This window comes from Rhinatrema bivittatum, chromosome 3, assembly GCF_901001135.1.
Source record: "Rhinatrema bivittatum chromosome 3, aRhiBiv1.1, whole genome shotgun sequence".
NCBI lineage: Eukaryota > Metazoa > Chordata > Amphibia > Gymnophiona > Rhinatrematidae > Rhinatrema > Rhinatrema bivittatum.
This window is the reverse complement of record NC_042617.1, coordinates 27,819,651-27,872,678: the sequence shown is the minus strand read 5'-3', so window position 1 is coordinate 27,872,678 and position 53,028 is coordinate 27,819,651. Positions and strand designations below refer to the sequence as shown.

Below are 53,028 nucleotides of genomic sequence, written 5' to 3'. Positions count from 1 at the left end.
AACAAAGGTAGGGGGGGTTTAGATAGGGCTGGGGGGGGGGGGGTGGGTTAGGGAGGGGAAGGTGCAGGGGGGTGGAAGGATTTCGGAGCGGCCTTGGAGGGAACGGAGGCAGGCCGCGCGGCTCGGCGCGCGCAGGCTGCCGATTTTGCACAGCCTTGCGCGCGCCGACCCCGGATTTTAAAGGATACGCGCAGCTACGCGCGTATCTATTAAAAGCCGGCGTACTCTTGTTCGCGCCTGGTGCGCGAACAATCTACCCCTGAGGCCTTATTGCAAAGCACCCTATTCTAAGGGCACAGAAAGGCCCTTAATGTGCATATTAAACTTTATTACATAGGTGCCAGGTTATTAGAAGACTTTTCTTAGCTTATTCTGCTCAGCCAAGGACAATGACACAGAAAGCCCTCCCCTCGCCCTTTTCTGCACAGCCAAGGGCACTGCCCCCCCCCCACCCCCACACACACACACGCACGCTCGCACACATACTCCCTCCATCTGTTCTCTACATCTGTATAGGGACAATGACAATACAAGCCCTCCCCTGCCAGATAGTCAGATACCTGCCATGCTGGTGTTGGTGTTTGGATTATTGTGGGACCTTGTGGTAGGGCAGAGGAGAGGTGTTAGGGTAAACTAAAAAGGGGATCTTGCCTGCTCAGCTATGCAGGAGATTGGAAGTGCATTCATTTTTTCCTAATAGGAAAAATAAGGCAAATGAATCAATTTTCAATTTGGTTCATTTCAACCAAAACAAAAAATTTGACTCCTCCGAAAATTTCCAAAAGTTTCTAGATATTTTGGTTTTCATATTATGCTGCCACCTTTCTGATGATCTGCTAGCCCCTTGGGTTCCCCCCCTTACACCCAACAATGTCAAATGTTTATGCCAAGTCGCCAACTACCTGGCATCCTCCCTTGTAACCTCCAATGCAAAATTGATATGCCAGAGGGAGCTTCCTGCCCTCAGAAATCCCCTTGCACCCCACCCTTTAAAAAATGCTAGGCCAGATGCTATCCCCACATCCCCCACCATCCTGCAGCAGCCACAACACCACACAGTGTTGACACCCAACCTGAAAATCAGTGCTGAAATCCCTGCCCCTGTTCCCCCCTCTCAAAAAGTCCCACCTGAAAAGTATCCAAAGCCTAACCAGGATGATGCAAGCTCCAGTCCTCCCAGTTAAATGCCCAGCATTGCTCTGTCAGCAAAGCAGGTAGTGTACACTGATTAGCACTGATGTCAAAGCAATGCTATTGTGCAATTTGCCTTTCTTTGTGTGCTGAAGAGTTGTCGTGATTGAGGATTGGATGTTATCTGTTGGGAATCCCGGCTGCGGGCGGGCACGGCCTGGTCCCCCTTCCCTTCAGGCTCCCTTCCATCACCGCCACCTGCTCCGTTTCGGCTCGGGCCGTGTCGGAGCCTTCTCGCTGCGTCCTCCCCACAAGGGGGATGGCCGCCGGCATCTTCGGGCAGCTCCGCCCCTTAGGTGAGCGCTCGCGCACCTGCCCGTTATTTAAAGGGGCCGCGGCGGGAAACCTCGGCTCCAAATCCCACGTCATCACCAGAGGCCTATTTAAGGCTGCCTCAGACCTCATTGCCTTGCCTTGGCAACAGGTCGACTCCTTGAGTAGCTAGTTGCTGATCCTGCTTGTTCCTGTCTCCGTTCCAGTGTCCTGCTTGTTCCTGCCTCCATTCCAGTGTCCTGCTTGTTCCTGACTCCGTTCCACCCTTTCTGCCTGCTCCAGTTCCATTCCTGCTCCCGTCTTCCGGTCCCTGCTTGCCTGCTTCTTCGGTTTTGACTTCGACCTGGTTCCTGGTATTCTCTGTCTGCTGCCCATCCTGACCTTTGGAGTGTTCTCTGGCTTCGTCTGTCTTCCTCCTTCCCCCACCCCCGGCTCGCCTCCTCGTCTTGCACCGCTGCTGCCTGCCTCGAGCCCTGGACCATCTAGCTCTTCCCAAGCCTTCAGCCTGCCTCGACTCGGACTGTTCTCTGGACTCCTCTTCGCCAGGAGACCCTCGCCTAAGTCCTGCGGGCCCAGGCACCCAAGGGCTCAACCTGCGGGGAACGAGGGCTGGTATAGGTGAAGGTCCTGTCAGGTCTCCTGGTTCTGATCCGCCTCCCGGCTACGAGTACCGCTGCAGGCCTTCCTTCAGTGGCTCCTCCATACACTCTAGCCGGCCCAAGGGTCCACGTTCACAACATTATCTTTTCGTAGGTAGTGGACTGGCAGGACAAGGGGTTATTCAATCGTGTTCTCATAAGGTGGCAGTTTGATATACCTCCCTCCCCAAATAATTTCCCCACAAAAAAGAAACGATAAACACGCTCAGCACCGATTCTTAATTATAAGGGGAAGAAGGATTAACATAAAGGATTAACCCACTTTTCAAACTAAAACAAGCAAATAACTTATTTAAAGCAACAACTTTTTTTACTCAATGAGTTACTAAATCACATCAATAATACAATTTCTATTTTTTAACTAACTTCAATTATATTTCTTTTTGCTCTCTCTCTTAGAATGTCTACCCAGCAAATTCCAGAATTTTCAGGAGTACTCAGCTGTGTATATCAGACCAGTGTTGTTCATACAAAAAGAACTACGAATGTTTCTCCATTAATATGTTGCCTTTCTTTCTATGTGCTCAAAGAATAGATTCGATGTGTCTTTCTGTTTTTCAGCTATGAACAGAGATCTGTTCTCCAGATATTTCAGGTAAGTGTGGTTTTGTATTTTGTGTTATTCCTAATGTCTTTTTTCTATGTTTATCTTCCCTTTCTTTACTATCTTTTTTTCTTTCTCTTTGTCAGTGTCTTGCAGTCTCTGTTATGTGTAGGATTGGTGGTGTGCACACACTTAACTCTCTTTTAATCAGCTTGAGGTCACGGCTAGTGCGTGACGTTGGCTAGCACTGACAGGAGCTCTTGATCCATTGACTCTCTCTCTCTCTTCCTCCTCCTAACCTACCCTTTAAATGAAATTAAAATGAGAGTCTACCTCCTTATTTCCACCAATCTTATGCCAAGTAGTTTTCGTGTTCCCTAGTGAAATGTGTCTCCGACGACCTGGTGATACTATACCGCTAACTAATAAAATAAATGATAATTAGATACACCCTGCTCTAACACAAGGACAGTGTATCACTGTGCTCGCATTTTTCATATTCTCTATCATACGCTCTCATTTCTGGTGAGATTACGAATATCAGATTCACCAGCGCACTGGATAGGAGACTAAATCTCTAAGACTACTGCCTTTTTGCTGTAACAATTGGAGTAACTGCTGTGACTCTCTTTCTTTAAATTACTCTATTACTCCTGCAGGCAGTTCTTTGTATATATAGATTATCACCGTCACTACTTTTGTGACTCTTACTTTTTCAAGTGAAATAAGTCTCTAAGCAAGTGGTTATTTCTATCTTTAATCTTTTCTTCAGGCAGTGTGTTCGCTTTCCACCTTGCTCTGAAGATCTTTCTGGTTTTATTTATTTATTTTTAAATATAGTCGCTCTCTCGTTTCCTATGAACGTCGGTATATAAAAACGAATAAAAAAATAAATAAATAGCTATATACCAGTTACATTGTACCAGGTGTTACATAACCTTTGCCTCCCCCCACCCGGCACCCCACTGGATTATCCCGCTAATATAATTTTTGTGGCATATTGTAGGCTATTCAATTTGGAATTTAACAGTACCTTACACATAACTTGAAGTTATTTATGGATGGAACATATGATAGAAAAAACAGCATCAGATTCAACATATTAAGGGGCAGATTTTCAAAGGGGTACGTGTGTAAGATATGCGCGTACCCCCCGAAAACCTGCCCCAAGTTCCCCCTATGCGCGCTGAGCCTATGTTGAATAGACTCAGCGGCGCATGCAAGCCCCAGGACGCGCGTAAGTCCCGGGGCATGTCGGGGGGGGGGGGGGGGGGGCGTGTCATGACGGTGCGTCATTCGGGGGCGGGGCCGCAGGCATGGTTCCAGCCTGGGGGCGTTTTGGGGACATGGCTGAGGCCTTCAAAACTGCTCCCGGGCCGGGGAATCACGCAGTCGGCGCGTGAGAGTTACGCCTGCCTTGGGCAGGTGTAACTTTTCAAACAAAGGTAGGGGAGGTTTAGATAGGGCTGGGGGGGGGGGTTAGGTAGGGGAAGGGATGGGAAGGTGCGAGGGGGGTGGAAGGAGAGGCCTCAGAGGGAACAGAGGCAGGCTGCACGACTCGGCGCGCGCAGGCTGCCGATTTTGCACAGCCTTGCGCGCGCCGACCCCGGATTTTAATGGATACGCGCGGCTACGCACGTATCTATTAAAATCCGGCGTACTCTTGTTTGCGCCTGGTGCGCGAACAAAAGTACGCGTGGGCATACTTTTTAAAAATCTACCCCTAAGTGTATTGCATTTCATGAGGCACGTGATACTGAATCAACCTTTAAACTTGAAAAAGTGGACTGACGAAAAGTTAGGTCAAAGTGAAAGCTAGGTTCTGAGGACATGAGGCAAGACTGCCGATGAGTGTTTTACAGAATTTGGTGACGGTCGACTGCTAAAATTGTCTCACGAAAGCCAAAAAATTATTGAAAATTCCAGCATGAAGCAGAAAAAAAGCTGTTACCAGGTGGCACGAACAATTTTGGATGAGAGGAGGAAAAAAGTTGATAGATGAACAGTTTATTGTTATCAAGTCAGGGCTGGTATCCATGCGTTTCATGTTATTTTGAAACCATTGAAAACTGAAACCCATATCCAAGATTGGTTGGTGAACTGGTTATGAAATCGGACGACAAGGATTTCCTTCATTTAGCGCATTCTGACGAATTTTGCATTTGGCCGGCTTGAAAAGGAAATTTTCAAAACGATCGAGTTTGGTCAAAAACTTTAAGTGAAATTAGCAACAAGGAACATTACCTCAAATTGTCAGAAACCCTGCTTGCACTGGTCTTTTTTGTCAGGCTCACAGTGAAGAAAATGTTGTGGGGGATTTAAGAACGGCACCCATTTTTGGAATACAATTTTAGCCAAAAATGTTATCCCATTTTTGAGTGATCTGGAAAACATTTTGGAAGTTGGCGAAGATACGTTTGTCCATTCAAGGTACCATGCATCTATTTATTTATTTATTACATTTTTTATACCGCTATTCGAATGGACATCATAACGGTTTTACATAAAACTGAGGAGAAATACAATAAACAGGGATGGGGTTGGGGGACAGAACGGAAATGAAACTCTGGGAAAGGGAAGAGAGGAGAAAAGGACAGAGATAACAAGAGAACAATTGTCCAATGGCTAACAAAAGAGCATTATTTACAAATTTACAGTAGGCATCCGAGCCAATGCCACGCAACAGCTGCTTAAAGAAAATGGCATTGATTTTTGGGGTAACAACATTTGGCCAGGGAACTCTCCACTCCTGAACGCTGCCAAAAATAGAGGATGGCGTGGAGAGTTTAATGTAGAAGGAAAGTGGTCAGGGAACGTTATTCCACTGAAACTTTGCATCAAAATTTGGAATTGGTCTCATTAAATCTGGAAAACGATATCGATTTATTTCAAAGTTTGTTATGCTCATTCCCCGCTCATCTCCAAGCCGTTTTGCAAGCTAACGTGGGCACCCCAGCTGTTAATTCTATGTTTAATTGTGTTTTGAACGCTGATTAAATTGGCATGTTGCACGTTTCTGGTGGCTGCAGCAATGGGGGAGGCAAAGGTTGATGCAACGCCCGCTGGTGACAGCATTTCCTTGCAGGAATATCTACAAATGCTGACGCTAAGTATCCACAGGTCAGCTTGATTTACAGTTAACTTCCTCCTGTCCTAACCGTACCTTGGCGGGAAACTTCAATTAAAAACCCTTCTGACATACTCTCATGCACATTCACACTATGCCCTAGCACTATCCTCGTGAATGAAGGTTTTCAGCAATTTTTCTTTGGAGAGCAGACATCAGTGAAGCTCTCCCTCTCTTCATCAGCTCTAAATTCTAAACATTCAGGCTGTTTTGTACTTGTAATATTACTGTTTTGGCTGACGTCATCACTAGAAATAGTTCTTGGGTCGGCTGATAGCTGTTGCGCTGGAGGTGGACCCTTGGCCTGGTGCAGGATTGGTACGACCCTCCGGTCAGACCCGGAGAGCGCCTGCCACCAGGAGGCGGAGCACAGGAGGAGACAGAGGCTATAGCAGGAGCTTCACCAATAGCAACCCGGGGGTCCCTCAGGTTGAGCCCTTAGTTACCTGGGCCACCTGGTCTTAGGTGGGCCTCGCGGGATCTCCTGGAGAGGAAGTGAAGAGGAGTGCCCACCACAAACAAGGGTGTGCAGTCGAGGTCCAAACCAGAATGTCTAGCGGTCACAGGAGGCCAGAAGAGAGAGTCCGCATGGATAGCGAGGATCAAGGCCAGAGTAGTAGTTCAGAATGGTCAGCCGAAGCAGGGGTCAGTACCTGTAGTCAATCCGGAAGTAGTCAGTGTCCAGGCAGAGGTTGGTTCCAGGCAGCGGTCAAGAGTAGTCAGTGTTCAGGCAGAGGTCAGTTCCAGGCAGCAATCAGGAGTAGTCAGAGAACAAGCAGAGGTCAGGTCCAGGCAGCAATCAAGAATAGTCAGGAGCAAGCAATGGTCAGTACCATGAGATCAGTCCAGAGGGTACTACCAGGGATGGAGAGACGAAGGAACAGGAAACGCTGGAACAGGAGACGCTGGAGCAGGAGACGCTGGAACAAGAGACGCTGGAACAAGAGAAGCTGGAACAGGAGACGCTGGAGCAGGAGACGCTGGAACAGGAGACGCTGGAACAGGAAACGCTGGAGCAGGAGACGCTGGAACAGGAGACGCTGGAACAGGAGACGCTGGAGCAGGAGACGCTGGAACAGGAGATGCTGGAGCAGGAGACGCTGGAACAGGAGACGCTGGAACAGGAAACGCTGGAGCAGGAGACGCTGGAGCAGGAGACGCTGGAACAAGAGAAGCTGGAACAGGAGACGCTGGAGCAGGAGACGCTGGAACAGGAGACGCTGGAACAGGAAACGCTGGAGCAGGAGACGCTGGAGCAGGAGACGCTGGAACAAGAGAAGCTGGAACAGGAGACGCTGGAGCAGGAGACGCTGGAACAGGAGATGCTGGAGCAGGAGACGCTGGAACAGGAGACGCTGGAACAGGAAACGCTGGAGCAGGAGACGCTGGAGCAGGAGACGCTGGAACAGGAGACGCTGGAAGGCAAACTAGACACACCGGAGTGTACGACCCGATTGCCAAGGCAATGAGCTAGTGGTTGAGCTGTAGTTTAAATACCCTGCTCAAGTGACGTCACACTTGGGCGCCGCCCGAGGTTTTCCTGCGCTTGGCCCTTTAACTTGAGAAGAGCTCCGCGTGCGCACGGTAGGGGGCGGGGCCGACGCCGAGGAGGACGCCGAGCCCCGGCGCAAGGAAAGCTGCGACGAGGAAGGCCGTGAAAGAGCCGGGGATGCCCGTGGAAGCCACGGCCGAGCAGCGCAGGGACTCAGGGCGGAGCTGGTGGACGGTCGGGCCAGGTGAGCAGGACCGGCCGCGGAGCGGCCGCTGCCGGGAAGCGCAGCAATAGCTCCACTTTTTGTTTGTTACTGTTGCCATTAGGGGCTAAATATTTTTTAGTATCTTTTAAAAATGTCTCCCCAAGGTCATTTGTTGGCATTGGTGTTGGTTTTCTTTAAAACTATACCTCTCACCCCCTAGATAATACTTGGATCAGGTTCTCTAAATTCTGCCCCGGCGTCCAATACTTGATCCCCGTGAGTTTTGAGTGCTTTTTGACCCCTAAAAACATTAGGGTTCCAATGTTTGATTTTAAAATATTTGGGGTCTGGCAGAGGTGTCCCTGACATCTCCCGAGTTCTTCACCTGAACTCAACCTTCATTTCTTTTTAATTTTTACTTAACTTGCTTTACGGGCCTGCGATTCCCAGTGGCGTCATTGCTCACGTCACCAGGATCGCAGCCCCACCTTAATTTCAGGGCCCCCCCCCCCCCCCCCCCGACACTAATTGTATATCCCTTGCAGCAAACCATGGTGGTGGTGCATTCCCTCGTTACTCACCGCCCAGCACTCCCTGAGGGGAGCGGCTCGACTCGCAAGCTAACCACTCCGGCTCTTCTCCTCTCGTCTCAGCTTCTCCCGCTGCCCTAGCACGGTCTTCATGCCGCCACACCTGCCTCTCTCGCCATCGCTCCAGGACCACCCCTTTCAGCTGTTTCCTCCCTCAGCTGATGCTGCCTCCTGCCACTGCTTTCCGCCGTCTTCTCGTTACTGTGGTATGCGGTCACCACTGCGGATCCCTCCTCTGTGCCGCCCAGACTGCGGCGGGGAGCCTCCTCTCCACCGGCTGATCCTCCTGGTTGGGTCGTTCCTTCAGGCCCAGAACGAGCCCTGTCTCTCCGGGCCATCCAAACGGCCTCTCATTCCTAGGGCACAAAGCAGGCCCTTCAGTCCCCAGCAGTCTTCCCTAGCGATCAGGCCCTTCTTGGAGCCACCCTGATAAGTGCCTCACCATGCTGCCTTCTGCTCCCGTGCTGGTGCAGCTTTATGCCGTCTTTCTCCAAAGCGTCTCTTCCCTACCAGGACCACTCCAATTTCCGGATCACTGCCCTGGGCCCCGTTACCCTTCCTCGGGCTCTTTCTCCGGCCCTGGCCTCAATGCATCCGCAGACCACCATGACTACCTCAAGATCTCCAAAGCCAGGCAACTCAGGACTTGGGTATTTATGTTACCTTTGCTACCTCTGCCCACAGTATACCCTGCGAGAGCTATCAGCCTATATCCTTGAAGCATCTAGCGCTGCTGTTATGGCAGAGCTGGTAGTATAACCCAAACAGTGTCAGTGTCACAGCAATGTTGGATCCTTAGCCGGGAGGATCAAATCGAATGTTCTCCCGGCAGGACTTTGGCTCTTTTTCAGGTGTTCCTTCTTGGGAGTGGGAACAGAGGTATTGGGTGGGGGAAGCGGTGGCGTTTGGCATGGCAGGTGGGGAGAGTATATCGGCACTGCGGCTTAAGAAACAAACGCTATACTGGATCTGACAAAGGTCCATCAAGCTCAGCGTCCTGCCTCTATCAGTGGCCATCCAGGTCACAGGTACTCAGCAGGATCCAAAGAATGGATCCAATCCTTCTCGCGGGACGGAAGGGGATGTGTGTATATATGTGTGTGTGTGTGTGTGTGTGGGGGGGGGGGGGGGGGTTGCATCTGGTTTAGTATTTTTAAATGGGGTGGGATGCAAGGGGGAGATACAAGGGGATTTGTGGCTCCCCCAGCCGTAACAATATTGTATTGCGGGATGCAAGGGGGATGCTGGGGGTCTGACAGCTCCCCCCAGCATCACAATGTTAAATTGCATGAGCAAATAGTGTTCTCCATTTGCATGCACTATTCACAAAAAAAAAAAAAAAAGAACAAAATGAAAATTAAAAAAACCCTTGAACAAAATAAACCAAACAAAAAATTCCCATGTCAATGAACCATACCAAAATGAACCAAACAATTGTGCCTATGCACCCTTAGAATACAAGCTAATTAGTGGTTAGAGCAGCAGGCTGAGAGCCAAGATTCAAAATTCTGCTGACTCTCAGGCCGATTCAGTAAAGTCCACGGGAGAGCGGGCGAATGCCCGCTCTCCAGGTGCGCGCACAGGCCACTCGCCTGTGCACGCGATGCAGTATTTAAATTAGGCCCGGCGGTAGAAACGGGCAAAAGGAGGCGCTAGGGACACTAGCGCATCCCTAGCGCCTCCTTTTTGACAGGAGCGGCGGCTGTCAGCGGGTTTGACAGCTGACGCTCAATTTTGCCAGCATCGGTTCTCGAGCCCACTGACAGCCACGGGCTCGGAAACTGGACACCGGCAAAATTGAGCGTCCGGTTTTCGACCCGACAGCCGCTGGCCGACTTCAAAATTTATTTATTTATTTATTTTTTACTTTTTTTAGCCTTCGGGAGCTCCGACTTAATATCGCCATGATATTAAGTCAGAGGGTGCACAGAAAAGCAGTTTTTACTGGTTTTCTGTGCACTTTCCCGGTGCCTGAAGAAATTAGCGCCTACCTTTGGGTAGGCGCTAATTTATGAAAGTAAAATGTGCGGCTTGGCTGCACATTTTACTTACTGAATCACGCATGAATACCTAATAGCGCCCTCAACATGCATTTGCATGTTGAGGGCGCTATTAGGTTCGGCGGGTTGGACGCGCGTTTTCCGCCCCTTACTGAATAAGGGGTAAGGGGAAACGCGCGTTCAATCAAGGGTTAACAGTGCGCTCCGTTGGAGCAAAGTTAGCTCCGTTGGAGCGCACTACACTGTATCGGCCTGTCTGAGCAGCTCTCGTCACCCTCCAATAGTTCCAAGTACAAACTTAGATTTTAAACCCTTTGGGGCAGGGAAATACTTACAATACTTAACTCTAACTCAGCTTGAGCTCAGATGAAAAGGCAAGAGCTAAATTTTTAAAATCACAACAAAAATTGTCACCTCTGCTCTGCCTCGTTCACTTAAACTTCCAGCACCAAATAGTCCTTTTTGATCTTCTCAGGGTCACACTGGTTGCAATCATTGTTTCTCATATGGATGAGCAGCACGGACCTAGTGGTCAGAAGGCCTGACAAGGTTGGGGAACCTTTCCACAGTCTCAGATTTGGGCTCCTGGCAGACAGACAGCAGGAATGGTGGGCAGAAGGGTCCCTCTGCCCCATGTAGTAGAGAGTAACCCAACAACCTCCCATCTCTTTGCTGTGACTTCTCCTGGGCTCTGTTTCCCCTCTTCCGTGTATGGAGTGTGAGCCTCCTTCCGTGGCTTTAGGACGGCATTATCAGGTTTGTATCTGAATTGCTGAGAACTCAATGGTGGCATGCTGTCAGCTATTAGACATGGCCAGCTTCCAGCTTCCAGACCCCTGGGAAGTCCATGTTTCCCTTCACCGCTGCTTATTCTGTCATTCTTTCCAGGTGCTGGATATTGGCCATCTTCATGTACAGCCTATTAGTAGAACCTTTGATTTTCCTAGATGCCCTTCAGCCTGGCCACCTTCCCCTAGCACTTGCTGCGAGAATCCACTGGTTGACGTCCCTCACAGTGGACGCAGTCCATAGACTGACTCTCCTTATTTATTTATTTATTTATTTAAGAATTTTTTATATACCGGGGCACGTTAAAAACATCACCCCGGTTCACAATGTAACGTAACTTAGCAACAGGCTTTACAATAATTTACAATAGATAAGCATAGACCTTATCTTATCCTTGACCTGAATGTACATTGCCACGGTCTCAGCACACTGCGATCAGAGCCTGGGTGAAAGCAGTCCTGCTTGGGACGATCAGCCCTAGCAAGGCCCGCAGAGATGTAGACCTAAGAAGAGCCAATGGTGTTTTCCATTTATTATGAGTGTCTGCACGGAGATATTTTACCTCTGTGCTTCCTCTATATTTGTGTGCGAGATTTGTTTCCTCTATTGCAACTCTGTTCCAGAGGGGGATTCTCATTTTCTCCACGGAGCTTGCAGGTCCGAGGGTACAAACTCCCTTCAGAGTTTCCCTCTGAATGTCCAGCAGCAGCAGGCCACCAGCACCACGGGGATTCGTTACCTCGCGTAGTTTGCAGATGCCAATCGCGCAGAGTAAAGTGTGCGCGGGGATCTAAAAAAAAAATGAAATTGCCTCCCGTGTACTTCAGGGGGCCTCCTCTAAGCCAGCCTCCATGGAAAAATCCACACGCCGTGGACCGTCCACAAAGTTTTCCCTACAAACGGCAGAGGGAGGGGAATGGGAGAGTTTTCAGAGGTCATTCTACCACCGTCCATTTTCGGACGCCATCTGGCTCAGCAAGTTAGCCAGATATTGGCTGGAATATTCAGTGGTGCTGTCACGCCACTGAATATGCCCCGGTCTAGAACGGGTAGATGTGAATCGGTTATTTACTCTTTCGGATAACAGAAGGACTAGGGGGCACTCCATGAAGTTAGCATGGGGCACATTTAAAACTAATCGGAGAAAGTTCTTTTTTACTCAACGCACAATTAAACTCTGGAATTTGTTGCCAGAGGATGTGGTTAGTGCAGTTAGTATAGCTGTGTTTAAAAAAGGATTGGATAAGTTCTTGGAGGAGAAGTCCATTACCTGCTATTAAGTTCACTTAGAGAATAGCCACTGCCATTAGCAATGGTAACATGGAATAGACTTAGTTTTTGGGTACTTGCCAGGTTCTTATGGCCTGGATTGGCCACTGTTGGAAACAGGATGCTGGGCTTGATGGACCCTTGGTCTGACCCAGTATGGCATTTTCTTATGTTCTTATGTTCTTATGGCTGTCTAATAGATTACCAGATAAGTTTATCCAGCCAACTATAGAGCTGCTCCATAGCTAACTTTGCCAGATGGGGCACTTATCCAGCTAAGTTAGCCAGACAAGTAGCTGTGCCCTGGAATGCCCCCCACTCAGCCTGCTAACTAGATAAATAGTTTTCCAGCTACGTAGCAGCTGCCTAGCGCAGACGAATATTGAAACAGCACCACTTAGTCCAACAAGCCTGACCTTATCTGGCTAAGAGGCGCTGAATATATCGACCTCTCCGAAAATTGTTGCCTTAAAGACTAATTTACAGACTCCAGCATGAAAAGACCTTCCAAACAAACAAACAAACAAAAAAAAAGACAGAAAACGCGTTGCCTCTGCCCTCCCTCTCGAATGCCCTTTCCTGACGCCCCTGTTCGCTTTCTCCCGTGTTCCATTACCGTTCCTTTTTCAGACACAAAGCCCTCTCTTCTTTTCAAAGGAGCTCTCATTGTCTGCGCCCGCCACAGGAATCTTTTCAAAATAAAGACCAAAGAGCTTTCTGCAATTTGTTTGACTGCATAATATTCTCGTCTCCTGCAATCGTAGCAAACCAGCAGTATACGCGCGCGCCCTGCTCCGCCTTGCCTGCAGAACCTCGCTCTCTCTCTCTCTCCGGGCCGCGCTCTTTTCTCCACAGCCGAGCAGCAGCGGCCTGTGCCGCCGCTGGAGGGACGCGTGCCGGTTTGCCGAGCCCGGCTTCTGTTGATCCGGTGACTCGGGATGAGGACCGGGAGATGTAAATGATGCTTCACCGCCCAAAGGATCGGGCATTGCTGTCCGCATCACGGCGGACGATCCGGGGTGAGCTCTTCAGCATGGAAACGCGGGTCGCGCCGGCACCAGGGTTCAACTAGGATCCCCTTTTGATCAAGGGCAGGCAGAAGGTTGCTGGGATCAGGAGGAGGTTGGGGCCTTAGTGGGATCGAAAAGACTTTCTGTGTCGTATCCTAATGGCCCTATGGTGCCTCATGCCCATTAGATCTCACTCTCTCCTCTCAGGCTGGGGATGTCACGGTTTGGTCCAAGCAAACACCAAACGCGGAGGAATCGTTGGAGGGAAAACAGAGGAAGTGCAGTTCTGAGACCCTGTCACTCAGCTATAGGAAGGCTTTATTATTGCACTTCTCTGACTTAACTCTCAAGGCCTGAGTAATGGCCCCACAGGATAAGGACTCTGACGTCACTTGTAAGGGAACAAGAAGGGACTGAATCCCAGGGGAAAAAAAAAAAAAATCAAAACACAAGAAATCTCTGCCTCCTGCATGTGCTGAGATTCCTCCAGTTTCTTTGTAATCTGCGCTGTCAGAGGTGAATTTCAATTTATCTTAAATGCACTCAAATCCTCCGCTTAATCCTTTGTGTGGGACAGAATTCCATTTACTGAGCGGCGTTTTATAATTGCATTTGTCTGAAGCCGGCATTCTTCTAATCCCAAAGAGCCAGAAAATTCTCCGACAGGCGGTCTGCGTCGGAGGTCTGTGCCAGCCCGCCCTCTGCCTCCCGCCATCGGTCTTCCCGGGCCAGACACAACATGCGACAGCGCCCCTGCGATGGAGACAGCAAGCACCAGCTCCTCATCTCTCCCGGCCACGCTTCCCTTGCCCGCTGCCTCTACCTTCCGAGGCCCTCTGCTCCCAGTGCCTCCGCCCCCATGTCCCTTTCCCGCTGGCTTCTCCTAGGGCGCGCGCTGCCAGCCTTTTACCCTCCTGTCCCACACATCCTCTGCCAGTTTGTCTGGCAGTCCAGTGACTTTCAGGACGGCGCACTCTCACGGTCCCTGTGGCAGCTCCTCCTCAGGTTAATTAGAAGAGAGGTCCACCTGCGGTCTGGCTTCAGTGCCAGGCTGGGCCCCAGGCAGTCTCTCGCTCCTTCGTTCGCCGATTCTCGTTTCCTTTGCCAGCTTCTCTTGCCTCCCCTGGGTTCCTCCTCCTTCCTCTCACTTCTCTGCAGAACTCTGACTTTCCTTTCCTCCGCTGGTCTGTTATTCGCCCCCAGTTCCAGTGCAGGGCTGCGATCTGTCTCCCCACCGCAGCACTGTCAAGTGTCCACACCTCCTCTCTCTCTCTGTTCTCGCTCTATGCATTCTTTTTCCATTTTGCTCCTTTGTTCTCTTCGTCTTCTTTTCGCTTTTTCCACCCTTCATCCCTTCTCTCCAGCTGGGAACGTCCTCACCGTTTGACTACAGATAGTAATATCTTTGTACGTGAAATAAAGTTTAAACAATAAGTCTTTGTCCATTTCAGAGCTAAATGACACCAGCAGAATGACCCATATCAGGATCTCATCATGGAATAAAATCACAGAACATTTTGATAGACATGATTTGATGGGACACAGCCAGCATGGATTTACCCAAGGGAAGTCTTGCCTAACAAATCTGCTTCATTTTTTTGAAGGGGTTAATAAACATGTGGATAAAGGTGAACCGGTAGATGTAGTGTACTTGGATTTTCAGAAGGCATTTGACAAAGTTCCTCATGAGAGGCTTCTAAGAAAACTAAAAAGTCATGGGATAGGAGGCGATGTCCTTTCATGGATTACAAACTGGTTAAAAGACAGGAAACAGAGAGTAAGATTTAAATGGACAATTTTCTCAGTGGAAAAGGGTAAACAGTGGAGTGCCTCAGGGATCTGTACTTGGACCGGTGCTTTTCAATATATATATAAATGATCTGGAAAAGAATATGACGAGTGAAGCAATCAGATTTGCAGATGGCACAAAATTATACAGATTAGTTAAATCTCAAATGGATTGTGACAAACTGCAGGAGGACTTTGTGAGGCTAGAAGATTGGGTGTCCAAATAGCAGATGAAATATAATGTGGACAAGTGCAAGGTGTTGCATATAGGGAAAAACAACCCTTGCTGTAGTTATATGATGTTAGGTTCCATATTAGGAGCTACCATCCAGGAAAGAGATCTAGGCATCCTAGAGGATAATACATTGAAATCATCGGCTCAGTGTGCTGCGGCAGTCAAAAAAGCAAACAGAATGTTAGGAATTATTAGGAAGTGAATGGCAAATACAATGGTGGATGTTATAATGCCTTTATTACTCCATAGTGAGACCGCACCTTGAATACTGAATGTAATTCTGGTTGCTGCAGTCAAGAAAGATATGGTTGCACTGGAGAAGGTACAGAGAAGGGCGACCAAAATGATAAAGGGGATGGAACAGCTCCCCTATGAGGAAAGACTAAAGAGGTTAGGGCTGCTCAGCTTGGAGAAGAGACGGCTGAGGGAGGATGTGATAGAGGTGTTTAAAATCATGAGAGGTCTAGAATGGGTAGATGTGAATCAGTTATTTACTCTCTCAAACAATAAAAGGACTAGGGGACATCCATGAAGTTAGCAAGCAGCTCATTTAATATTTGGGTACTTGCCAGGTACTTGTGACACTTGGTCTGACCCAGTATGGCATGTCTTATGTTACATTATGGGACATTTCCAAAAAAGCCGACAGATCCAACCTGTCAACAGCAATAATGGTGTCTAGTGCTCCTTCTCTCCCTGCCTTGCAATACATTTTGGAGATGAGGACATCCGTCTCATTTAAGGTTTTCAGCACGTATCTTAAATCCTTTTTTTTTTTACTGACATTTGATATCCCACAATCCACTTGGAACTCAAAGCAGCTACAATAATAACACAAAGACATATACAATAAGGAAAAATATAACATAGCCAACCCACCCTGTAAACACAACATCCCAACATCTCCCTGACTCAGCTCAACAACCAAACCCATGTAATGAGCACTCAAAAGCAGGCTTAAACAGCCGGGCTTTCATTTGCATCCTGAACTTTAAGTCAGCTCACTTTCTCTTGAATTTCTAAGGGAAGCAAGTTCCCGAGACCCAGTGCAAAACAACTAAAGGGGGCCTGCCAAGCGACCGCTGGGAAGAAGATCTTAAAATCTGACCCAGCTTGTATCAAGTTGTAGCATCCCCACGATTTTAAACTGAATCCTGTATTGTACCGGCAGCCAATGAAGCTCCTCTAGCACTGGGCTACTGTTGACAGCCTTAAACGGCTCCTGGGGAGATCGCAGTCAAGTCCTCTGAAAAATTAACATGCAGGGGTTTTCACTCCGGCAACATTTTCCAAGGACTCAAGCTGCCTTAAACGTGGGCCACTCCAGAAGCTTTAAGGGCCGAGATCTGCCCTTCCACGTTAGTTAATGGGGCTTCCACTTCCCCCAGTCTTTGCATCATTTCCCAGCCTGGCTACCATTTTTTTTACAAAAGGTACACAACTGAGTAACTGAATCTGCCAATATACAGCATCCTCGGTGCAGGTGACTTCTTCCAACCATCAGACAAATGATGTTTTGGGGGTTAGGCTCAGGAGCTCCAACCAACCTGCCACTCCTTGTTGTTAACAGAACTGTCTCCAAACCTGACAGCAATTTACTGGCTGACCCCTCTCTTCAGAGTGCATCCTCTCCCCAACTGACGTGGCTTCCCCGTGGGCGCTCTCCCCCTCCACCCATGACCCTACTGCCCATGTAAGACGGGCACTCACACATCCCCAACTCATTATTCCACCACCTGGACTTCCTCAGCCCCATCTGGGAATTCCCAGAACCACTGCCGTATCCACTTCTGTGGTCATATTTGGGGCTTCCAAGGAGCAGAAATCTGAGGGACTCAGAGCCATCATTAGAGGCAGAAGGGTTCTACTGCCAATGCTTGGAGAAACCTCTTGTTCAGGGAGGATTTCTTCCTCTCTCCTCCCAAATGTTTGCTGTCAGAAGTTGCTACATCCTCTCAATGTGCTCGTCCATTGACCCCCAGACAGGCATGGAGGGTTCAAAGGGGCAGAGCTTTCCTCTTAACCATGCCGTCCAGGTAGCTTAGAACAAGGCAATGTTTTAGGGAAAATCTCTGTCCTAAGTCAGATCAGGCTGCTGAAGAATCCTTGCACAGCGGCCATCTTCACCTGCCACAGTCCCTCCTTCCCATTTCCACATTGCTCGTTTTTTCTCTCTTTCTTCCTTTTTTCTCCCTTGTGCTTTCCTCCCCATTTTTTGCTTTTCTTCCGTCCCATCCTCTCCTTTGCTCACCTTCCCTTCTCCCTTTTCTATCCCACTTTTCTCTTTTTTTACCCTTCTCCCTGTAGCTTTCTCCCCACCCTGGTGCATACACCTCTGTGCTGGGGGGCACCACTTAATACCAGAGCTTAGTTCTGACTCAGTCCTGCAAACAATTTCTCTGAGAGAAAAGTTTGGTTTTCCCATTCACCCTGGTGGTTCGGCCAAGGCAGCCCTAATGCTCGGTGAACACCGGCCTGTTCTCCTCTCTCGCAACCGTTCTCTTGTCCAAAAACAGAAAGAAAGGGTAAACAGTCAACACCCACAAGCTGCAGCTGCTGCCTCCTGCAGAGTAAAGCAGGTTCTGCGGGCTCCATATTTCTAGGCTTGCGAACCACTGCACTCTCCCTATTAAGCAGGTGGCATCACAGACATCTGCAGAATGCCCTTCTTCCTTCTCTCGTGCCCTAGTCAGCGGCACGAGTGGCAATGCTAGGACGATCACAAATAAATAAAACATAAAAACATCAATATTAAAACAGTAAAATAAAACAAAATATGTATAAACACACCCCATGATGCAAACTGTATCTGTGAAACCCACAAAAAACCCGCTGTTGTAATCACACAATAACGGCTGAGCACAAACTCCTGCCATTAAGGCAACCAGCCAGTTTGAAAAAAAATGCCTTCACCTTTTTCCTGAATGTTTTGTAATCACATAGTAACTACTGAGTACAAATAAATCCAGGGGTAGACGTTAGTTCCCCTGTGCATAAAACCCAGACTCACATACACTGCAGTCTGGTCTGAACGCTCTTCTCAACAAAGGAATGGGATTTTGTTTTCCCAAAAAGTGGCACACTGAACTGTAACAGTGTGGTGCTTAAGTCAAGGAAGAACTTGGCTTCCTAATACTGAAGTGTATGATTTAACAAGCTGTCAACATACCCGAGGACTGCAGAATGGCCAATATAATGCCAATTTTTGTTTTTAAAAGGGTTGCAGCCAGTAAATTACAGACCAGTGAGCCTGACATCTGTGGTGGATAAAATGGTGGAAGGTATTGTTGCGAACAAAGTTACTGGGCATATGGAGAAACGGCTTAGTGGGAAAGAGCCAACATGGATTTAGCAAGGGGAAATCAAGCCTTACTAATCTAGTAGAATTCACTGAAGGTGTAAATAAGTGAGTGGATAAGGGGAAGCCCGTTGGTATGGTGCATCTGCATTTTGAGAAGTATTTGATAAAGTCACTGGAGAGACTCATCACCCCGCCAGTTCTGCCACTGACCTTCACCTGGTATTATCTAGGACTGACTGTAATCACCAGCTTCCAGGAACTGACATCATGTCCCACTTCTCCCACTGCTGCTCCCTGTGACCTTTGGCAAGTCACTCCGCCCCACTCTCCATTGCTTGAAGTGCAAACTATGGGCCTCGTCTTCTAAAGTATCGCAGGCCTGCGATACTTTAGAAGACGAGGGGCGGGCCTGCGCTAGCCGGTTTCGCACCCAATAGCGCCACCATAGGAGGTGCAGCTATTGGGAGTGAAATAGGCAGCGAAAAGGCACCTACCTATCCGCTGTCTGCGGCGTCGGCGCAGAGTCGGCCCCGGTGACGCCACGACTCCTCCTCTTCCGGGGCCGACTCCGCCCCGACTCGGCCCTCATCCTGGTATCACTCGCGATAAGGGGACTTTTTGCGTGCGAAAGGTCCCTTATCGCGTGCGAGCGGCTTGGAAAATGAGGCCCTATGGTTGTAAGCCTTCTGGGAAGGGGAAATACCTGCCGACGGCCATAGCTTGTACTTGGAAAGGCCTATAAAATCCAAATCCACATTCCAGCATACCTAACGGGACGTGCCTGTCTGCTGTCTTATTATTGCATGGTTTTTTTCCACCCTCATCTTGGACTTTTTGGGGGATATCGCAGCTGAATACGTCACTTCAGTGACATTTTTTTTTTTTTTTAAAATCTGCTTAAGCTTTGTTTTAGCCTTGAACAATTTTCAAGAGCTCTTTAAGGGGCAAATAAACAGACATTTCCCTGGGTAAATTGGTTATTTGCAGAGTGCCCACCCCTTAGCCAGGGATCAAGAACTCACCTACTTTCATCTCTATCATGAGTAGACATTCCCTGAGGTCAGGGGAGGGAAATAACCAGGCCTTGATTGCCCTTTCAGACTCCACGCATTATTTCCAGCAGAAGAAAAGCAGCTGGGGGGGCTTGCACTTCCCCCTTTGAAAACTGGTGCAAAGCTCGCAGTTATAAGTAACCCAGGGTTTGCATCGTTGGGGGAACTTTTGTAAATTGCCCCCAATAAACTGCACTCGTGACACCAACATGAGTTAAAAGCTACAAAAAAAAAAAATCCTTTTAGATAGGACCGAAGGTTGTAATTATGCGAAGCTTGTTTTCACACTTTCTGAGGGCCAGACTTTCAATAGTAGCAAACCAGAGGGCTAGTTCTTTTTTCTTTACCACAGTCTTAAGACAGTGCAGGAGTGGTGGTCACTAGCTGCGCCCACCAGCCTCTCTTTTCTGCGATACAGAAAAAGCGTCTAACAGTTGGTTACTTCCCGCCTGTTCCCCCCCTTAGCCTTACGGTCCTCCCCTGAAGCCGCAGGATGGATCACCCTGGCCGTCCTGGCAACAAAGAACTCACAGAGGACCCGGCCAGAATCCCGGGCAGGATGCCGCAGCAAGATTATAAGACAGGAATAGCCGAGACCCCTTATCATCCCTGGCCTCAGAGAATTGGAAAAGCCCAGGAAAAGTAGGGCAGCACTATCAGTCCTTTACACTCAGGGTCACCATCTGAGGGAGAGGCTGGACATCCTTATCAAAAGGCTGGAAACTAGCTGTGTCTTCCCGAGGGAATGGCTGATATAGAAATAGACAATGGCAACGAAATTGTCTATTTCGTCTTGTTTTAGAAGCACCCCGAAATGAAAAAAAAAAAGACGAAATTTCATAAAATGAGTATTTTGAGTTAGTGCGCACTAAGTCCAAAATTAGGGAAAGGTGAAATAAACACCCCTGAACCATTTTAAAAACAACATGAAAAAACCAATCAGGGCATATCTCTAGAAAGCACCCAAACACTCTGCTTCCTGTTCAACTCTTCCCCGTTCTTTTTGGATCCTAGGTGCTCTTAAGGGATTGTCAGGCTCATCCTCAGCTTTTAGGGTCTCTTAGCAAGCAGCCACACCCTTTCTGCAGGTAAACTTTCAGGCATCTTAAGGGCAGGGTCCCTCCCCCCCATCACACCTCATGTAGATAGTTCCACTCTTCTGATGACCACTGTCTCACATGTTGCCTTCTAAACTGGGACTTGGCATGCTGAATGAGTGAGAGATGAGTAACACATTTCTCTGGGAATTATGAGAGGCAGAGGCGCCAATCAGGCCCGGTGCCACCGGGTGTGCAAACCATGCAATTGCACAGGGCGGCACACCCACTGGGATGGCGTCGGGAGCAGGGAGAGGCCAGTGTTGCGGCTAGTGGACCCGTTCCCACCGGGTCCACTAGCGGTGAGATCAGGCCCACTGGCGGAAGAAGAAAATATCACGTCCAGGTGCTCCTCCTCTTTCCTGCCTGCGAGGCCCCGGAAGAACAATGTTGCCGGAGCCGCGCAGGCAGGAAGGAGGAGGAGCCATCGCGGCTGCTGCAGAAGAAAAGCAGTGCCGAGAAGAGGAGGCCCGGCAGCAGGGCCACTGCGGATCCCACCTCGCAGCGGCCTGAGATGATCAGGGCCACCGCAGAGCTCATCCTGTGGTGACCCACGAAATGGAGGCCCAGAGGTGAGAGATAGAGGCTGAGGCCTTGTAGAATGTGTGTGTGTGTGTGTGGGTGTGTGAGTGTGAGTGTGAGGAATGAGTTCAGAGTGTGGGAGTGAGAGTCTATATGATCGGAGAGACAGCATGTGAGAGTGAGAGCCTGTGTGTGTGAAAGTGAGACAGCATTTGAAAGAGAGAGCATTTTAGAGTGAGAGCTGTGTGTGTGTGTGTGTGTGAGACTGCATGTGAGTGTGAGAGCCTATGCCTGTGTATGTGAAAGAGAGAGAGAAAGTGGAAAAAAAAGAGACCCTATAAAAGGAATTGACAAAAGACCAGGCAGAGAAGGTGGGGGAAAAAAAGCTGCGACCAACCAATTAGAAAACTGAAATCAGACAACAAAGATTTAAAAAAAAAATCATTTTTGAATTTCTAGAAATTGGGAGCCTGCCTGGGATGGGTGGAGATGTGTGTGTGTGTGTGTGTGTGTGTGTGCATGTGTATGTGTGCACAAATGCATGCACTGGAGCCTTCCTGGGCTGGGCAGGGAGTATGTGTGTGAGAATGGGAGCCTGCGTGGGATTTGGGTGGATGCGAATGGGAGCCTGCCTGACGTGTGTGGGTGTAAATGGGAGCTTGCCTTTAGGGGGGGGGGTGGGGGGGTGGGGATGTGAGAGAGAGAGAGTGAGAATGGGAGCATGCCAGGGCTGTGTGTGTGAGAGAGGGAGAATGGGTGCTGAGGGTGGATTCTAACCTGCCAGCAGCTGAAATGAAGATAAGGGCCTTACGCTGCTGGTAGATCCCAACCAAAGAAGAACTGGAGATGTTGTGGGTTTGTCTGAGAGGGGAGCGGATGTGTGTATGAGCTTGTGTGTATGTATGTATATATATATACATATATATATATATATATATATAAATAAGAAAGAGAGGAGAAAGTTTGTGCATCCCTCTCCCACTAATCCATGATAATCTCAAGGTCACTGGAAATCAAAGTTCCCAGGTATGGAGAGCGTGAATTTTTAAAATCCTTTTTAGTTTTATTTTTCAGGTGTTCGAATAATAGAAGGACTAGGGGGCATTCCATGAAGTTAGCAAGTAGCACATTTAAGACTAATCAGAGAAAATTCTTTTTCACTCAACGCACAATAAAGCTCTGGAACTTGTTGCCAGAGGATGTGGTTAGTGCAGTTAGTGTAGCTGGGTTCAAAAAAGGTTTGGATAAGTTCTTGGAGGAGAAGTCCATTAATGGCTATTAATCAAGTTTACTTAGGGAATATCCACTGCTATTAATTGCATCAGTAGCATGGGTTCTTCTTAGTGTTTGGGTAATTGCCAGGTTCTTGTGGCCTGGTTTGGCCTCTGTTGGAAACAGGATGCTGGGCTTGATGGACCCTTGGACTGACCCAGCATGGCAACTTCTTATTTATTTATTTATTTAAACATTTTATATACCGGCATTAGTTGTGGACATCATGTCGGTTTACAGTAAACAGGTTAAGATTGGAAAATTACATTTTAAACAGGGAAGTCAAAACTGGGAGAAGGGATAACGACAGGCAGCTGAGAAAAGACAAGATAACAAAACGGGGTTCCTCGAAGTGAGGAGAGGGAGCATAACAAAACATAGCTCCTCAATATGAGGAAAAGGGGTAGACGTAATGTGGTCTACTTTGGCACGGATTGGTGGCTTTTTTATTCTGGGAAAGCTTGGCTGAACAACCATGTTTTCAATTTCTTTTTGAAGTTGTTCAAACATGGTTCGAGGCGCATGTCAGGCGGTAGTGTGTTCCAGTGAGTGGGACCGGCAATCGAGAGAGCACGGTCGCGTGTGGAGGAGAGATGGGCTGATTTCAAGGAGGGCACCAGTAGGGTGCCAGAATTTGCCATTCTGGTGGGTCGATTGGACTTAGGAGTTGTAAAAGGGAAGTCTAACCAGTTGGAGTTGTGAGTGTTCTGATGTTCTGTTTTTTCATTGTTGCACTGCATAGAGAGTCTGGCTTCCTTTTGTTTCCTGTTTAGTTTTTGTCTGTGCATTTATATTTCTACTTTCTGGTTGCTCTGTTCTGTATTTGGTGAGGGTCTCTCTATCTTCTGCATGTGTGACTGAGGTGAGGCATTCTTCTAATAGAAAGTGTATTAGTGTTTTAGGGCTTTCGGAGGGTCAAGCCCACACCCAACACACATCACAATAGGCCTAGTACCATATGGCTTCCAAGTGACTTTTTTGCAGGGATTTCTGGCTGGCATCACAGCAGTGCATGTAAATATAATGTAAGTGATATTTTACCTCAGAATACTGTACTTTGATATTTTTCATATATAATATAAATGCATGCATAACTCTATAACTGTGTGTGTGTGTGTAATGGAGTGGGGGGTCATTGTGCAAGGCTATAAGGTTCACCTAGGGCACCTGATACTCTTGCACCAGCCATGAGGTCGGGGGGGGGGGGGGGGAATGGTGCCAGTTTTTAAAGTTTGTATCACTGAAGGGAGCTGGGTGGTTTTTTGGGTTTTTTTGGTGGGTCCGTGTCAGAGAATGAATGAACAGGGGGTGGGCAGCACAGTAATTGTTGGCACAGGGCAGAACCCCCCCCCCCCCCCCCAAAACTAGCACCATCCCTGGCGCCGCTGCAAGCCAGAATATGCTCTCCAAATCTGTGAACCTTATTGCTATCTCATTAAAGTCAGCCTTGACTGCAAGGCAAGTTTGTGTACTGGCTAAAGCTGAATTTCAAGAGATCAAAGCAAATAATGCAGGTATGGCAGAAGGGTGGGAAAGGGGATTTCTAAAGGGAGATGTTTATATGGTTGAAACAGTGAACTATGGCGCTGGTTACTGAGCAGATCTGGCCAGTATTCCGACAATTATTTGTATTTTACTGTTGGAAAAAAAAAAGGCAGTAAAACCAGATTTAGCCGTAACTTCCTGTCACTCTTGAGTCATGAATTTCACCCCGAGAGGTGCTGCTGGTCCTTGCGGTGATGATCTTTAGAAGCACCTCGTGCAACAGATTGGGCCTGCTTACATCTTGACTTTTAGCCAGGGAGGGAAGCGGGCGAGCGCTAGGACCGGGAGAAAGTCTTGGGGCGTCAGGCTGCCCAGGCTGGTGTGCTCGGGGTGGGCGAGGCAGGCGGCTGCATTCAGGGCAGGGTCACGCGGGGACTCTGCCGGCGCTTATTGCACGAGGAGCCGCCCGGGACAAGAAAGGGAACACAAGCTCGGGAGGGGGAGAGAAGAATGGAGCTTGATGAGTTGTACGGTGGCTTTTGTTCGGCCCCCAGTTTTCTGTGTTGCCAAAAATTAAAAAAAAAAAGTCCAGGCACCGGGTGCCCACGTCAGAGACAAACGTGAAAGCGCTAAGAACAATTCACCTTCATCCCGGGAAGGCATTTGAGATCTAAGCCTCAAATAGTCTGTTCAGGCTCAGAGCTGGAGGGCTGAAAAGGTAAATTACACAGGCTGCCCAGACAAAATGTGATCTCAGATGGAAAACTATATTTAAGGCAACGGCTAAAGCCGGTATATAATAGCCTTTGTATATAGCGCCAGACTGGGCACTTAAAAGCAAAAAGGTCTCTACGCTAAAAGCCAGAGCTTTAAAATCATGAATCGTTTTTTGTGTGTGTTTTGTTTTTAACCTGCTTGGTTCCAGTTGTTAAGAAGCTGTGGGCGGTGATCAGGAGTGGGGAGGGGGGGATATTTTATTTATTTAGATTTATATTCCACTTTTTACAGCGCTTCAAAGTGGATTACATTCAGGTACTGTAGGTATTTGGGTGGCATGGCGGTCGGTGCCCCTGAAGATGGCAGTTCTACTCCTAGCTCGGGTCCCACGTTGAGGAAAAGGGTTAGAAAGAACCAAATGGGCAGGATAGACTTAAGCATTTTGGACATGTAGGCTCCAGATTTGCACGCAGTATTCCAAGTGAGGACTCACCGGGGATCTATACAGGGGCAATACCTCCTTTTTTCTGCTGACCAACCCTCTACCTGTGCAGTCAAATATCTCTGTTTTTTTGCCGTTGCTTTATCCACCTATTTGGCCACCTTAAGATCATCAGATTCAATTACCCCGGAGATCTTGCTCTTCTTTTGTGCTTAGAAGAGTTTTGCCTCCAGTACTGTCCCTCTCCCTTAGGTTTTGGCATCCTACATGCATTACTCTCCATTTTTTTTAGCATTAAATCTATGCTGCCAGTCTCTAGACCATTCCTCACCCTTTGCTAGATCCCGCCTCATGTTTTCCACATTTTCCTATCTACCCTGTTGCAGATTTTGATATCATTGGTAAAAAGAGAAATCTTTCCCAATAATCCTTCTGTTTTGTTGCTTTCGAATATGTTGAAAAGAACAGATCCCAGGACTGATCTCTGAGAAACACCGCAGCTAATACCCCCCCACCTCAGAATAAACTCCAGTTACCACTACCCTATGTCACCTACCACTCAGTCTTCTGTATGGAACTGTCTCTCAGGCCTTGCTAAGATCCAAGTGCACTACGTCTAGTGCGCTCCCTCGATCCAACTCTCTGATTTGCCTCTGGTAAAACCGTGCTGCTCGGATCCACTGAAAAATGTGTGCTGAAAACAGGAATAAAAACCAGCGCTAAAATTAGCATGGGTGCATGTAAATTCTATATAAAAGAAGGCATTAGGTTTTCCCCAGCAATGCAGGGAGGCGCTTTAAAGGGCAGACAGCAGAAGGCACATTTTCTTAAAGCTGGAAATTTAACTCGTGGCTACAAACGGGAGTTAAACTTAACTCGCGCTTCTGGTGTCCAAGTTATACTCTTGTTGTGCCCAGTATGGTAGTGTCTAGCTGCTTCTACCACACTGGGCACAGCAACAGAATAACTTTAGCCACTGGAAATGTGAGTTTTCTCCACCCCCGGGAGTTTAATTTCCAGTGAAAGCTCTCTGGGTGCACACTGGTGCTGTGAATCCCGACTTTGGGTTACTGTTCAGCTGTGGGTGTACACCCAAGAGAATTTATGCTTTATTCTGCTGCCTGTTCCAGAGAGCTTATACTTAGATTTTACAACTCATGCCTTGCCAAAATGGCATTGCATGCAAAACTGGGGCTGTGCATCCCATCTTAAAAGGGCTCCACTGACGTTCCTTCACAGCCTTCGTCCAGGCCTTCGTCTGAGCCTGTTTTCAGCCTCAACCTTGCTCCATCTTCAGCTGTAGCTTCAGCCCTGTCTGCTCTTCGGATCTGACCATAGTTTCAGACTCCTGGACGTTGTCCTAGCCTGGCCTGTGCAGACACTCATTCACTGGCCAGCAGCACAAACTCTGCCCAAAAGGTTGTGACAGTTCTGCCACGGTAAGAGGGGCTCTTGCTTAAGCCGCTCGCAACAGTTTGCTGAGGCCATGAGCTTGGTGAACTCGTCTCTGCAATGGGTCATTGTCGCATTGGCCACCCAGATGCAGGAGTAATGGTCTCCTGAACAGGTTTATGCAACAGGCCCAGCAGCAACTGGATCAAATAAATGGTTTACTACAGACCTTGTCTCAGTGTTTAGATATGATTACAAACCCAACGTCTAGACCCAGTCCCAGTATCAGCTCTGGTGAACCCTGAACCGATACTATCCAGACTGGAATCCATGATACAGCTTCTCCTGCCTCTGAGCTATAGTGGTGACCCTAAGGAGTGCAGAGGATTTCTCAATATTTGAAAGATGTATTTCGAGCTACAGCCGGCTTGGTTTTTTGTTTGATCAGATCAAGATAATGAATATCCTTTCCCTGTTGGATGGTCCCGCTCTCGTCTATGCTTCTCCCCTGTGGGAACAAGATGACCTGCTTGTCAGGAATTTGGATAACTTCATGCAACAGTTTCATCTGATCCTTGACCAACCTGGGTGCAACCTCATCTTCCACTACAGAACATCTTCAAATCCGTCAAGGCACTCACACCGTTGGCGAGTATGCTGTGGAATTTTTTTACCTTGGCTTCTGAGCTTGGATGGGATGAGGACAGTCAAACCGCCATTTTTTGGCAAGGATTGTCCAGGAGAATAAAAGATGAATTGGCAGCTCAGGACTTTCCTCCATCGCTAGAAGCACTTATCACTTTGGCTAATCAAATGGGTCTGGGATTTCAAGAACAAGTCCAAGAGAAGAAGGCCTCCTATCGGACCATTCATGTGGCTCCTAAGCCTCTGAACCCTCTGGAGTCCACTCCAGAGCCAGCGAGAGTTGTTGCTATTGAAGAGCCCATGCAATTGGCAATACACAACTCTCAGTAGATGAAAAATAGAGGCAGAGTCGGCAGCAAGTGGCATTTTGTTAGCCATTGTCCTGAGAGACTGGAAACCTCCGTAAGGAGAAGTCTAGTTGGGAGGGCAGTTTTTTACCATCTTGTTTCTTCCTCACAATTAATGATATGGGTGTCCCTCACCTTCGAAAGGGACACCCATATCAGGACAACTTTATTCAGGAATTGCTGTTATGCCAGTGTGACCGCTCCTTGTGTTATTTCTTCGAGCAACCCTTACCCAGTCGCATGACTGCGATCACCTTGCCTATCACTATGCAGATTGGGTTCCACCAGGAAACCCTTCAGTTCTCTGTGTTACCTAAGACATTCAGTTCTCTTGTACTTGGATTACCCTAACCATCCATTGACTGGAGCACCTTACACTCCCCGATGGTAAAAATGTACCTTCAACGTCTCTCCAGAAGCCGAAGACAAGAGGCTTGGGGAGGGCTTAGAGGAGGAGGTGCCGTTATGTTTGCCACGAGCGGGGTGGCCCTGTGAGTGGCTGTACTTACCTCAAAGCTGGCAGGCCTCGCCACGGCAAGATTCTGCCAAGTAGCACGATGAGGTAGGATGCTGCCGAGCAGCGTGACACGGCAGGACGCCACCGGGATCACCATCTGACCTTCCCCTAGGTGTGCGCACACACCCAAAGCCGGATCCTTTAAAGGACCCATGGCGAGAAAAGCCTGTGGCGCCCTTGGATGATGTCACCACTCTTCACCCTATAAAAGGGCTCCTCTGATGTCCCTTCACTGCCTCAGCAAACAGCTCCCAAGCCTGCCTTGTCTTCGTCCGAGCCTGTCTTCAGCCTCATCCCTCCTCTGTCTTCAGCCTCAGCCCTGCTCCGTCTTCAGCCTTGGCCTTCAGCCTCAGCCATCCAACGACTTCAGCCTCAGCCTTGCTCCATCTTCAGCTACAGCTTCAGCCCTGTCTGCTCTTCAGACAGACTCCTGGACCTTGTCCTAGCCTGGCCCATGCAATGACTCATTCGCCTGCCAGTGGCACAAACCTTAGGGCTCTGCCCACAAGGTTTACCTCAATTGTGCTCAGGCTTATGCCATTCAAAAAATGTAATCTCAGACATCTACAGTTAGCTAAACAAATCATAAACTCTGTAAGGAAGGCACAGCAGCTAACTGAGCAAAGTATAAGCTCTCTGGGGTGGGCACCAATGACAAAACAGTATGCATTTTGGCACTATACATGTATTGTTCAGCTGTTCAGGAAAAGCAGGAAAGTCTGTGATTGGTGCCCGCCCAAGAGAGCTTATGCTGGAAATTAAACTCTTGGTTTTGAGATGGAAAAAAATCTCATTCCTGGTGGCCAGTATCATCTACTGCTGTGCCCAATGTGGTAGGCCACCTCAGACCAAGGAAGGAGTTACATATTTTGCTGAAATTGAAACAATTTCAATTGCCTCCAGCCCCCACCCGACACGCACCCTTCCTAGTACTCCATCCTCCCCCATGCAGTCTTGCTCCCTTTCCTCTACCCCTTTCTCTCCCCCCCTTCCCACCCTCTCCCTCACCTTCCCTCTTTCCTTGCCCTTTGAGGCAGAAACGTACAGCTGAACATTGGGCTTTGGCACTGTGGCACAATGGCCTTGCATGTTAGACTGAGGCTGTGCATCCTGACTTGGGTATAATCTCACGTGAGGCCATTTTTTTAAGGCGTGCCAAGTGAAATGAAGGAGTAAGCCTTCTGGGGAGGGCACATATAGCCAAATGGTTCACACTCTTTTGAGTCAAAGGTTGAGATGCACAGCACCAAAGTATCTATTCTTCAGCTGCAGGTGCCCACCCTAGAGAGCTTACCCTTTTATTTAATGGTCATGCATGAGAGATTCAGGCCCGGTGCAACCGGCTGTGCACACCATGCATTTGCATGGGGTGGCATGCCTGGGGGGGGCAAGGAGAGGATGCGGGGCTGCCGGTGGAGCTCAACTCGCCAGCGGCCAAAAACAAAATAAGGCCGTGAAGAAGAGAGGCAGGTCACTGGCAGAGCTGAAGCCGCTAGCGGCCCAAAGTGAGGAAAGGCCGCAGCAGTTTGCCCTTTTAGCTCACAATTTTCCACCTTCATTGCAGAAAGACCAGTGCGGCTGAACCAAAGGAAAGACTACCCCGCAGGGCCGTGGTGGTGGAGCTCATCCCACCACGGCTTGAACTTAAGGGAGAAGGAGGCTGGCAGGGCTGTGGTGGAGTCCAACCCACCGTGGCCTGGAGAAAGGAGGTCGTGTATGTGTGTTGAGATCCTGTATGCATGTGACTGTGTCAGAGCTTGTGTTTGTGTGTGTCTGTGTCAGATCTTGTGTGGAACTGAGACCTTGAGTTTATATCTGTGTCAGAACTTGTGTTCATGTGTATGTGTCAGAGCCTGTGTGTCACTTATAGGTTCTCACAGGCATACTCACACACACAACATTAATGTGTCTATGAGGGAGAGAATGTGAGTGTGTGTGAGAGCATAGGCATGTGTATGTGAGATGGAGTGTGGGAGAGAATGAATGTATGTAATGGAACAAAGTCAGCATGGCTTTACCCAGGGCAAGTCTTGCCTCACAAATCTGCTTCACTTTTTTGAAGGAGTTAATAAACATGTGGATAAAGGTGAACCGGTAGATATAGTATACTTGGATTTTCAGAAGGCGTTTGACAAAGTTCCTCATGAGAGGCTTCTAGGAAAAGTAAAAAGTCATGGGATAGGTGGCGATGTCCTTTCGTGGATTGCAAACTGGCTAAAAGACAGGAAACAGAGAGTAGGATTAAATGGGCAATTTTCTCAGTGGAAGGGAGTGGACAGTGGAGTACCTCAGGGTTCTGTGTTGGGACCCTTACTGTTCAATATATTTATAAATGATCTGGAAAGAAATACGACGAGTGAGATAATCAAATTTGCAGATGACACAAAATTGTGCAGAGTAGTTAAATCACAAGCAGATTGTGATAAATTGCAGGAAGACCTTGTGAGACTGGAAAATTGGGCATCCAAATGGCAGATGAAATTTAATGTGGATAAGTGCAAGGTGATGCATATAGGGAAAAATAACCCATGCTATAATTACACGATGTTGGGTTCCATATTAGGTGCTACAACCCAAGAAAGAGATCTAGGTGTCATAGTGGATAACACATTGAAATCGTCGGTTCAGTGTGCTGCGGCAGTCAAAAAAGCAAACAGAATGTTGGGAATTATTAGAAAAGGAATGATGAATATAAAACGGAAAATGTCATAATGCCTCTGTATCGCTCCATGGTGAGACCGCACCTTGAATACTGTGTACAATTCTGGTCGCCGCATCTCAAAAAAGATATAATTGCGATGGAGAAGGTACAGAGAAGGGCTACCAAAATGATAAGGGGAATGGAACAACTCCCCTATGAGGAAAGACTAAAGAGGTTAGGACTTTTCAGCTTGGAGAAGAGACGACTGAGGGGGGATATGATAGAGGTGTTTAAAATCATGAGAGGTCTAGAACGGGTAGATGTGAATCGGTTATTTACTCTTTCGGATAGTAGAAGGACTAGGGGACACTCCATGAAGTTAGCATGGGGCACATTTAAAACTAATCGGAGAAAGTTCTTTTTTACTCAACGCACAATTAAACTCTGGAATTTGTTGCCAGAGAATGTGGTTCGTGCAGTTAGTATAGCTGTGTTTAAAAAAGGATTGGATAAGTTCTTGGAGGAGAAGTCCATTACCTGCTATTAAGTTCACTTAGAGAATAGCCACTGCCATTAGCAATGGTTACATGGAATAGACTTAGTTTTTGGGTACTTGCCAGGTTCTTATGGCCTGGATTGGCCACTGTTGGAAACAGGATGCTGGGCTTGATGGACCCTTGGTCTGACCCAGTATGGCATTTTCTTATGTTCTTATGTTCTTATGTTCTTATGTGTGTGAGAGCATAGGCATGTATATGTGAGATGGAGTGTGTGAGAGAATGAATGTATGTGTGTGTGTGAGAAGGTAAAGTTTGAGTGGCCCTACCTTCCCCTATCCATGAAATCTCAGAGTTACTGGAAATCAGAAGATCCCAGGTATGGAGAGCAAGAGATTTTTTAATCCTTATTAGTTTAATTATTGGTTATAATTTGATATTTCTGCTGTTTTGAAATATTTTATTGTTTTTTGGGAAATATTAGGTTACATTGTCTTAAACAAAGGTTTCCAAATGGACCCTCAGAAGCTTGAGAGTATTAAAAAATGGCCACAACCCACTGGCCTAAAGGTTCTAAGACAATTTTTGGGATTTACCAATTACTACCGGGCCTTTATTAAAAATTATTCTTCATTGACAGTTCCATTAACAGCAATGACTAAGAAGGGAGCCAACGCTGCTACTTGGCCTATGGAAGCTGTGACTGCGTTCCAGAAGTTAAAAGACGCCTTTCAAAGCAAACCATGTCTCCGCCATCTGGACTCTATGCGACCCTTCATTGTGGAAGTCGATGCCTCTGATGTAGGTGTAGGGGCCGTGCTAAGCCAGACCGGTGATTCGAAGATCTTGCACCCCTGTTCATTCTTTTCCCGACGATTCTCGCCAGCAGAGAAGAACTACGGCATTGGGGATAAAGAACTGTTGGCAATAAAAATGGCATTTGAAGAATGGCACCCCTGGCTTGAAGGTGCACAATATCAGATTACTGTTTACACTGATCACAAAAATCTGGAGTACCTCTGTCACGCTGAACGCCTCAACCATAGACAGGCGAGGTGTTCTCTGTTTTTCAACAGATTTGACTTTTTGCTGAAATATTGCCCTGGTGATAAGAATGTCAGAGCAGACGCATTATCTCGCTCTTTCCTCTCAGAGGACGTATCTGATGAACCCCAGCATATTATTGACCCGAAGAGAGTGGTTCTCATAGCTACACATCCGGTACCCCGGGCAAGACCATGTACCCTGCAATCTAAGAAAGAAATTGCTAAGATGGGCTCATGATTCTAAACTGGCCGGACACCTTGGTCAATAGCGAACTCTGGCCAAGCTACAAAAGTACTATTGGTGGCCCACCTTGAAAGAAGACACTCTAGTTTACGTAGCCTCCTGTTCCAATTGTGCCAGACAGAAACCTCCGCCCAGATGTCCTTGGGGCCTGCTTCAACCCTTGCCAGCACTGGATGAGCCCTGGACCCATATTGCAACAGATTTTGTGGTGGACCTGCGACTTTCCGGAGGTAACAATACCATTTGGGTTACAGTGGACCGATTTTCGAAGATGGCTCACTTCGTGGCTCTCCCTGGCTTGCCATCAGCAATGGAACTTGCTAAGTTATTCATCAGTCACATCTTTCACCTACATGGCATGCCTAAACATATTGTTGCTGACAGAGGAGTTCAATTTACAGCAAAGTTCTGGAAAGCCTTGTGTAAGAAATTCGATAACACACTTGACTTCACCTCTGCGTATCATCCTCAGTCGAATGGCTAAACTGAGAGAATGACTAGAACTCTCAAACAGTTCCTCCGTGCCTATGTTGGTTCACAACAGAAAGATTGGGCTGAACTGTTGCCCTGGGCTGAATTTGCCATCAATTCACATCCAGCGTCATCTACTGGATCTATTCCATTTGAAGTGGTCTACTGATGACAACCCTTACCAACTTTACCACGTCCACTTTCTGTGCCGTCCCCGGCAGCTCAATCTACTGCCAAAGATATACAGCAGCACTGGAGAAAGACTAAAGAGATGCTCCAAAAAGCAGTACAAAGAGCAAAGAAAGGCTATGATGCTCACCGAAGCAAGGCTCCTGAATTCCAGCCTGGAGATAAAGTTTGGCTTTCTACTAAACATCTGAGACTTAAGCTTCCATCTGCTCGATTTGCTCCACGCTTTGTCGGACCCTTCCCTATTCTCCAACAGTTGGGCTCACTCACCTATAGTCTAAGACTTCCTCCAGCTATGAGGATTTGCAACACATTCCATGTTTTGCTGCTGAAACCGCTTGTTCTTAGTGAGTTTTCTACCAAGACACCTGAACCTACACCTATTGATGCAGAAGAAGACATCGAGTACAAGGTTGATGCCATCCTTGATGTAAGGAAGAGAGGCAGAGTTTGGGAATACCTCCTGTCGTGGGAGGGATACGGACTAGAAGGAAACTCTTGGGAACCACTGGCTAATATCATGGACAAAGAGATGCTTCGTCAATTTCATCGATCGCATCCTCAAAAACTTAGACCAGGTAGGGGGTCTGGAAGGAGCCCTTTGAAGGGGGGTCTGTTGCATCCGTCGGTCTCAGATAGCTTCGATCTCTGTGCCTCACCTTTCTTCCTTCTCTCTACTCAAGCCTTGGGAAGATGGCTGTTGCTGCATCTTCATGCCGCTCTCTCCAGTGTCCCCGGATGGGCAACGACGACGGTGTTCGCCATGATTTTCCTGAGGGCCTCCTAGGGTGCGCGCACGCACACCACCCATGTCTATATCCAAGTCATGGCGGGAACCTCGGGGGCGTTCCCTCCAAGTGTTTGCTAACAAACTGAGTTAGCGAGGATCGGATTGGATCGGATTGGACTGCCTCCGGTCTAAGCTGCTCTGCCGCTTCCTAGCTGCCGCAGGAAGCTCTCTCTGCCCTTCGGGGTATTTCTTCACTAACCTGGGTACCTGCTTCTCGGGGGCCCTTCTGCTTTATTTCAGGTACCTATGTTGGGATATTGGGTACTCGCTCCTCGAGATCCTGCTCTCCCTAATCTGGTGCCTGCCACCGAACAACTTCGGCCTGCCAGGACCTTCAACAATACAGCTTTCTGCTTCAGTGATTACTTACCCTTTCAGTCTGTTTCACCTTCAGTTTCAGTGCTCTGTTTCTACATCCGGGATCTGTCCCAGCTACCCCGCGCTGCCTATCACCTACTCGAGTGTGAGACTGGTCTCCTCTGCTGAGGACCCCTGGACTACTTCTGCTGGGTTACCTTCACTGCTGCCCGCTCCCCGGGCAGTACCATCGAGCTGTACAATAAATACAACTTCTCTGTATCTGCGTGTATAGAGTCTAGCCTAGTACTGTGGTTCCTCACGGGGCCATTAATCAAAATGATGACGGAGGCCCTTTGTCCTTATCATGTGACAGAGGCTATCAGTGCCACTGGGCAGCATCTGTCACATGGTAGGGGCAATGGACAGCCCTCATCATTTTTCAAAATAGCACCAGTCATCCATTGCCCCTACCATGTGATAAGGGCTACCCAATGACACCAGTGGTCCCTGTCACATGGTAAGGGCAAAGGGCTGCCGGCGCCATTTTGATTAATGGCAACTGCTGGACCACCATGGACTTTGGATGAGTCTTCGGGGGGTCGGGAAGGTGGGGGGGGGGGGGTTACATTTAAATAAATGGCAAAGGTTGGGGCAGGTTTTGTTTTTTTTAAATATGAAATTTTTACAGAAAACACCGATCTGGTCGTGGACCTGAAATGACCCACCCCCAATCTGAAAACGAAAATGACCCGAAAAAAAAACTATGCACATCTCTAATTATTACCACTATCTACTCTGGATCTTATATTTTAACCTTTCACATTGAGGAAATTCACTAATTAAACTTTGTACAATCTTTCCTACACATTCACTCAGAAGTGTTTTTAATTGTAACCTCAGGGGCAGATTTTAAAAGGTTTACGTGCGCCGGGCCTATTTTCATAGGGCCCGGTGACGCGCATAAAGCCCTGGGACGCGTGTAAGTCCCAGGGCTTGCAAAAAGGGGTGGGGCGGGGGCGTGGCCAGAGGCCTCCACACGGCCACTGTGCCGGGGGATTGCGCGCTGGCAGTTGGCCGGCGTGTGCAAGGCATAACTTGTGAGATAAAAGTATGGGGGGGGGGGGGGGGTCGCACTGGGGGGTGGGACAGGTAGGGGAAGATGGGGAGGGAGCGGGGAAAGCCAGCTGGTCTCCCCGAGGGCTCGGCACACGCAAGGTGTACTAGTGTGCACCCCCTTGCGCGTGCCGATCCCTGATTTTATAACATGCGCGTGGCTTCTGATGCCACTCACAAAATAATGTCCATGTTAGTATTCTTCAAATAACTCCCTATTGCTTATCTCACCCCCTGCTTCAGATGGTGGCAGTATGCACTATGCAGTTAATTTTTATGTTCTTATATTTATGTAAAATGACCCTCACAACCCCAAGGGAGCTGGTTATATTACACCCCCGGTATCCCTATGCTGGCAAATTACTCTGTTGTTTACTTGTTTCAGCCATGAGGTAGGTAAGGTCTCCATAGCAACCTGAAACACACAGTGACTATACATTGAAAGCAGTGAAAACTCACTATGGAGCTTTTTCACAAACTGCTCATTCTTCCAAAAGATTTCTTGTAAATGAAAATGCTCCATCCTAGTGTTTTGGAGATGGCAGGGTTTTACCCAGGGCATCCTGCACCTATTTTGCCTCCTTTATATTTAATTAAATTAGAAACTCTACAACAATGCTGGCATTGTTTTCAGACTGTTCCTGGGACCAGTTAATAGGGCTGCTCGGGGCCCCCATCCACCTCATATGTGCCGCCTCGTAATTTTATTTATTTTTATGCATTTTAACTTCTTTTCCCTATGACAGTAGCATGACCTGGTACACTTCTGGGTTGTGATGTCATCACAATGTTACCACTGGACCTGGCCTGCTCTTTATTTCAGCACCGGGGGGCTGCTCCCTTCTACCTCTTTGAGCTGATGAAGAGGAGCGGCAGCGATTCTCCCTGCCTGCTTTGTCCCTCCCCCCGCCCTCACTTTGCAGAGCCATGAAAGCAGTTAGTAGTCCTCCCACACCTATCAGAGGCTTCTCCCTCTCTCCAGTGCTCTGGGAGGGAGTGAAGCCTGCCATCTTTAGCAGCACAATGTTGCCTCTTTCTCTCAGCCACCAGCCCTGGCTCGCCCCAGGCTGTGGCAGAAGCCTTTACTAGCTCAATCAGCAGGTCAACCCCGGCTGTTCCCACTCTCACCAGCCATGCCAATCGGGGCAGAGAATGCTTTCCAACAGGTATAATATATTTTTATATATAGCCTGTATTATTGGTTCCTACTGCACTTTATGACTTTAAAACAATGGTATTGGCCTCATGGCCAGCCAGCGCTTTTCTGTATTGGAATCCAGCAGGGCAGGAGTAACAAGGGACATTAAAGAATATTCCACAGAAGGGGTAAGTGAAGACTGTGGATGCCCCAGCTCACTTATGGAGGGTGGGGCGGGAGGCAAAGGTCCCTGGCTGGTTGAGGCAGCAGTGGTCGTGATGGGGAGGGAAGGGGCAAAGGAGGCCCCGTTTCAGTTCTTTTCTTGTTTTGGGGCTTTTTTTTTTTTTTGGTTATAAATTAATGTTTATTTAGGTTCAGGAAATATATAGTTATCTGTTTATTTGTTTATTTGCCTATTTGTTTACTGGTTTTCCATCACTTAACTAGAATAGTCTCCCTTATCCCAGTTTCTTGTGTTCCTTGTTCCATGAACAGCCTACGAGCGAATTTCTTTTGCTTTATTTCAATGTTTCAATGTAAACCGATGTGATTTGTATGCAATACGGGAACACCGGTATATAAAAATTAAAAATAAATAAATAAATAAAATAAATAGGAAATGAATTGAACTGAAACAGGTATTACACAAATTAAAACCCGAACAAACTTCCAACATACACAAAATGACAAAACAAAACAGAAAAATGGTCCCCCTGTTCATCCCTGGAGGAGACAAGAGAACTTTCTGTAACAGATTTCTCTGTGTTCACTATTTCAGGAAATGTAGATGGATCACCTTTTGTGCTGCTAGAAGGAAAATGCGCTACTTCAGAGAGATGGAGTTAGAGTAACATCTTCAAGTTGTTTCATGATGGAGAAACTTTATAACTGATGCACTTTATATGAAGAGGAGAAAACACATTTTAAACTTTATGTAGGTATTTCTGACCATCGATTTTGTTGAAGACAGAACTGTGATTTTATTCTTTCCTGTTTTTGTTTTTTTTTTTTTAATCCGCCGCAGGTCATTAGAGAAGACATTTCGGACCCTTTCAGAGAACTCCAGACCATCAACCTGTCACAGTGGCATATTCCTAAAGAAGACGTTTACATTGGCAGCCTGTTTTCAACCATGGATCCCAAGGGTAGAGGTTGGCCACTGTGCACATTTCTTGTTTTCAGGATAACTAACATAAGCAGAGTTCCTGGACCAGATAATAAATCTAATGAATTTAAGGCGTGGATAACCTGAGAACTAGACTTGTGCGCCACTCTCGAGGACCAGAATGCCAACCCCTGCCCTAAGGTGGTGCCCTTCTGTTCATAGAAGGCTTCTGTCCTAGATGCCCACGCCAAGTCATGGAAGAGCAAGCCCTATGAGTCTATTTGTGAGGCCACCCACTGCAGCTGGGAGCTTACAAGTGTAGTAAATATATCCCATCAGCGTGCACAGTATGCCAGGGCCTCACTGAAGTGCAGCACCTCAAATGTGGACTCCCTCCAACCCTGCCCCCATCCTCCAATTTAGCCTTAGGTAGAAAAGAGAGGATAAAGACCAGAACTGGAAAAAAATGGAAGCGTGTAAGTAAAAGGATGCCCTCCCCCGCTTCTCGTGGAGATGGGCAGATTTGCAGTGGCCGGCTCCAAGCTGTGCTTCTGCTTATCATTCAGATCCTGTTGTGTACTTTAATTCTGCATTCAGTGTGAGAAGGATGTGACACAGCGGGTTGGCAGCTTGCACGGTACAAAATGAATCCCTGCAGCCACATCAAGTGGGGACTTTTAAGCCTGTTTGAAACAATCCCAGGGCTCATCTCTGAGCAGATCTGACTGGAAAGTTTTACCCACCTTTGGCTTGAAAGGAGGTTGTTATGATTGGCTTCAGCAGCTGATAGGAGCCATTTTTGAAAAGAGCCAAATACCGGTAATTTCAATTAACGACGTTCCACAAAATTGCCACGTTGCTATAATGTGTTTAATGGCGAAAGCAGAATCGTTATTGATATTATCATTTCACAGCCACAAAATCCGTTGACACAAGTCGCACACACAATTGCCTGCTCCAAGGTATATTCCGTGAGGAAAACATTCCTTGGATGGTCTCTGAATTCCAACATCCTGTAAACGTCCTCTTGCTTATATATTCTCAGGCTGAGGTTTGCCAGCAGGATCTCTCCACCCCCCCCCCCCCCCAACAGGCCGAGCCAGTCCTGGTTTTATCCCATTGCATCCAGGCACATAAAGCCTGCTTTTTTTGTCAAGGAAGTCAGACCTACAGATCCACTGATACAATAGGATAAACCCGGGCCTGGATCAGCCTGTGCGAGAGTTCAGTTGACAAGCCAGTACCGGCTCTGCACATCCTGTCACTGCCCCTACTCAGGCTACTCAGCTGCGCAAGAGTAGTCGAGTGGTCAGAGGAGAGGGCTGAGAGCCAGGGAAGGCAAGTCCCATCCCCCTCCTTCGCCCCAGATGCAACTTAGATTGTAAGCCCTCTGGCTCAGGAAAATATTTATTTATTTATTTATTTATTTATTGATTTTTATATACCGCCGCTCATCAATGATATCACGTCGGTGTACATGGAACAAAAATACGCGGTTGCGTGTACATGTAACAGTATAATAATATCTGAATTCAACAATACATTAAAACAGTAAAATATGGTATCAAAAAAACATTAAAACAGTAAACTATGGTATCAAAAAACAACTTATTTAGTTAATATTAGATGATATAATCGAGTAAGAATGCCTTTGATTGCACAAGATAATCTAGCATCAGGGATAATCTAGCATCAGGGCAAATACTGGGAAGGAAGGGATATATTTAAAATGGATTTTAAATATGGGATTTAAAATCCATTTGAGCTTGGACGTGGAAAGGCAAGTCATTAAATGCAAGCTGCTTCTTTCCGATGCAGTCTCTGAACGTTTTGGGGGGGCCATCAATACTTGCCTTCCACCCCCTTGTGTTATTTTTATTTCCTCCTGCATTGTCTGGGCATTCTCCTGCCTCATGTGGCCACTGATGCGTCCCCATAATACAGGACTCCCCCTCGAGGAGGGAAGGAGGAGATGGGAAGGAACGTAAGGATGGAGCTGGACATCAAATTAAGGGGAGAGATGGAGACGTTCTTGAGGGAGAGGCGAGGAAGGTGTAGATGAACCTGAGGGGGGGGGGGGGGGGCGAGAGGGGATGAGATGGAAGGAGCAGAAGGGAGGTGTGAGGGAGAAAGCAGAAGAGAGGCTGGCAAGGGTGAGGGTGGGGTGAAGGAAGCGGGACAGTGATGCACCACACCATCTGCACCCGCCTTTTTAAAATCTTACATCTGCCAAAGTGTGTCAGTTGAATGTCTCTTTCTGTGCACGGGCAAAGCGAAAAACAGGACAATTGTATGTCCTGTTCTTGCTTAAACAGGACATATGGCAATTTCTGTAAAAATCAAGACTGTCCTTCCCTGCTGCAGAATCACTTGAAGGCCCCTCTGGCTCAACCTTTTCTTTTGCAGGAAGAACCCTCCTGGCCTTTCAGATCCTTCTGGTACCCTCCTGGTTGAACAAATACATTTTCTCCAAAGTACACCAATCAGTTCAGTGCTTGTAATGTCTGTGGAAACCACCGCAAAGAGAAATGAAATCAAAACCCCCAGTCAAGATTTAGGGGCAGATTTTATAAAACTACGTGCGCACGTACCTTTGTTCGCGCACCAGGCGCAAACAAAGGGGTATCTGTTAAAATCCGGGGTTGGCGCGCGCAAGACTGCCCAAAATCGGCAGCCTGCGTGCGCCGAGCCACGCAGCCTGCCTCCGTTCCACTCCCCCCGCACCTTCCCCTCCCTTACCCACCCCCTCGGCCCTATCTAAACCCCCCCCCCCCCCACCTTTGTTGCACAAGTTACGCCTGCCCAAGGCAGGCGTAACTTGCGCGCCCTGGGTTGGCCACCGGCGCGCCGGCTGCAACACGCCCCCCCCCCCCCCAGGAAAGCCCCGGGACTTGCACGCATCCTGGGGCTTTGCGCGCGCCGGCAGCCTATGCAAGATAGGCTCGGCGCGCGCAGAGGGGGTTTGGGGTAGGTTTTCGGGGGTTATGTGCCTAACCCTTTGGAAATCTACCCCTTAGTGTTTCTCCACAGCTTTAATACTCTAGTCTAAGAGGTAGATTTTAAAAGCCTTGGGCATGCAGAAATGGCTTGCTCGTCAGTGGGCTGTGCGGGAGCTATGCACATTCTAAATTATCCGGGAAGGGCGCGCGTCCATCAATGTGTGCGTGCCCAGAAAAAGTAACCGGACAAGGGGTGTTGCAGAGGCAGGGCCAGCACTGACACACGTAACCCCTCATTTTCCTTCCATGTGTCACGGCACAGTCTGATTACTCTATGTATGCATCATTGTAAGGGGGCGCTCCAATTCATGGTGAGTTTTCAGGAGGTGGGTTGGGGTTAGGAAAGTATTACTTGTAAAATTGACATCAGTAAAGAATTTTTGACCTTATAAGTGAAGAAAATTCTAACAAGCGGTGTTGATTTGTACTCTGCACTCTCTGCTGGCTGCATTGTACAAATCAACTCCTTTTCATCACTTATAAGGTCAAAAATTCTTTAATGAGGTCAATTTTACAATGGATACCTCTGGATGTGTCTGTAACAACACCCTGCCCCCAGCCTCATTAAACTTACACATGCATCTGACTCGGCGAACAAGTAAATAGAGGCCAAAATCATTAATGCTCCCACTTTTGGAAGGAGACTGCCTGTTATTGGAGCAAAATATTACTGTTTTCCACTTTCTCCCTCTAAAAAAAAGTGCTATTTCAATGCACTGACTGGGGGAATAAACCATCTCCCCTATAGGAACGTACACATCTTGCGTCCATCTACACTACCAGTCAAGCAAAGCTGTGCCGCCATTACCTGAAGAAGGGATCTTAGCGGTCCCCAAATCTTGCAGCCTAAACATTCAGTAGCCTCGAACATGCATCATCCCTACCCGGCTACCTTCCCTGGTGCACGTTTAACGAAGCATAGTATTTTCACAAAACTGTGCCTGATTCTGCTCTGGTTCTGTGGTCTGAAGGAATATCCACCATCAGATGAGTGTTTAACGTATGGCCAAGTCAAAGGTCACCCAAGGTCACTGCACAGCTTTCAGCCTACAAGCTTCTCGGTTACGAGTTTCCACCACTAGACGATGGTGTACGGTGAGTATTCCTTGGGCATTCTTTCCTTCCGGTAATGTGCACGTTCTGAGGCAGCACAACTGCCCTGTGACTGAACGCTCCACAATGTATAATTCACACATCCTGCTTGAATTTCCATGGATTAATGGTGCACCTCCTGCAGTAGGTGTCCTGCTCTGAGCGGCGAGGGGACATATGAATATTTTATATGAAAAAGCAGAACCATGGAGCGCACGGAAAGATCAGCTTCCCCGTGGGTGGGTTAATGAAGGATTAGCGACAGTTGAAGCCACATAAGATGCTGCGGCACTGATATTTAGCCTTCTGCACTTGACCTTTCGGAAACAAAAGAAGCAGGACCAGCTCTGGATCTCGAGGTGGTTTCCCCCCCCCCCCCTAAAGATTATAAACTCAGCGTGGCAAGTCGCTGAGCGTGACCTGCTCCGAACGGCTGCCTGGTCGCCTGCAAACAACAGCTTGCAGAGGCTATCTTTGTTCTCTTCCCGGGTCTGTTACTTCGCAGATAACAGCACAGTTCTAATCCCTATTGCATCAGGCATTCCAGATGTGTACGTACGGGCTCCGTGAAGCGTCCTTTTCTGCTTCTGCATTGTCAAATTGCTAAACCCCCACTAGCAGCAGAATCGCACATCCTTCTTGCATGGGCATCCCCTGCTGCCATGGTGCCCCTCTGGTTGCCTTGGCCTCATCTACTTAGAGCCTCCCTGGCAGCCTCTCCATGACCCCTCCCCCCACCAAGAGAAACTTTGCCTTCTAAATAAGCCCTTGATTCGCTCACTTGGGACTACCAAGCGCTGTTACCTCAACCTGCTGTTAGTTTCTTTTTCCTGGCTGGATTTGGGCCACATGTCCCTTAGACTACAATCCCCAGCTGCCTCTGTTCCTTAAAGCGGTGAGAACATGAGTTACTTCTTTTCTCTCCTTCATCTTCTCCTTTGAGGTGTTCTTTGCAGCGCTTTCTTGACTCTGGCTGCTACTTGCTCCCCATCTCAGGATGGCTTCTGGCTGGGTAAGGGAACCACCTTTGTCACACCCCGATGCAGAAAGCAATACACCAAACAGCACCAATTCTGAGCTTTCCAAAACGTGTATCTTACACTTCCAAAACAGAGATAACTGCAGCAATGTTGTTCCTTCTAAATTCTTCTCTCTCTCCCTCTTACTTGACATGCTAGACTCATGGCTTGCTAACAAAAACAAAACAAATCACAGTTGTAAAGCACCAGCATTCAGAAAACAAACCTTCTTGTCAGCAGAATATTTTGCATCATGTTCACACAAAGTAATGCTTGCTACATTCCAAGTGTCTTTATGTTGTGTAAAATTTTTTCTGTGGTCTCATGCCCACAACATCCTACTGATCTCTCCTCTTTGAGTAAGGCGGAAGACTTCAACCCGAATCATCTTCCAGTCCTCAGGCTTTGCCTCTCTTTCCTCTCATCTATGGTTAAGCAAAATTCAAACTCTTTAAACTATCGCAGTTCCAAGCATCACTATCTCATCTTATGTGCCTACCTTTAATGCTGTCTTTGTGTCTCCCAGTATCAGTTTACCATACAATAAGTACCTACAAAACAGGGTGGGTCCCATGGCCTGAATGTATGTGTATAAGCCATTAGGCACTGGACTCCTGTGCACGGGCTGGTGGATAGTAGGTAACAGGTGGGTAGAAGGTTCTTGCAGGAGATGGGCAGATGAGGCCTGGAGCAAACGCTTGCAGGGAAGTGGCAGTAATGGAGTTACTTAGCCTGAGTCTGACCACTCTGGCTAAGGATGTAATCAGAAGCTAGGCCTTTAGTGGACTTAGAGTTCTCATATTTACACACATCAAATAAACAGCTGTAACAACCATGAGAATGGAAGAAGTAAACACCAGATGTGCAGGATCTGTGGTGAGGGAGTTGCACTGGTTTTCTTTTGCAGTTCTATTATGGGAAAACCTCACGCAATTCTCAAAACAGGCCAAAAGAGTATATCTAACAGGAGGCAGGGGAGGGAGACGGCAGAGAGTCAGAGAGCAAGAAAGAATCTTCACCGACAGAAGCAATGCAGCTACTTTTAACTGTAAGAAGAGTATTTGTACTACATTAGTATCATTGCAACTATTGCCTTTGCAATATCTGTGCATTCTGCCTTGCTTTCTGGAATGTAATTTAGCATTAATAATAAACACTGCTAATCCCAGTATATATTGTGTGCTGATTCAAAGTGTGAGTGAGGGTAGCTTTGTTTTTTCTTATGTAGTGGATCCTGTTGGGAGAGGAAGGGCCTGGGGGATACAGCTTTGTGTCTTGAAGTGGCAGATCCTGTTGGGAAGGGAAATCCAGGGTATACCAGCCCTTTGTGTCTTTCAGGTCGATCCAGTATCGTCCGCTCGAGGATTGCCCATCTGTAACGTGCTCGTAGCGCACAATTCGGGCGCGCAAGGCAATTCGGCGATACAGTCTCCAGTTTCACGCGTCCGTATCGCTTCTGAAAACAGACGCATAACCCTTTCCGCACCCGGCATGTAAATGAACGAAAAAGCTGTATAATGAAGGAATTAGCTATTCCCCTGCGATACTGTAACGGGCGCTGATATTATCTCCTCCGTAACCCGCTGTTCTGCCGCGGCCTTAACCTGCTAGTTTACCGCCTCCCCCTAGTAGGAGTTAGTGTAGTGTAGTGTAGGGTAAAAACATTGCTTACCCGCCCTGGTCCCGTCCGGTCTCCTGCAGCCCCGTCCGGACCGGACGGGGCTGCAGGAGACCGGACGGGACCAGGGCAAAAAAAAACAAACGAAAAAGTAGCAAGGCTCGGGCCTGCTATGGTAAGTTTAAAAAGTGTAAAAAACAAAAAACCTGTGTGTTATATAAAAAAATAAAACAATTTTAAATACCTGTCGGAGGGCCGTGGGTCCCGGTGGGCGGCGGGCAGCCATCAGCGGCATCCGGTAGTCCCTTCTCCCTTCCTCCCTCCCTCCCCTGCCTGGATGAGCGCCAAAATCGCACGGGCGGGTCGGCAGCGGGGGGGGGGGGGGCGGCAGCAGGATCCGGGAGCGGCGGGTAGGCGGCAGCGGGGTCCGGGGGTGGCAGCGAGATCCGGGGAGCCAGCAGCGGCAGCATGTTCGATCGGGCAGGCAGCTAGGTGGCAAAGTAAAGATGGCCGCCTGCACGGGAAAATCGTGCAATTGGCCGCTGAAGACGTGACGTCACGACGTTTGGCGTCACGGGGTGTGACGTCACGTCTTCAGCGGCCAATTGCACGATTTTCCCGTGCAGGCGGCCATCTTTACTTTGCCACCTAGCTGCCTGCCCGATCGAACATGCTGCCGCTGCTGGCTCCCCGGATCTCGCTGCCACCCCCGGACCCCGCTGCCGCTGCCCCCCCCGGACCCCGCTGCCGCTGCCCCCCCCGGACCCCGCTGCCGCCTACCCGCCGCTCCCGGATCCTGCTGCCGCCCCCCCCCCCGCTGCCGACCCACCCGTGCGATTTTGGCGCTCATCCAGGCAGGGGAGGGAGGGAGGAAGGGAGAAGGGACTACCGGATGCCGCTGATGGCTGCCCGCCGCCCACCGGGACCCACGGCCCTCCGACAGGTATTTAAAATTGTTTTATTTTTTTATATAACACACAGGTTTTTTGTTTTTTACACTTTTTAAACTTTTTTACACTTCCTGGTACCTGTCATTTCAAATGTCATTTGAAATGACAGGTACCAGCGCACCCAGGTTACTGTATAGGCGCTGTTACAGCGCCTATACAGTAAAATGGGTTGCGCGGGCATAACCCTTCCCTAATGCTTCACAGCCGCGGCATGCATTTGCATGCGATTAGAGGAGAGTATCGGGGAGTTAGTGAAGAGAACTGTGCGTGCGGGGAGGAAGGGTGCGCCTGACACTACCTCACTGTTTTTACCGCGGCCTTACTGGATCGACCTGTGAGGTGTATTTTTTTTTTTCTTTACCATAACCACAGAGGGAACCTACCCACAGTGACAAACAGGAAATCCTGGAGTCAGAGCTTGCGGCGAACAGGTACAGCAGACTTGGAGCAGGAACTTGGCAGCAAATAAGTAACAGAAAACTTGGAACAAGAGCTCAGTGGCAAATGGGTAGCCAGTGATGGTGTTTTGTAAGTAATGTAAAACATTTCTCCCCATATACTAGGCAGCAAAAACACCGGGTCTATTTCTGTGCTCATCCATTGAATGGATGCCATAAAATCGAGGAATGGCCTAGTGATAAAGGGAATGGGCGGACAACCAGAGAAGCCAGGGTTCAAATCACAATTCTCCCACTGACACTCCTTGTGAATTTGGGCGATTCACTTTATCTCCCATTGGCTCGGGTGTCCATTTAGCGTGAAAGCTCTTTAGGACAAAGACTTGTCATGCCTGAATACTTATCACCACTGTACGGTGCTGCTTGCTTCTAACATCACTGTAAACATGAAAAGTAAATACTTAGGGGTAGATTTTAATAGGTTGTGCACAGGCGTACATCTGCGCACGCTACCCGGTGCGTGCACATGTACACTCGGTTTTATAACAGGCGCGCGCAGGTTATAAAATCCTGGGTCAGCGCGCGCAAGGGGGTGCACAATTGTGCATCATGCATGCCGAGCTGCGCTGCCTTCCCCTGTTCCCTCCCCCCCTATCCTGACCTTCCCCCCCCCAGCCCTATTCTAACCCCCCCCCCCCTCCGACCTTTATTTTATCTTTTCCGCCTGCCTCTGGGCAGGCGCAAGTTGCATGCTCCGGCCGACTACCTGCGTGCGATCCCCGGCACAGTGGCCAATATGGCCGCTGTGCCGGGAGCCTGACCCATGCCCCGCCCCTTCAGTAAAGCCCCCGGGAACTACACACGTCCCGGGGCTTTACGTGCGTTGTCGGGCCTTTTGAAAATAGGCCCGACAATGCGCGTAACCTTTTTAAAAACCAGCCCTCAGTCCTTTGCTTGTAGGCCGTATGGTACATCAGCAGTGCTCCAGCCCAAAGGACAGGATCAGACCAGTGAATGTAACCCAGACAGCTATATAAATAACACTCATGTAAAATGTGTTAACATTTTTATATCTTTCAATAGTTAGTACTCCTTGAGGCTGGTACTCGGTGTGCGTTCAGCACTCCTTAGCCAGATAAGTTACATTTATTCAGATAAGTGGTGGCCGCTGAATATCCCCCTATGCACAGTGGCTGCCACATAGCCAGAAAAGTCACAAATCCTGCTAAGGAGATAGCTGGATAGCGAGTGGACGGGCAGGGGGGCAGATTGGGACAGTGCTACTTAATTTAATTGGATATCTCAGACCAGCCGTACAGCGGGTCTAACGTAGCTGCATATAACTTAGCTGGCTAAGTAGCAGCATGCACATGAATATTCAGCGCCTTAGCCATGCTGCTGATTACCCCCCTTGTAACTTCGCCGGATAAGTTTAAGAGCTTAAAGACATGGCTCTTTAAAGAAGCCTTTCCACAAAGAGAGCAAGAGAGAGAGAAAAAAACGCTAAAAGCTGTACACATGAAATCTTCATACAGCACTAGCACAGTATATGTATGTATGTCATGGTCTGTCTATTGCACCTTCTAAATTAAATGTATAATTTAACAGTCTTTATCTTAAGTCACAGGTCAGATTAATCATCACTAAACTCTTAGCCACTACTATGAAACGATGTTACCGAGATCATCAGGCACCTCCATTACTAATAATAGGAACAATTGCATATACAATGTACTATATGTGCCTATATGTGAACCGTTGTGACGGTATTCTACTAAACGACGGTATAGAAAAGATTTCAAATAAATAAATAAATAAATAAATACGTGATATCTGGCTGAGCTGCTTACCAGGCTAACTTTAAAAATTGGGCCCCTTATATGCAGAAACGTTTTTAATTTGCTTACAATATTCCTTCATTTTCTTCCTGCTCCTGCCTTCCTCTGTAAGTGGATTAAGAGGACTGAGGCCTCGAGGTTGATATTCAGAAGTGTTTGTTCCGCTAACCTTTTTGGGACTCAACCAGACAAACCCAGAGTTTTAAATATCCTGTCCCGCCGAACGGCTAAAATTTAGACAAATAAGAGGCAGGACAGGGATGTTCCAGGGGCGTGGATGAAATTTACCCGGACGATGCTGAATATCAGGGCTAGCTGGGAAGTTACCCACCTGGTAACTGGTGAGAACAGTAGCAGACCAAAAGGGCTGGCCGGATAACTAAAAAAATCAGCAGGATGAGTGGCTGCCACCCCTACCCTGATGTTAAACAAAACCCCACCTCATGAATCCCCAAAATTGGTCTGAGAGCTATAGAGCTGCCAGCACATTAGTATTACTTCATTCACCTCACTCCGGGTGAAAAGAAAGTTATCTGTCTACCTTTTGCAGCTTAAATTTATCTCCCTAAAGGTAGGCAGCTCCCTAAAGTTAGAAAGCTGTCCGTGACGGGACCCAGTCACTGATCTTTTCACCCGGAGTGAAGTGAATAAAGCGATACTAATGTGCAGGGAGCTGTCAGCTCTATAGCACTTATTATTCAGCCCAGTGGGCCACTTTTGAGGGTTCAGGAAGTGGGGATTTGGCTGATCCTTTTTATTTATTTATTTATTTATTTATTAAGGTGGGGGGGGGGGATTGGGGGAAGGGCACCCACTAGGCAGGCTGGGATTTCTGTTTCCAATATTCAAAAGCTTGGTGAGTGGCAACGTTAGCCAGATGACCCTATCACTTAGCTGACTGTGTTCGGTGGCAGGCTTACCTGATGAAGCCCCAGTGAACATTCCTGCTCGCTGCACCGCCATGCCCGTTAATGTATGGGCAGTCCAAGTCACAACTGAAGGCAAACTACGTGACTCCGAGTCCATGAACAGAACCGATACACTGCAGGATGTAACCGAATCTGTAAGTGTGACACCTAAACCCACTAGAGAAATCTGTTTATGTGTGGACATGCGTTGTGTTATCAAAGTCAGTTTTACAGAAATTCACCCGCTGCTTTTCCTCTGGGAGGGACCCCCTTAGCTCCAGTTTTCACCAAGTGTGCACAATGCTAGGGAACTTACATTTGAAATGAAAGGGGAAATGATGACATTTTCTGTTTTGTTGCATTTAGTTTTATAAACAAAACGAAAGCAAAGCAAACGCAGTTTTGTTTGTTGTTCATTTCCTTAGCTTTGTAACTGGACCCCCATCCCTGGCTGATTAAACAGTGCTGCTATTTTAAAATGCTGCGCCGCCTGATTTTAAGAAAGGCCCAGTCCCTCCCCTCCGGACCCCTCCAGAGCGAATGCTCGATGTCAGGGGTCCAAAGAGGGGCAGGGACTGGGCAGGAGTGATCCCCAGTCGCTCCTGACCTGCCAGTTCTGTATTTCAAAATGGCGCTGGCTGAACTGCAGTTGGCACCGTTTTGAAATGCATCCATACCTTGCAGTAGTCAAGAGTCGGCCGGCACCATTTTGAAATATTAAAAGTGGCAGAGCAGGAGTGATTGAGAGTCATTTCCCCTCTTTGGATGTTGAACCTCGTGGATAAGGTCTGGGGAGGGTGGGAGAAAACCTGGGGTTCTTTTTTGAAAGCAGTCAATGTAGGTTGTGGTTTTAGTGCAAGCTATTGTGAAATAGTGAGCAGTAAATCAAAGCAAAATAAAACAGAAAAAAAATGACACCCTCCCCCCACCACCACAAAAAAAGAACCCCCCCTCCCTCCCAAATCATACCCCTAAACAACAGTAGTTTCTGCCATCACATGTCTATGTCCCTTGTCCCTTTCAAAGGTATGCATGGTCCACAGCGCCCTGAGTGTCTACAATATGGGCCGGATTTTAAAAAGGTTACGCGCGCCGGGCCTATTTTCAAAAGGCCCGGCGATGCGTGTAAAGCCCCAGGACGTGTGTAAGTCCTGGGGCTTTACTAAAGGGGCGGAGCGGGCCGGGGGCGGGGTCAGGCTCCCAGCACAGCAGCCATATTTGCCGCTGTGCCGGGGATCGAGCGCCGGCAGTCGGCAGGCGTGCGCCACTTGGGCAGGCGCAAAAAGTAAAATAAAGGTTGGGGGGGTTAGAGTAGGGCTAGGGGAGGGAAAGGTTAGGGGAAGGGTTGGAAAGGTCAGGCTAGGGGGAAGGGAACGGGGGAAGGCAGCGTGGCTCGGCGCATGCAAGGTGCACAATTGTGCACCCGCTTGCGCGCGCTGTCCCAGGATTTTATAACATGCGTGCGCCTGCGCGCCCATGTTATAAAATCGGGCATACATGTGCGCGCGCCTGGTAGCGCGTGCACATGTACGCCCGCGTGCAACCTTTTAAAATCTACCCCGATATGAATAAGAATGGGCTACAGTGCCAGCCTTTCACAGCTGCTGAAAATTTTCCACGACTTGAAAACTTTTACTACTGAAGTCAACAGCAAAATTCTTTTGCTTTCTGCCAGCCCTAAAGGAAGCGCATTCTGAGAAGAGTCAAATAGAAATCAAAGTGTTTGCCCTTCCCGGTTCAGCTGCAAAAGATTTGTGTTTGATATCTACCTACAGTGAAGATGACTGCTCCTTACTCAGAAATGAGATCACGTGTGACGTGGTTTAATCCAGAGGCCCCCACTCCAAGATACTGTTCTTAAAAAGGGGGGTAGAACACAGCACCCCTGCTACTGTTTATCATTTTTGGAGCGCTACTAGACGGACGCGGCGCCATACAGACACGCAGCGGAGAAATCATTGCCCGTACGAGCTCATCTCTGTCCCCCCCCTCCCCTCCCCCCCCCTTGCTCCGCTGTGTCTCTGAATCCAGCCCTGACAAGGAATGCTTTTTTTTTTTGCTTTTTTTCATCACGTCAGGAGATAAACGGCCGCACCAGCCAGGAGGAAATGTCATGGTAGTGGATAGGTCAGGAAGATTAAAACCTCATAAGAGACTAGAATTAGAGAGAAATTTAATCATTCGGCTCAAAGTAAGAAAAAGTGCTCTTGGTGACGGAGTAAGAGGAGAATGCATTGATTTTCTGGAGGAAAGAAAATCGCATTTGATGGGAATGAGCTATATTGACCTTCGTGCAAAAATATCTCCAGATAAATATAGAAGAGGATGTAATTTCAGGTGGCTTTGCAAAGGGGCAGAAGGAAGGAGCTTGGTCATTGGATGGAAGTCATAGCTCTTTCCCGTTACCCTTCAGTTTTCATTTCTCATTCCATTATCCAGGTTAGGGCTCTTTAGCTTGGAAGAGAGAGGATATGACTGAGATTTATAAAATTATGAGTGGGGTGGAACGGGTATTAAGGACTGGTTATTTACCCTTTCAAATAACACTAGGATTTAGAAGACCCTCCATGAAACTGGCACCCGGCAGATTTAAAACAAATCGTAGGAAGTATTTTCTCACTCGGCGCACAATCAAGCTGTGGAATCTGTTGCCGGAGGACGTGGTCGAGGCAACTAACACAGTGGGGTTCAAAAGAGGATTGGATGAGTTCCTGAAGGAAAAGGCCATAAACAGTTATTAGCCAGGAAGACTTGAGAAAGTCAGCGCTTATGCTTGGGAGTGAGATACAAGAATAGATCAACTATTGGGGATCTGCCAGCTGCTTGTGACCAGGACTGGCCATTGTCGTAGATAGGATGCTAGGATTGATGGACCATGGTCTGACTTTGTATGGCGCTTTTTATGTTCATCTATTTATTCTTCTGGAGGGGAGGAGGAGGAGGAGAGGCTATTACAACATATTACATATCTAGAGGAGCACATAGATGAGCTCTGATTTAGGGCTGCTGAGTGTTATCAATAACTCCAGGACCACTGTCGGAGATGAGTTAGATGGACCATTGGTCAAATCCAGCTTTGCCATTCTTATGTCCTTATGCTCTAACAAAACAGCAGGTCTTCTGCGGTGTGCCTGTCACATTATATTACAATGTAATGAAATGCCGTACACAGTACCTAGGCAGAACATCTGGTATACCAGTGGTTCTCAAACTTTTGCCTGTCAGGATACACGTGACATATGATACTCACATGTGTGACACAATGAACACTTGACCGTCATGGGGCTAAATGTACTCATATGCTCTGCACCCAGAGGAAGCCTCCAGCCCCCAACAATGGGTGCAGAGCAGAACTAGGACCTATCCCTGTACATTTCAGCATACAAAAAGGTTATTCTGATTCTGGTGTCATCTCAGCAACAGCAACACAAATTCCCTCTACTGCCAGATGATTTGTACAATACAAAGCCTGGAAAACAAAACTCAGCACTTGTGTGGCAAACTTGCCCATACCATAAGAGCACTAACTCCGAGGACTCAAACAGCAAATGCCCTGCCTATGAAAAGGCAGCAGTGCACCACCAACGCATGCCCTAGTGAGAACATCACAAAAGGCCTTGCCAATCACTAATATTTGTGCCCTGTTTTTTTCAGTGTAGCGGGACCCCTATTGAGTTGCTTGACTTCATCCGGGGAGGCACAGTTTGCCAGAGTTTGTCCAGCAGGGGCGGAGATTCTCTTCCTGGGCCCCTGGCATGGTCATTAAATCCGGTCTTCATGACCCCACGATTCCGTTGGGCGATGCTCTGAAAGGGCAAGAGAAACCACAAAAGGACTAAGGAAGAGTAAAGAAAACATAATGACCAGTGCCAGTCACACCAATCACTGTCCATTCACCACTGAATAGCAGGAGGAAAAAATAAAATAGCCAAGATCCAATTGGTGTTCATAAGAAAAATACTTACTTTAGTTTAAAAATAAGAATCCAAGAAAGTATTGTGACAATCAGAAACCCCATCACAAGTTTAAGAGTAAGAAAAATCATCGTTTCCTTGTCCATTTTGCTCCTCCTATTTGTTCTTCTCCCTTCTGCACCACCATCCATATTCAGGAACCCCTCCCTTAGCTAGAAAGCAACTCCATTAACTGGGCAAAAAAAAGAAGAAAAGGAAAAATCCCCAAGATCCAAAATAGTCCTCGAGATCCAAAACACACACTTCAGACTTCCAACCACATCCAGCAAATCCCAATCTTCTCTTCACCCTGGCCTTGGCTTGCAGCTTGGGCAAAAAGATCAATAACCCAGCCCTGCTGGAGACCAGGGGGACGTCCTTCCTTGCAAACTGGTCACAATCCATAGTAAACCCCTCCTCTTTCTTCCGATCACCAACCTCTAGGGACGAGGCTGTGACCATGGGGATAGCTCCCTCTCCAGCTTACTCTCTAGTCTCCTCCCCAATTCCTCCTTCCTTCTGAAGACTGAGCATGCTCCAGGGACCTTTTATAGCTCACAGACGTCTCCCACAAAAAGAGGGAGGAGAGAGGAGGATGCCAGAAAGTCACAAAATCCCTCCCACTGGCCATGATGGAAAACTGGGGAAGAATCTTTAGTCACAGGGAAAGCTAAATCACATCAGCATGCTAGGGTTTTGCATTGCTGGAGTCCTCCCCTTGCTTTTACCCCACCTTTTTTGCTGGAATGGTGAATAAA

The 53,028-nt window shown here is 47.9% G+C and overlaps 1 long non-coding RNA gene across 1 annotated transcript; it reads left to right on the top strand.

Annotated features, from left to right (window-relative positions):
• Nucleotides 1-24,305: 24,305 nt before the first annotated feature.
• On the top strand, nt 24,306-38,714 carry LOC115088486. Its single transcript, XR_003855787.1, has 2 exons — nt 24,306-24,619; nt 37,415-38,714. It is a non-coding gene; the product is annotated as an uncharacterized LOC115088486 (long non-coding RNA).
• The last annotated feature ends 14,314 nt before the right edge of the window (nt 38,715-53,028 follow it).